Source organism: Miniopterus natalensis, chromosome 5 (assembly GCF_054644295.1).
Source record: "Miniopterus natalensis isolate mMinNat1 chromosome 5, mMinNat1.hap1, whole genome shotgun sequence".
NCBI lineage: Eukaryota > Metazoa > Chordata > Mammalia > Chiroptera > Miniopteridae > Miniopterus > Miniopterus natalensis.
The window spans coordinates 19,915,352-19,987,440 of NC_142085.1; positions in this window are offsets into that span (position 1 = coordinate 19,915,352).

A 72,089-nucleotide genomic window follows, 5' to 3' on the forward strand; every position below is an offset into this window, starting at 1 on the left:
AACCATTTTAATAAGAAATTTTGAACCATACAACAGACACTGATGGCAGAAATACGCAACCTCTATTTCCTGCATAGACTTCATATGTACATCTGACCATGACTTCCCATGCATTCCACCGCCGCCCCGCCCCCCTAAATGGCTTCATGTATCTCTCAGGAAATAGCAAGAGCCATGGCATAACTGGCTGGAATACCTAGTGGCCAGCATGGACAACAGGTTTGAATATGTTTTTAGTATTATGCAAAAACAAAGAGTTTGCTGTGTCCAGTTGCTTATATCCAAGGGCACATAAGTGTACCAGCAGGCATTTTGCATGTTGAGTATGTTCCATCTGGTGTGGAAAAAGATCAGTAAGAAACAGACTCAGATACAGGGAGTAGACTGCTGGTGGCCAGAAGGGAGGGGCACTAGGGGACTGGGTGAAAAAGGTGAAGGGATTGAGAAGTACAGATTGGAAATTACAGAACAGTCATGGGATGCACAGGGAATACCGTTGATAATACTGTAATAACTATGTATGGTGCCAGGTGGATACTGGAAATACTGGGGGGGACACTTTGTGAAGTATATGAGGTCTAACCACCATGCTGTCTGTACACCTGAAACTAATAACACAAAGTAATTAAAAATTTTAAAAAGATTATTGCAACTTTCAGATTTAAACAGGTGTCCAAACTGCAACTCTGTCCACTGTTGTACTACTACTTGAGACCATGGCGGACATTACAAATATAAAGTAGAGGCCTACCAAGCCTACCTGTGTGTACAGAGGGATCTCAGGTATAAACCATGACTTCCCTCGGGAACTGAATATACCGTCACCCTAGTGACAGCCATGGAGAGGAGGACCGGCACCGAGTGGAGGCTGGTGTTGCGGAATCCTGTCCAGTGCATAAAAGCTGGTAGAAGAACTCGACTTACATATGAGTAAAGGATTTAGGGCACATGGAAAACAACATGGGGTGGGGTTCTATTTTAGTCAGTGCAGGGAGCTTTAACAGAATATTATAGACTGGATGGCTTATAAACAGAACTTTCTCATAGTTCTAGAGACCAGAAAGTCCAAGATCAAGGTGCTTACAATTTTGGTGTCTAGTGAGAATCTGTTTCCTGGTTCATGGATGGCTGTCTTCTCTGTGTCCTCACAGGGTAGAAGGGGGTGATGGAGCTCTCTGGGAACCTCTTTTACAAGGGAATTAATCCCATTCATGAGGGCTTCACCCTCATGACCTAATCACCTCCCGAAGGCCTCACCTCCAAATGCCATCACACTGAGGATTAGGTTTCAACATATGAATTTGTGGGGAACATAAACATCGAGTCTTAGCAGGCACCGGTATAGTAGGTGTCAATATCCACAGGAAATACACCTCCATCCAGCCAGTCTTCACTTGCATGCAGATTCACATCAGCCCAGGATGTCATGTCAGATTTGGTTCGGATACTCCTGCTTGCTGAGACAAAACCACCATTCTCCTTCCTATTTCCCTGGGAGTACTTTAGCGGTTAGGGAACATTTCTGATAACATCCGTAGAATACACAGCATGCTCATTTATATTACCCTTTTTTTCCTAGTAGGCTCCTCACCCTACACTTCTAAGTAGAGCTACAGTAGATTCAGATATCCTCTCACTCTTTTTCTCACAGAGACTGCCCTTGCGAATAAGATGTTCAGATACTCCTATATTCTTTGTGCTGAGCAAGATCTAATAAGGTAGTCCAACAAAAAAGCATCAGTGTCACAACTGGGGCCTCAAAGGAAGTTCCATATATAAAACTAGGGAGAATTTCTGCTTTCAACTCTTTTATTATTCACCATCTCTATTAATAATTAAAAATTCACGTCCGTTTAAGCTCATGTTGATCCACTGCTCCTGCCTCTTTGTTTATTGCACAGGTTAAGTAAGAGTTCATGTTTAAAGTATAGAAAATGTAAAAGAAACATGACTAGAGCTGATGCAAGCACCACATCGGGATCTTTTTATTTGCCAAGAGGACCTTCTTCCTTCTGGCACAGATCATTTTACTTTAAACAAATGAGTTCTGGTTTGACAAGGGTGAAAAATTCTCATCATCAATCAATATGGGAAAAAGGCATACTTCCATGAACTCTATTAATTTTGGGGGCCAAATCGAAGGTGCCAGAACCACTAGAGCTTTCCAGCACCCAGAGTGAGTCACTTTAAAAGTGAGAGTCCAGACTATCGAGAAGACAACTCATCATATTTGAGAAGAACCTCACAGAAGGATAAATAGGCAGAAGAGCCAAGGGAAATCCTGTTAGAACACTTTAACAAAGATGTATTAAGAGAATAAAGCAAGCATTGAGACTAGGTCAAGACTATAATTGTTTCTCTCAACCAAATACATACAATCACCCAAAGTAGAATTCCCTGCTGATATGAGAATCTACAGCGAGGTGATCCAGCCTAGAGATGTAAGAGAAGGAACATAAGCCTCCGAACACTACATAAGTAGTCACTAGAAAAAGGGCAAGAAAGGCTGGAGAGTGCTGTTTCATGGAAGCCGAAGGACGGCAGTGTTTCAAAGAGATCGCCGTAGTCAATAATGTTGTTTCTATGACGTAAAGGAAGATGTGAGCAAAAGTCAATGTCCATTAGGTCTAGCAAAATGGCGATCCAAGTCACCGAGGGGAGACCCCAATAAAGCATATATATCCTCACTGTTTGATGTAATCTGAGAAGCTACAGACCATGTAAGTTGTCAAGGACAACAAGGAGTAGTCAGGAAGCTCTGCTTTTGGTGCCTTAAAGCTAACTTTGAATTCTGCCTCCACATTCTATCAGGTCTGTGATTTTGGATAAGTTTATAATCTATTATTTTATTTTTATATTTCTAAAATGATGATAATACAATTCCTACCTGCAACATTTACTGTGAATATTAAATTAGATGACATGTAATAAATAAGTCAGGCACAGCACCTAAATATATTAACTGCAAATAATGGTAGATGAAGTTAAAAATTTCAAAAAAAAAAAGATTTGCTTATTCATTTGACTACTTTGTCTTTAACAAGATGGCTATGTTTTATTTATATTTATTTATATTTATTTATTTTTAATATGCTAACTGACCTAAGAGGAAGGGAGAGGGAGAGAGAGAGAAACAATTGATGATCCACTGCCTCCCTCCTGCACTGAAGCATGCTCTCTACTGGGGTAGAGCCCACAACCCTGGCATGTGCCCTGACCTGGGACTGAACCAGCCAACTCTCAGTGCATGAGAAGATGCTCAGCCAACTGAGCCATACCAGATAGGGCCAAGACGGCTACTTTAAGAAAAGGGATGTAGTTAGATAGGAATAAATATTAAGAGAAATTTCAAAAGAACAATCCTTTTCCTTGCGTCTGAATTTTTAATCTTTCCCTCAACACATGCAAATTTCTACTGTTAGCACCAAGGAGCAAAAAATACTTTTGTGTCAGATGCTACACCTTTTATGGTAGATGAAAGCATGTGTAAACTTACAGATTTTTGATCTTCTATCTGAAAATGAAAACCTAGATTTAAAATATTATAGCCTCTCCTGGATTTAGTATTATACAAATACTGTCATTCTACAAAAGACTTTGAACTGACACTTCACAAAAGATGAAGGCCAAAGAACCAATAATCAAATGAAAATGTTTTCATCAGGGAAATGCAAATTAAAACCATGAGGTACTACCACCACACACAGATCAGAATAGCTAAAATTTTAGCAATGGAAAATACCAAGCATTGGTAATAATTTGGAACACCTTAGAACTCTCATGCACTCCTGGTATGACTGAATTGGTACAGCTACTGTGGAAGTATTTATTCAAGCAACTCATACAACCCAGCAGTATCTTTCCTTAGATAATACCCAATAGGAATTCATAAATATGCTCACCAAGAGACACATACTATAATGTTTATAGTGGCACCCTTCATAGTAGTCCTAATGGAATTAGACCAATGTCCAACACAATGGATGGATCCCACAGACAATGCTGAGCAAAAAGAAGCCAGACACACAAGCATATATACACTATGACTAAAGTATAGAAGCAGTCAAAACTAACCTATGTTTTAGAAGGCAAATTGGAGGTTTAGGCAATAATCCCTTAACCTTACAGCCTATTGCAGGGTTGTGTTCGGTTATGAAAAATGCAGGAAGATACACATTCATGATATCTGCAGTTCTCCTTGTGTATTGTTTCAACTGTAATTTAAAAAATATCGTCAGCATAGTTTTTCAATAATTCTTTCTTTGAAAATGTGTTAAACTTATAAAGTTATTTTAATGAAGATAAAAGAGATTGAGTATTCAATCCAAATTATTCCATCCCCAAACAAATTCTTTCCATATTTTCAGAAATAAGAAAATATTAAGTACTTAAGGAAAATAGCTGCAAAACATTTAACAAATCCATCCTTTGATCATACCTGACTTTTATCTAAGGGTAATTAATGGTCTTTTCTATCCTCAAGATTTTGAATTGGTACCTTCTCATCCATTGTTTTGACAAAAAAGACAAATTCAATAAAGCACTTTTTAAAAACTCTATGCTTACCTTGGGTGCTGGCAGCTTATCTGAGAGGCATCTCTGCTTATGAATAGTTTAGGTTCTTCATGATCTTTTCTATTCAAAGTGATACTCTATACTATGTGCTGAGATCATCTGTGGATGCTGGACAGAGATAATTATCTTTTGCTCTGTAAGCTTAGTTTTATTTGTATTTATAGTATTTCATAACTTGAACATTTATAAATAAAATATAACCTATACAATTATGTTCCTTCCCTATTTAATCAACTGTGTTCTATCTGCTTAGTTATCAAAAGCAAGCAAAAAAAATTCTCCCATTTTATTTCAAAATTACTGATCAAATACTGTATGATCTCTTTTATATGGAATCTAAAAATCAAAAAACAAGCTCATAAATACAGAGAAGAGATTGGTGGTTGCCAGAGTAGGGAGGCGGGGGAGAAATGGGTAAAAGGGGCCAAAAGGTATGAACTTTGTTATAAAAAAGTAATTCATGGGTATACAATGTTTTTAAAAATTAATCAATTAAATAAAATTATTGAAGAGATAGGCTTACCACCAGTGACAGTTCTCCAAGTTATAGTTGTTTATACCACTTTCAAGGGGGTAATATGTTTCTATTGTTTATGCTTTGACTGAAGGAACTCAGTTCTGTCCTTTGGTTTTTTCATCTAGTTCTTACAATTCAGACATGTTTAAGGAGTGACTTGATCAGTGGCTCAAATAATGATCATGAGGTCCCAATTTCTTTGATTCCTGAATCTACTTTTCTCTATGCTGACTTTATCTCAGAACACCTCTGGTAGATGCAAGATAACTACAGTACCTACAAACCCTGTCTTTCTAGCTTCAAGTTCTATTGGAAAGAGCAAGAATTTCTCTCCCATAAATTCCAGCAAAAGCTTAATTTCATCTCATTGGTCTAAGTGCTCAGCCTAAATCAATCACTGTAGCAAATGCAAATACAGTATGTTAATCGGCCTACGCTTGGGTCATATCATTGCCATGTCCCTGGAATGGCAGTAGGAAACCTATTCAAAGCTATTGGATTGAAAATAGGGGGAGACGGGTGTATCTCCACACATTATTATTGGAATCTGAATGCATGGATTCTGGTCAGCCCCAAACCAGAAATGTCTTCTTATACATTCTTTAGAGTTGCACAGGTACTTCTGCCTTTTTTTATATAGACACTTTTATTAAGTATTGTTTCATCAAAGGGGCATATTGGATTCATGTGTAATAATCCGATTCCCTGAATATATTAGTACTATAATAAAAGCACCAACAACAGTCATGATTTATCAAGCAACTACTATTTACCAGTTAATATTCTAAGTCTTCTCCATTTATTGTCTCATTTAATCTCATACATATAATGCATAAATAGTATCATTCTCAATGATGAGACAAAGATTCAGAGACCCTAGAGAGCATGTCTGGGGTTTCATGGCTTAATAGAAGATTTACATGTTGCACCTAGGCCTGTTTGACTCTGAATTCTAGGTGCTAAGCCTATACTACACAGATTGCCTTTAAATATATGTACTTGAGAAAATGACCCTTTGAGGAAATATCAAAAACAAATTTACAGTATCAGGATAGTTCCTAATATAAGAGATAACCTGGACCTCAAAATCACATGCTTCTTCACTTCCTACCTTTCATTATACGGACTTTGTTTTCCTTCTCAGAGGGAAAAAAATCAGATTATACACCGAAAGAGGAAATGTTTATTAAAACATATCAAATAAGATTTTTAAATCTACAGGAATGTCCTTTAAAACAAGGAAGTCTGTACATAAGTTAAATATTTTCCTCTCTGAATATTTGCCAACAAGGGAGTCACATTTCCCTTTACAAAGCATCCTAGATACTTGCTCTTGATTCATGAGGTAGTCACAGTCCACTGGTTTCAGTCTTTACAGAAGGCAAAGGTCCCAGTTTATAAAATTATGTTTGCTAACAGAGCAAATAACATTTGAAACTATTCTGGGTTTTCTATTGCCCTAAAAACTTTGCATGAGGATTTCCTTGACCATAAACCCAGCATCAGTGGCATATTTAATTACAAGTTGTAACTTAAGCTTCAATGCCAGCCTGTACATGAATAAAATCATCTTTAAAGATCCTTTGCTTTTAGTTCCCTTCACATAATTTCTAGAGGAAAAAATCCCTTCCTTCTCCCAACATGATCTAGAGACATTCATAAATTCTCCCCACAATCTTTACATTTTTCTAAGACCTCTGGTACCAACACCCTCTCTACTTGCTGGTGTCCCAAGATGATACCACAGTACTTCTTAGTGACCCATTAGATCCTTATGCAGAGACTTCCCTTAGCTGCACTTACTGACTTCTGTAGATAGTGTTCCTTTAGACAAATATAGATGAGGCCTTGGCTATAGGCAAACCTTATTACATGGAAATAGCTGTTACAGATATCAGGAAAAAAATGGATTCAGAATTGATGGACTTTATGGGAACTATTTCATCCAGTTTGGTTCAGCTATTCATTCCCAAAGTTATATATTCACAATTACCAAACTTTCTGCCCTAAACAGAATGGCCTATTTGTTCATTTTTGGTTTTAGGTCTCACCTTAAATGATTCTCTCCTTTCTCCCTCTTTTTCAATTGCTGATCAAAATACTATGTATGGCAACTAGGTAACCTTTACTCTCAGCTATTAATGTAATCATTTGAACATCAGAGGTCCGTACACAGTTAATTATAATAAAAGCTACACTTGTACCTATGAAAGTAAGTACGTACTAATTAGTCCAGGACTTAGTAATCTAAGAATTCAAGAAAAGGCAAATGAAAATATAGCACCTAATATAGTCCAGTATTTTACTGAGTTCTAAGTGTTGGATACTTGAACTCACATAAAAAGTGAAAGAAACATGGTCATTATCCTCAGGAAACAGAATTCACAGTTGGAAAGTAACATCAGATGATCACATGATTATCAAACTGTACACAGTCAATGCCTATCTATAAGTAAGTGAGCAGGCTTTTTCATCCTTAGCATTGTGTATGGGTATGTGTTGGCTTCCCTGGCGAAGAGACATCTAAGATGATATATGGAGAATGAAAAACATTAAAGAGAAACAAGGTTATCTTAGGCAGACAGAATGGCCTGAGCAAAGCTCTTGAGGCAGGAATAAGCATGAAGCTGTAGGAAGTGTAATAAACCAAGGTTGACTTTTTAATTTGGGGGAGTTATGGAAAATAATTGTGGTATAGTTACAGAAGACAAACTATATGACGCCTCTTTGGTATGTTGAAGAAATTGATTCTTATTCGAAGAGCTGTGGGAAACAATGGATCAAGGGCATGACAAAATAAGATCTATTTTTTTAATGAGTACTTAAGATGCCATGTAGAGAATGAACTAGAATAGCCAAGATAGTGAGTTTCCTGGCATCCTAGCAGGACGTTGCAGTTTTTCAGATCAACAATGAAAGCTCAAATTACAGGAGTGCTGACGACGATATTTAGTGGAAGGGTTTGAGAACTACCTATAAGGTTAAAAAAAAACCAAAAAAACAAAAAAACAGAACTTGATGATGAATTGGTTATAGGGTTAAGGCAGAGGCGATGTTAAAGATAGCATAATTCCTGCCTTTCGGTTGAATTAAAAGTGATGGCATTCATTGAGAAAGAATACTGAAATAGAAACATTTATTTTGTTCTCTTTTATGGTAGTATGGAAGAGGTTGGAGGTCATTTGCTTATTTTCTTAAAAAAGATTGAGTTTGAGGAGCCTTTGAGCAGATTTTGAATGAACAATTAGATACATATGCTTGCAGCAGAGAGGAAAGATCGAATTGGGGAGAGATGGGCCAGATGAAACAATGGGCACGGATGTATTCATCTGAATAGAAAACAGTTTCATATTTCTTACATATTTTTGATTCTTCAGTCTAGTTGTCCTAGAGAGAGCTTTTTACATTAGTTACAGTTGATACAGGGCAATACAGAATGGTTAAGATATGTGGAAGTGACTTCAGGAAAAAATAGAGGGCCTCTCCAAGAGGGATAATTAAGATTGTTATTCAAACATATTTTACAGACTTGCAGTATTTTCAATTTTCTTGTGTTTGCAAAAGTATCTTTAAATAATCATGCCAAATGTTAAAAAGGAGCCAAGTGAGATTAAGTTTCTGGAATCAGTAAAAGCTAGATTGGACATAGCAGTAGAGATTATATTGTAGCATTTAATAACAGCACCGTGACACATGATTAATTTCCCCCCCCTGTTACCCACACCTGCACAAAGACTTCTTTATAGAAACAGAGGGGGTAGGTTTCTACAAGCAATAAACAAAGTTGGAACAACAATTATCACCCAGGTGAGCCCTTAACTCACAGAGAAAACAAGCAACAAAGATGAAGACAACAAAAACCCCAGCTTATCTTGTTAGTAGTTGCAACTGTGGTGCCTTGGATGTACCAGATTGGAGCCAAGGGACCTGAAGGCTGTCCTGTCAACTTGTTCTATTTTCACAGCAAACTCAAAAACTTTAATGGCTGTATTTTGGCCATTTATTATTTTATTGATGTCTAAGGAAATGTTCAGTGAGAAGTTAGTGTATTTTCTTCCGATATGGAAACTAGCTAAAGATTCCAGTCGCAGAAATAAGGTCTCAAGCTCCCTAGTCACTCTTCTTCAGGTTGCACACATTGATTCCTTAACAACCACAGAACACTATTAGGTAGTGCTATAAAAGTGAAATTTTCAACGTGTTAGATTTCTTGTGTTGTTTTTTTTCATCCACCAGAAAAACTCTGGTCCAAAATAATTTGTAGGGAAGAAAAGACTAACTTTTGGGTTTTTTTTTTTTTTTAAAGTGTGGATAGGATATTCACATAGCAGAGACAGTTGGGTGTGCTGTCTGGTGCAAAACTTGAGCTGTCAGTGAGACGTGGCTCTCATATTTCCCTAAGGTACTCATGCTAGCTTATATTTGCCTGAAAACATCACAATAACTTACTATTCTCTATCCTCTCCCCAAGAAACACAAACAAAATGCCACCCAACAAATTCAGCAAACAGACTGTCTCTTACTGAAACTTTCTTTCAATATATCCAAAGGCTTGGCCTTTGAGTGCCTTGCCCTCCTCGTCTTGTGAGGTTTTTCTTTCACCTCAGTTCAGTCATATCTGCTACAGTTGTCCCCCCTCATCTGTAGGGGATACATCCCAACACCCCCAGTGGTTGCCTGAAACCATGGGATATATTATATATGCTATGTTTTTTCCTATACACACACACCTTTTCACTTAAAGGAAGCACTTTACAGCTTCTCTTTGGCGTATCTGAATCATCTGCATCACTTCTCTTGGGCTTTGGGGCCATTATTAAGATAAAGGATACTTGAACACAAGCCCTGTGATACCAGGACAGTTAACCTGATAACCAAGACGGCTACCAACTGACTAATAGGTGGGCAGAACATACAGTGTGTAGAATCTGGACAAAGAGACGATTCGTGTCCCAGGTAGGATGAAGCAGGATGCCTGCTACAAGATTCATCCAGCTACTCGGAAGAATATGCAATTTAACACTTATGACTTATTTCTAGAATTTTCCCTTTAATGTTTTTAGACTGCCATAGACTGCAGGTGGCTGAAATTGTGGAAAGTAAGACCATGGAGATGGGAGAACTCAACCTTCCCCCTTATAGAGGGGAGGTCCCGTATCATCACCACCCTCCCTTCAGAATATCTTGAACCCATTGCTCCCTTCTCTCAATTACTCTCATTTGGGAGGAATCCAGTCTTGCTAAGCATACTAGTTACCTACTTTGTACTGGCAGTCAGGCAACTGAAACTGTTGACGTGGGTACACACACACACACACACACACACACTTTTCTCAAGTTTGCTTTCTAATTTCCAAAGCAGTCATCTCAAATCTTTTTCTGTAAAACTCCTTTAGCCATGTTTCCCCCCAAGTCTTGCCTCTTACTTTCAGAAAAGAGAAATGATCAAATAAATGGTAATTTTCTTATATTCTCATCACCTCCTTGTGCTCTTTAGTTTCTGCCTTCTGTCTTGTTAGAATGAAGTGCTGATCTCCTCAAACAGCCACCCTCCCCCTTTTTCTCAGCAATGCCTCCTCTTGTCTTCCCCAGGTTTTTCCTTCATCAACTCTGCCCTCTCTCTTCCGAGTCACAACGTCCTCCCCTTCTGAACAATTCCCACCTGCGTACAAACATTCTAGTACCTTCCATGAAAAACTCCCTTTGCCTTGACGCTCCCCCTCGGCAACCATCTTATTTCCGTGATGAAATGTCAACAAAAACAATGTTTACCCTTCCAATTTCATGTTCTTCTCTGGGTAGTACCAGCACTGTGGGTTTTTTCTCCGTCTGGATATAGTTTTCCTTCCCATAATCCCCTCCTCGTGGCCGCCTCCCCAATGTCCATGCAATCACCACATCCTTACTGGTTCTAGCTCTTATTCTTGATGTCTAAAATATTAGTTTCTCACAGCTCTGTTTCACGCCCTTATTATTCTTTTTATATCTGAACTCTCTTCCTAAGTTATATCAATCAATTCTGTGACTAAACTCCGTATACAATGACACCAGCACCCCAAGTTATAATCTTTAGTCATGGCATTTCCCTTGGTTTCCTTATTTGAGTATCTATTGCTTACATAACATTTCCTACTGGATGTCTAATAAACACATCTAACTTAACATTGCCCAAACTGCAAACAATTCAACCTTCCATTATGCTTATTTTGACCACTTCGTATCTTGTCCCCAATTCCCACCACACCAGAATTAATTTCTCTGCTTTTGAGATGAGGCATCACCTAACTTTCAACTTCTTGGAAATAGCTGCTAAAATATTTATTTCAGCTATGCCATCCACTAACTTGTCTGTTAATTTTCATACTATCTGTTTAGAAGATAGCTTTGACCATGCTTTCCCATTATCTAAAAGGAGTCTCAGCTCAGGAAAATCATTAGTAAAAATGCTTAACAATAGCAGAAGAAAGAAACCCAGGTTTTATGCACCCGATTGTCTGTTACAATTTAGTTTCTTTTATGAAATTCATTTTACTAAAACTTTAGAAAGTCTCACTACAACTTTTCTAAACAAAAATAGGTAAAATTTAAGCGAATGCATATTTCCATAGAGGCATGGGGTAGAAGGTGAGAAATATAAGGAACTGAGGAATTGTAATCATTTGTTAACCCACATTATGTTTCCTGTTTATCTGTATCAGCCTACATCCAATCAAGAGAAAAACCACACAGCAATCTAAACAGGGAAATTTTAATATAAAAAGTGAAATTATAGGGGGAAATTGGAGGATACCTGTAATAGTGTCAAAGAAATGAAGTTATGATAAAAGAGTAACTGTAAGATGGAAAAAATTCTAACAAATGCCCTACTGCTGACGGAGTAACCAAGGAAGAACAAACTTGAAAGGTAATCCCCCTGTGCGAGGCAGGTTTCAGACCTCACTGGAGAAGGTGTGCTAACAACCCACCGTACGACCAAAAACTTCACTAGGTAGTCTAGACCACAGGTGGTACAGTCACCTAACAAATCCTCCAGGCACAGCAGAACCACGCCTGTGAGCAGGCACCCCAGCATGCTGGGGCTGTCAGAGTCCTACTGTGGGTGGTAGGCCTAGAGCCCCTGGTCTTTAGGAGCTGTAGGACGGCGATCATTTCCTTCAGCCCAATGCTGCCAATCAATTTACTCCTAATAGGGGTGATAATGCCCCAGAATTTATCACCTTAACCTTGACTATACCAGAGTGAGGGCTGAGCCTCCCCTCACCACCATTCCAGTGGTGGGAAGGAGATAAATTGACTACTTTTCATTTAAAATGTTATTTTTTTTTGGGGGGGGGGTGTTTAGTCAAAAGTTTAAATCCACTGGATCCACACGTTAAAGTATGAGACAGAGAGCAAGTTAGAGCAGACACCTCATGCTGGAGGCTCTCAGGGCATGAGGGGATCTGGAGCACGCAGGTGAGAGGCTCTGTGATCAGACAGGCTAGGTCTTTGAGACGACCTAGAGACCACACATTCTGTGTGCACTTCTGGAGCACAGCATCGAAGGATGTCCTCTCATCCACACCACCTACCAAAGGTGCAGCTTCTAAAAACGTCAAGAGAAGCCCTTTCCTCCTGCAATATCCCTCCAGTGCCACATACTGAGATGTAAACAGCTATAAGGAGCCCCTCCCATTCAGTGTGGTAAAGCAGGAATTGAGTGTTTTGAGAGTAGAGAGCACTAAATTTATAACATCTTACTGGAATGATTTATGCATTTTCTATAGAAACTTTATCATGAAATTTGCAGACTCTTAGGATTCATATTATAAGCTTCTCTGTGTCAGATAATACGATTGCTTGATATACTTCTAACTTCAATCCAGGCTGAAAAACTTAAATGTAAAGTAAGTTCTGTTTGTGATCAGCACACCTGGATTTGAATTCCTGCTCTGCCAATTGCTATGTCTGTAATACTTTAAGTATAAATGTCTCTCTTTCACATAGACTAACAATGGTACCTTCATCCTAAGATTTTTGTGATGATCCTTTTCATTTAGTGCAGCATCTGTCACAGAGTAAGAGCAAGAAATGTGATACTAACCCCACAACTGTCAAGGTTCCCTACTTTATGAGGCCTCAATGAATCACTTCAAATGTGAGTCACATACTCTGTATTTCATATATTATCATCAGTCAAATGGGAATCATTAACCTTTCATCATGATGAAACAGGGAAATTTATAGATCTTTATTCCTTTGTGTCTTAGCTAGAAAATCATTACCTGGAAAAACTCTCCCCTTTTTAAATCTCAAAAGTATAAGGTCATAAGATATAGTCTCACTTTGGGTCAGAAATAAAAACTACAGTGTCTTGGATTATTTGCAATAACCATTAATGAGACACTGCTGAAGCCCAGTGGCATCTATAAAAATGAATGGATGACCACTCAGAAGTTCATGCATTTTTAATGCTCTGCATGAATAATACCAGCAGACTATAAATCCCACTCAGAATGGCAAAGCTTTGAGTGTAGAAATCTTATCAATGATATTTCCCACTTTAATAGAAATGGGTAGCTAGATAAGATTTTGGTGGAGATCGATGGGAAATTCTGACATAGGAGCTTGTCCAGAGAAAAGAAAACATTAACAGCACAACTACTACTCATCCTATTTGTTCCCCAATATTGTTATAGGAGGCGACTGGAGAGGAAGGTAAAAAAACAGAATCATACTGACAAAGACTGTTTTTAGTATTTTTTAAAAATACAAAATATTTTTAAAAAATCTAGTAAATCTTAAAAAGGAAACCTCACTTGAATGACAGTTTCATGTTATCTCCTTTCAATTCCCATTGTGATCTGTTCCTGCCATTTACTATGACTTGAAGTAATGCTCCCTCCCTCATGCCATCACCAACAAATTCTTACACCAAAAGCAGGGGATGACTTTGTTGGCCCTTGCTATTTTAATACTTATTGTAGAGTAGTTCAATGTACAGAAAAGTTGCCAAGAGAATACAGAGAGCGCCCTATGCGGGCCCGGATTGCTTGTGTCTGGCATTTCCCTGGAGCATTAAGGTGAGCGTGTCATTTTAGTTTTGAGTAATATGTCCCCTCCTTAGAATGACCTTTGAAAGTAATGACCTACCCAGCTTCCTGATGGTTTCTCTGTGGTATTTGTTCTGTGTGAAAGGAAGCCATAAACAATAGGGAATGGGACCTTTTCAAGACCAAGTCAGCTCAACCGGCCTTACTCATGGGAAAGGTTATAAGCAGGTTGCAGAATAAGACCCAGCTCCTTTTTTCCATGTGCTTCCTAAAGTCTCAGTCCCACTTTCTAGACATGCCCTTTCCTGCCCAGGAGGCTTATCCCTGGAAACTGAAGCCTCAGGATTAACACTATCTGCAATTCCAATTCTTGATTCCAGAAAGACAACTTAAACTCCATCCTGACGGGGGAAGGAGGAGAGCAATAAGGAGTGGAGCAAAAATAAGGAAGTGTTGAAAGGATAACCTGTAGAGTCAAACCATGAATATGCCACCTGACCCAACTGCTCCTAAGTCTCAGCTTGTCACTAAAATGTCCTATCAGTTGTCATGTGACTTCAAGGTGGGTTGGGCTAGAAGAGCAGCTGCTGCAAGATGATCGCAGGTGGCAGCTCTGGCAACCTCAGGGAAGGCAGCCAAAGCTCTTTGTGGGGCTGCACTTTTGGCCTCTCTAGAATCCTCCCAAGACGAAATCACTTGGAGCTCTGCACTGCTCTTCAAAGCCTTTAGAGCCCTATGGGAAACAGATGGTGGTTAAGGATGTTCAGGTGTGTGTTCACAACTCGAGGAAGTTCAAGTAGCTGCCTAATGAAAAGTTTCACATCTCGTTTCATCCCGAGACCAGACTCCTACATCTCTGCACTTGATAAAAACTGGGAAGCCAGCTGTCTATTAGCAGATGGGCGCTAGAGTAGGAGCAAAAGACACTGAGGATTATTCTGATCCACCACTTTATTCTTGGGAGTTTGAGTTCCCGAACAGGTGGGGAGTACAGGTGGCTCACAGTTGTCACAAGGCTCCTGTACCACCCCAGGCTCACACAGACCTGCTGATTCCATCTTATTTAGAAGTTAGCAACTCCCTTTCCTAAAGATGAAAAAAAATCTCTGGCTATGTTGAACCACTGGGCATCAAGCCTTAGTGTAAATAACTAAAGAGATCGTTTTGTTCACAAACACTAGCAATTTTCAACCTTTTTCATCTCATGGCACACAAACTAATTAGTAAAATTCTGCAGGACACCAAAAATATATTTTGCCAATCTGACAAAAAAAAAATAGGCATAATTTTGATTCATTCACACAGGATGGCTATTGTGTTGGCTGTAGTTTTTTATTTGACAATCTAAGGAAAAAGGTCAGTTTCCCTCTTTTGGCATGTTTTTAAAATTCTTGCAGCACACAGGTTGAAAACCACTGACATACACTATTGTAGAATCAGATGCTCATTTAAGTGATGGAATCAATGATCAGTTCACTACATGCCTCTCATGGTGTGATCATCTTGACATATGGATTGCAATTTCACTTAAATGTAGTATTTTGAAATGTTGCAAGGTTTCGAACTTGTGCTAATGCCTAGTCCTTTCTCTGCTGTTCAACTGAAGAAACAGGGATTGTCTCTCATCAGGAAATAAACCACCAATGACTGCATTAGAGAGATGTTAGTTCATCTCCATCAAGGCATCTTCCTGAAGGATTTTCCAGGATTTTTAAAAAAATACATCTTTATTGATTTCAGAGAGGAAGGGAGGGGGAGAGAGAAACATCAATGATGAGAGTCACTGATCAGCTGCCTCCTGCATGCCCCCAGTGGGGATCGAGCCCACAACCCGGGCATGTGTCCTGACCCAGAATCAAACCATGATCTCCTGGAGCCTAGGTCGACGCTCAACCGCTGAGCCACGCCCGGCAGGGCATCCAGGGTCATTTTACCACATGTAGTGCCTTTTGACATAACCCCCCTCAAAGCCAGACACCATTTCATTAGACTATCACTGAGGAGCAGAGAGGTAGGGAGCAAAAAGGTCAAGCTGAATTTTCCAAGGTCACCTGAGGTGCTAACGGGATTAGATTGACTGGCTCTGGTGTTCGGAGGAGCAGGCAATAAAAGGGCACGTGAGAAACCCAGGAAGGAAGGGAGGGCTGTTCATGGAAAATAGTGTGAGGTGTTCTCTGGGATTTGAGGCTGGCCAGAGTGCGAGTTACACCTGTGCGTGCTGCCCACTTAGCTTAGCTCATACTTAGTACAAGTTGTTTGTGAAAAACCTATCCATTGTGTGGAACTGAGAGATGGTAGGATTAAAGTGAAAACAAAAAATAGAAATAACACACACGAAAATGATAAAAGCAAAAGCATATCAAAATTAAAAAGACAGTAGTGTTAGAGGCACCTCACAGACACTAGAGAGGTGTTACCGGATTAGCCCCGAGTCAGAGGGAGAGGGGTGTCCCCAACCTCGACCCTTGTCTTTTCATGTAAATGAATTTGAGAAAACTCTGCAGGATTGCACTATGATAAAGGCAATTTTATTGAAGTGATTAAAGCATGAACCTTCATTAAGCAGCAAGGTAAGGAAATCTATACACCTGGCTTATGAAGGGCAGATGGGCTCTCAGCTAATCTGAAGAGCCAGTTGGGGGGGGGGGCGGGGTCCAAGGCATTATATACCCTCCTGTCCAGAGGTTTCAGAATTCCTCTGAATATTTAGGTACACATTAATTCTCAACGTCCCTTTTTACTCTGTTGTGGCCTTCCCAGAATTCATGAGAAGCCCCCGGCAGTTTTATCTTGTCAAGCCTTGAGACTGCTTCCTTCTCTGCTTAGGGAGTAAAACTGCCCTCCCTCCCCCCTTTTCTGCATTCTCTCCTTAGGGAGGCTTTTAACCATTTGTTCTCAAGTATCCTTGGCTGGAGAAATGGCTTGTTACTTACAAACTGGCTGCAAATTGCCCAGCTGTTTGGCCTTGTAACTTTCCTGTCTATTTACCTATTCCACTTGCCCTGTTATTTTCCTAGCTCCTCAGTGCCCTGTAACAGCATATAATTTTTTTAAAACAGTCAATAGGAAACAACTTAAGACTCAGAGTCCTCATAAGAAAATTTTTTAAAGGACGAAGATTTTTAGCATGAAGGCATGTTATAAAAGTGAACATTATAGTTTTGAAAAATTAACAAGTAAGACGTCCCACGATAAAGCACAGAACCTGGGAGAATAAAAGGCTCAGGAAATGACAACCCTAGCCCACAGCAGCAGGGCAAAGTTCAGTGTATTTTATGGGGAGTCTGACCCTAGACTCAGAAGAGTTGCTATGGTAACAAACTAAGAAAATCAATAGCCTCATTTATTTCCTCCCATTAAAAAAAAAAAATAGTACTATTGAGCCTTCAAGGAGAAAGAAAAAGTGGCAAAATCCAAAAGCAAGAGCTGTGAGAATTTTCCATGTTCCTTACTTGCAACAAAACGCGCACTTGCCCTGCCTCAGAGCATTCATTGCGCCAGGAGACGCAGACCCTGCAGAAGGACGCCGCCTGCGGGTGAGCACTCCGCCGCTCCACGCCAGGCCCAACTGTCCCACGATTCTAAAGGTAGAACTGTGTAGGTGGTGTCGCAGGGGGAGTCATAGGCTCTGTGACAAACTGTCAGAATTATGTCAGAAAGATATCTAAAGTCTTACCTCAGTCATTTTCAGATTTCCTGTGCTGAGATGTTGCTTTGATGTTTATTAAGCCGTTGTCAGATCCAGCCTTCTGTAGTTTCTATGATGCTGGGGCTACAGCTACAATTTCGCTATAACAGCGGAGGCTCTGCCAAGGTGGGGAGTTGGAGGATAGCACAGGGTTGGAGGAGAGACTGACTCCAGCCTGTTGCTGTCAGTGATTCCCCAGCAACACCCACCCAGGAAACTGTAGTTTGGCCAGGAGCAGCCTTTGACTCCAGATTGCTGTTTTCCAACATTTGCAGAACCAGTATCATCGCACCCCTTAGAGAGATGAGCTTCAGGTGAGCAGCAATCAGCCTGAGGCCTGGGAAGAGCCCCACAAGGCCCCTTCCCTGAGCTCAGAGAGCCCAACACGAGTCAGCCAAGGCCCGTCCTCATGGGTGTGAATTCCCACTCCATGAGACTTTTTTCTCGAAGTTTCTAAATTATAATAATCCCAGTCACTTCTCTTTGTTCTGCCAGTGCTAGAGGTGGCAGCTGCTACCTGCAGTTATTAACTCAGCGACAATCAAGAGCCTTTTCAGTTCTTCAGTATCTGGCTTAACAGTTTATACAGAATTATTCCTGTTAGAACAATCCAAACCAAGGTTGCCTTAACATTTTCCTGAATTAAAAACCCATCTAAAACAGAAGTGTTCCTGAAATCAATCTTCAAATAACTTTAAAACCACTTTTTACAGAGAGCAGGGAAATGAACCAGATTTTAAAAAGCCAGCTCAACTAAACTACTCGGTGAGCCAACTACGAATAAAACCTGGAAAAACATTTAACACGCACCAGCAGGACTGCCTGTGCAAGGAACACGGTGTATTCATGCAGAGTAGTTCCCTGCCACTGAAGTTTTCTGGAGTTTCTATCATGGTAACTCTTCGTGAAACTTTCTATTTACAACATACATTTGGTTAATACTAATGAGTTTTATTCGAAGTTTCTTTTCAGTAGAGAAGTTGGTTCGCTATACATGGTGTTAATTTTCTCCATCTAAAACTTCTAAGCACAAAACATTTTCTATAATTAAATTCAAATGTTAGTTTAGCGCCTGCTCATTAAACACTGATTTAGCTGTTGTGTTTGCAAATAATTTAAACTTATATTCATATTATGCTTTAAGGCTTTTGAAGTTATTCCACATACTTCGTTTCATTTAGTTTAAACATAACACCAAAACAAAGATAGGACATGAGGTTTGTGTGTGTGCTGTTTTTACCTTAAGTCAGTGTAATACAACAGGCAAGAAATTTATGTAATATGACAGTGGCAAAATTAGAGCCTAAACCAAATTATTTTTTCATTTGTCCCTTCATTGTGAAAACATCCACTAAGTGCTCCTTTACTGAGCAGAATAACAAAATGGTTTTCACTGGCTCACAGTCTACTAAAGCAGAGTCACTGAGTATGTAACTAAAAGTGTAAAAAACGTGATGAAGAAAAACAAATTAAATGGGTATGGGGAACAGGGCATGTTAATTTCTTATTGCTTCTGCAACAAAGTGCTACAAAGTTTGTGGCTTAAAAAATACAATGTTGTTATCTTACAGTTCTGTAGATCAGAAGTCTCCCAAGGATCTCACTGACCTGAAGTCAAGGTGTCAGCAGGGCTCTGTTCCTTCTGGAGCCTCGAGGAGAATTCTTTTATTTTACTTTTCCATCAAGACCCTCTACTCCTTGGTTGAGATTTCGCTTTCATTTTATAAGTCAGCAGCGGGGGATTGGATCCTTCTTATAAGCCCCTGAGACCCTCTTCCTCCTCCCATTTTTATGGAAATGTGATTACGTGGGGCCCACCTGGCTAGGCCAGGCTCATCTCATCTACTGTCAGCTGAGCAACCTTAATTCTACCTGCAGCCCCAATTCCTTTTCGTCAGAAAACCTAGCATATTCACAGGTTTCAGGAATTAAGACATGGACATCACTGCGTAGCCATTAGTCTCCTTTCCACAAAGGTGGACCACATTACTTGGATAAAAATTGGCAGAATAATCACCTTGTTGACCTGTCCTGAGTATACACGTGTTTCCGTGTCCGGACGTTGCTGACTGGTCACGAGGTCACCACGAGTTAACTCCTGTCTGCACTTACATTAATTTAAGTAATTTCAAACACCTTGCCGCCTAGTCACAAGTATACACGTTTCCCTGTCTGAACGTTGCTAACCGGTCACGAGGTCACAAGTTAACTCGTGTCTGCACTTAGGTTAATTTAAGTAATTTTAAACACCTTGCCGCCTAGTCACAAGTATACACGCGTTTCCCTGTCTGAACGTTGCTGAACGGTCACGAGGTCATGAGTTAACTCCTGTCTGCACTTACATTAATTTAAGTAGTTTTCAATACCTTGCTGACTGGTCATAAGTATACATGTACAGAAAAATAGCTGGCCGCATGAGCGAGATCTGGCTTGAAACAGCCGGTCAGCAAGGTGATACCATTTATATAAAAGCCCTGGGTCAAGAAAGAACAAGGCAGGGTCAGTAACATGATAGGAGGTCGATAATGCTGAAACAGACAGTAAGTGGGAGAGACAAAATGAGGATGAGAAGTTCCAGGGACCAGATTCTTCAGGCTTTGAAATCATTTCTGTTCTTCATTTTAAGATTGATAGGAAAATTAAGAATAAATTTAAGCAAGAGGATGACATGACATTTTTGTTTTTTTGTGTTAAAGATAGTTTTGACTTCAATGGAGAGAATAGATTTAAAAGGCAGAGGAGTGTCTGAGGGGGACTACCACAGCCCCTGAAGCTAGATAAGAAGGGGTCTGCATCAGACTGGTGTCAGTAGAGATGGAGAGAACTGGTTGGGTTTGAGAGAAATTTTAGTTACAATCACTAGGAAACAGTGATGGCTTTTTAATAGAGTATTTGTTCCACTGTTTCTGCCAAGTATCTGGATGGCCCCATTTGGTTTGGCATACAAATGGAAGAGGGACAATATGATGGTGGGGGGATAATTAACTTAATTTACAATCTTTCAAATAATTAGTTTAATATGAGGCCTACCAGTGAAGATACTGAGGTTGTGATAGTTTGAGAAGTCAATATAGCTGCCAAGGATGGATATTAACCAAGAGCTTTCAGATTATGGAATGGTAATGGTAAGTCAGAAATGGCCAGGCAGTTTAGGGTTGGGGAACCTGAGGAAAAAGGAACCACACAAAGGTGAAATGTTCTGGGCAAACAGGATATGAGAAGAACAAGTTTGCCCTACACCCGACCCCCTGAAGTGGGAAACTAAAAATAATGAGGGGTTGGCTGTTACTAAGGTAGAATTCTTAGAATGAGCCAATGAAGAACAAATATAAACCCCTAGACTAGTGAGCTTCAGTGGCAACGCCTTTCGGGACCCCTCTCACACTCCAAGAGCTTTACTTTCTTTACACAATAAACCTTTATATTCTTTCCCTTTCTCTTCCGTTGTCTGTGAATTTCATTCTTTGACTCCACGAGACAAAGAACCCGGTAAGGAGAAAATCTGGTCTCAGTAAGATAAACCATGAACTACAATGTCACCTACAATGGCAGTTCTCCACTGGAGGTGATTTTGCCTTCGCAGGCACATTTGACAAAGTAGATGTTTTTGGCTATCCCATCTGGAAGAGAGTATACTAATGGCATCTAGTGGGTAGAGAGAAGGGGTGCTGCTAAATATCTTCTAATATACAGGACAGCCCTCATGAAAAAGAATTATCTAGTCTAAAATGTCAATAGTGCCAAGGAACTCTGCCCTAGAGAAACAGCAGACTCTGAGAAGACAAGAATAGAGTCCTGAGAATTTTTAGTATTTAATGGTTTTGGTTAATAAAGGATGTGGTAAAGGAGCAGCCAAAAAGATGAAAAATTGAGGAGAAGGTAGTATCATGGAAAAATGTATTTCATCATCAATGAAAATATTTGCAAAGCGATCATCAATGTCAAATATTTGCAAAGTGATCAAATCTAATGCCCAATAGAAGGGAGTCTTTAATTTTTCTATTTAGAGATCATTGTTGACCTTTGGAAAATACCTTCCTTGAAGACATAAGGACAAAAACCATATTGGAAGAATATGGGAAGTAAGTCAAATGTAAGAATATGAAAGGAGGGAGTCAGGAAACACTTGGGGATTTGTATTTTGATGGAGAAGAAAAAGCTGTAAATAGAGGCATAAATGGACAAAGGGTTTGTTTTGTTTTGTTTTTTGTTTCTCCCTCTCTCCCCCTCAGTACCTTCAAGACTCAACAAGGCTAATGAAAGGGAGCCAGGACAAATAGAAGGATGGGCCTATCAGAGAGTTACAGGATAGCTGATAATGTAAGGTTCTTAAGAATGAAGAAGAACATTCATTCATTCATTCATTCATTCACCAAATCATTTATCCAACAAATGTTTATTGACTAGCTCCCAACTGAACTCTTGGAAAGGTTGAACTTAAATGAGAAAGGAACTTCCTCTAGCGTAACAGGATGAGAGAAGTAAGAAATTAGTGTAGAGTTTGGATGGTATACATATTTTATTGGGGCTTAGAAGTCTTTTCATTCCAATCTTGCTGCTTTTCCTCCTCACTATCTACAAGTTAAAATGTTTCATAGTAATATCTTGGCAGTGAAACTGGAAAATATAGAAGAGACCATCATAACAGCTTTTAATACAGTATGAATTACTTTAACATTATATGGAATAAAATATATGTGCAGAGCTTATAAAGTGTTAATATTTGTCCTAGATTACATAACCTATGTAAACACAATTGATAATAATTTTTTAATATAATAATATACAAATCTAAGACTACACATTTTTTATTTTTACTGAATAGTCTTGTAGCAGTATTTCAAATAGACAGTCAATGTAGATTTTTATTAGGTACAACTAAAGAGTTTTTAGATTCAAAGCAAAGCTTGTTTTAGAATATGCTTCTATTTATATTAAAATTCCTGGGAGAAACAATTAAGAGAAAGCGCTTGTTTTGCAAAATAGCTGCTTTATAGTTATCTAGGAAAGGTGTGCAATCAGACCCTAGGGACTCCATCAATGACTCATCAACGTCTGGAACATAAAACTACATATTGCTATGGTTTGTGTTTCTGTGACTAAAGTGGCAAGCATAACTTTTATTTTTTTTATGTGCTATAGAAGATAGCTCTTTGACATTCTCAAAGCACCTTGTGGCTCCTTACATACATGAGATGCAATGCAGGGTTAGAATTGGCCCCAGTCTTTTCTATGGGCATGACAAGGGGACCACGGCTTTTTCCTCCAGGAGGAGAAATCACAGAATTATAAAACAAAATGATAAATTAGGAGACCATCAAAAATAGTTTTCTCGAGGAAACCCTGCCATGTGCGACAACATGTATGGACTTTGCAGGCATTATGCTAAGTAAAATAAGTCAGACAGGAAAAGACAAGTATTGCATGATATCATTTATGTGTGGAATCTAAAAACAAAACAAACCCCAAACCAAAAAACTTCATAGAAAAAGATCAGAGTTATGGTACCAGACAGATGTGGAGTGTGTGTGTGGGGGGGAGTTAGAAGGAGATTTTACAAACTTTCAGTTATAAGATAAATAATACTAGGATGTCAACATGATACCTATAGCTAACACTGATGTATGATACATATAAATGTTAAGAGAGGAAACCCTAAGAGTTACTATCATCAAAAGATTTTTTCCCCCATTTTTCTTTTCTTCTTTCTTTTTTTGAATCAGTATGAGATGTTGGATGTTAGCTGAACCTATTGTAGTAATCATTTCACAATATATGTAAATTAAATCATGCTATATGCCTTAAACTTATACCGTGATGTATATTAATTATTTCTCAATAATACTGTGAAAAATAGTTTCCTGTTGGAAGTGGGCTTTGGCCCCCACTGGGTTTGGCATGAAGAAATTGAATTGTATATATACTCAGGTCTTAGGGACCAACTTAAAACTCAACCCGGACCACTCTAGGATCCTCTTGTGATTTCCCTTGCCCACATGCCTGTATCTCTTATTTACTATATACTGCCTTACCTTAAGATGTCTTCTTTTTATTCAAATTTTTATGTTAAATAATTTCTTTTCTTTTTTCTTTTTAATCCTTACCTAAGGATATTTTTTCCATTGCTTTTCAGAGAGTGGAAGGGAGAGAGAGAGAGGCATCAATTGGTTGCCTCCTGCACGCGCCCTGACAAGGGACAGGGATCCAGTCTGCAACCAAGGTATGTGTCCTTGGCCAGAATTAAACCTGGGACCCTTCAGTCTGAGGAGTGACACTTTAACCACTGAGCCAAACCTAGGGCTACGTAAAATAATTTCTTAAATATTTATGTCATCTGGTCCTTAGCATAGGGACATAGGATAATTTATAGTCAGTACAATTTTGTCAAATGCACTGAGGTTTTTTAAATGTTTCTGCATTCTATATAAAAGTAAAAAAAAAATGTTTTCAGCAAAATACCAAATTTTCTAGAAAATAGCTGCAAAAAGTTAAAGGAAACATCTGGTTTTACAGGATATAGAGCTGAAATTCAAAGTTCATTGCAGAGAAAAAAGTGGAGATTTTTTGCAACTTAATGTCATCAGACTGCAGTGCTTTTCTTTATCTTTATGGCTGATAATAAAGTTCCAACAGAAGCAGAAGAAAGGGGAGGCTAGAAATAGCAACTGTGACCTTTTCTCTTATTAATTCAAAGCAGAAGTATCAGGTCTCCTCTGTTGGAAAGAACAATCAAAGGCCATTTGTAAATTATTTTTAAAAATCATCTGAAACAAGTCATCCCAGATCCCAACAATAAATAGGGTCATGGACCAGCTCTAAGACATACTCTTTCCAAATCAGAAGAATTACAGTAAGTTAGGAGTATTGAAAATCTGTTTCTATGTAGAAAGAATCTGAGAGAGGCAGTGTGGAAAGCTGGGATAAGGGACTTGTTTTGAAGCTATGTTTGCACAGCAGACACTGTTTCTACTAAGCTTCTAGATTAAGTTTTAGTAGCTCAGTGTGGGAAAGCAGGATGAAATTATGTGCAAGAGGAAGCATTCTCCCCCAACCCATTCCTTTTTTTGGGGCACTGTTGGAATATTATGGAAAGTCATAGACACAGTTCAATATAATCAAGATTTCTATTAGTACACAGGAGCTTATAAAACATTGCATTTTTTCTACATTACATAACTTATTTAAATCTCAAGTTACTTAATGACTATACCAAAATTAATTTAGAAAAAATATTTATTTACTTTAAAATGACAAAAGAGAGCTGAACATTTGCCCTCCCCCCAGTCCATGATTATGAAAAATTGGGATAAACTAAAAAAAAACAAAAAACATAGTCAAGGCATAACTTGGTTTCAAATTAAAAGAAGCACTTTGGAAAAACAGGACTATAGAGTGGTGATTTTAGCTCTGGCTTTAAATGAAAATCACTTGGAAAAAATTTTTAAAGATTAGATATCTAGACCCACCCATAAAAAAAGAGTCTGTGATAGGGACCAGCATTATATTTTCAGGAGTTTTCAGGAGACTCTAATCTGCCGTCAGGGCTGAAAATGGCTGCCACAGAATATTAGCCTCAAAATCCTAATTGTGAAAGTGAATATTAGATCATATTTTGGAATATAGGTGGATTACATAGCCATATTCTGACAGTTAAGAAAAAACGTTCAAGAATTCATTCCCTAACAGTTAGGAATTCAGGAAGCATAGAGGCACAGGTCAATTCAAATTGTGGAGAAAATTGGAGACATTTAATCTGCTAATAGTCCATTTTTCCTTCAAACATTTTTGCTATGAAGTCATTATTAAAAGAATACCCTGCTAGCTAAATAAAGAAAAATTGTAATTTTTTTCGAAGCATCAAAATAAGTATCAATAAGTAAACCACATTCTTGACTCTAAAGGAAACATGTTATAGTCAACTGACCTTCACTTACTATAGCAAGTAAGTGCTGGAGCTAGGATTTTACTGAGGTTCACCTGGTTTCAAGGTTATATCATAATGCTCAATAGCTCCCAAAGTTTCCCCATTCCTGTGTCAGCTAATTCTCTATATAGATGCCAGAGTTACCTTTGTTAAAAAAGGGGGTGGAGTGGGGAACAGGGGAAGAGTCTAATATTCTTTTATTTTAAGCCCTATACTTCCTTTAATGCCTAAAAGATGGAGTTTCAGTTTTGCAGAATGAAAATGTTTTGGAGATCTGTTTCACAACTTCATTATACTTAACACTACTGAACTGCACACTTAAAAATGGTTTCTATGGTAAATTTTATGTTATGTGCTTTTCACCACAGTAAAAAAACCACACAACTAAATAAATAAGGTATTTATTTAAAAAGATCAAAGCTGTATGCTCTATCATGACTCACAAAGCTTTCCCGCTTTACTCCAGGCTGGCTCTGTGGTTTGGTCCTGTTCTGTGTGCAGTGTTCCTGCCACACACAAATGCTCGCTCTTTTGTTTAAGAAGCATCACACATTTTCCTGTTTTATTTCTGCACATATACTTTATTTCTGTACATATATTTTTACTTCTGCCTGAAACTCATTCTCCTCTCTGACAACCTGGACAGTTTTTACCCAGCAAGACTCAAATACCAGTTTGTATGTATGTATTTATTTATTATGTTTTTATTGACTTTAGAGAGAGGACGAGAGAGGGAGAGAGAAACATCGATGCAAGAGAGAAAAAACAATTGGTTGCCTCCCATATGGGGATGGAACCTGAAATCTCGGTATGTGTGCTGATTGTGCATTGAACCAGTGACCCTTGGGTGCACAGGGTGACACCCAACAAACTGAGCCACATCAGCAGCCAAGGCTCAGTTTTTTGTTGTTGTTGTTTTTCATTTTTAATGGCGCTTGCAGGGAAACTGTTGAAGAATGAATATTTTCTTGTTCAGGATATAATGATTCTACAAAACTGGGTGATTGATATACATATTGGTTATAAAGAAATTATTATGCAGTGTCTATTAAGTGTGAGCTATACCATGTGAGACATAATAACCACCTCCTAAAAGTATGTAACTTAGATGAGTATAGAATTGAGATAGAGAAACACTAATATCCTTTAAGTAATAAGTCCTTAAACATGTAGTAGAAGATAGAAGTGAAATCAGTCAGGAAGGCTGGTATCAGTGCAGCCTAGGGTAGCTTGAGGAAGAATGAAAGGTGAAGACTATGCTTGCTTTATTCAAAACGCTGTCCCCAGTCCTTGGCATAATGCCTTCCAAATAGATTGCGAATGCAATGAGTATTTCTTGAGTGAATGAATAAAAGCATGAATGAGAAGTATCTCTTGAAAACATGGAAATTAGTTGGATATACAAGAACAGGCAGAATACGGTAACAATCAAGCACAGAATGGCATTAATTTAGAATAACCTGTACCCTTGCTATGCTAGTGACAGAGATCATTCTAGTACCATAATTCAAATAACTATTTTCTTTCTGCACAACCCAAATGGGAAAAAAAGGCAGGGGAAAAAGGAAAAATTTACTACGTATCTAAACTCCCAGAACCATCTGCAAACCATCCCCAAACTATTAGTCTCCTATTTTGAGCTTATTAATTAAGGAAAAGGGCTTTTTCTGCTGTTATTTTTTAAATGTCTTTTGTTTCACGTTTCCTTGCCTGTTCTACTGCTCGTCTACGCATTCCTGAGAAAAATAACTCAAGGCAAAAAATATATGTAAGAGGGCACCCAGGAACAGGTCAATTCTAAATCTAGTTATGTGAAGCATAAAAATTAATTTTGACCGATATTTCTCATGCAATTATTATTTAAATGTCCTACTGTTGCTATAAAAAATTACCACAAACTTAATGGCTTAAAACAACACAAATATATTATCTTATAATTCTGGAAGTCAGAAGTCCCAAATAAGTCTCACTGGGCTAAAGTCAGGTGTCAGCAGGGTCTTGCTCCCTATGGAAACTACAGGGGAAAAGCCATTTCACAGCTTCTAAAAGCCACCCGCATCCCTTGGCTATTGGCCATTTCTTTCACCTTCCAAGTTCATTAATCTCACCTAAACTCTGCCACCATATCTCTTTTCTGCCTCCCTTATAATTACATTAAACCCACCCAAACAATCCAGGATAATCTCCCCATCTCAAGATCCTTCATTTAAGCATATCTACAAAGTTCCTTTTGCCACTTAATATATTTATTGGTGCCTAGGAGTGTGAACAACTTCTGCCCACCATACATCCAATCAGTTTTAAAGATTTTTATTTATATAATCTTTGGTCCAGTTATTGTGCTTCCCCACCAGCTGAGAAATCTGTCTATTGCATGTCCATGCTCTTTATATAACTTCAGCTCCTCTAGTCAGGAAGGATGTATGACTTCCTCTTGCCCCACACCTTGCCTCCTGGTGTTTGCCCTCTGGGTCAGATTTGAGTGTCCTTGGATTGAGTTCTTAGCAACTGTTTTCAGGCCAATGCTGACATATGCTTTTCCTGAAATCTTCTCTGATCCTAGTAACTTCACCTCCAACCCATTCCCTTGTCTCATCTTCTTTATATATTTTTGTGGTATTACTGTGGGTTGACTTGAGTTCAAATATTTGCTTTACTACTAATACTCTGTGTCTTATCTGGATTTCATCTCTAAAATTCGGATAATATTGCCCACTTTATCAGACAGTTTGTGGATTAATAGATCAGAAACACATAATATCTGGTACAGAGTAAATATTTTATAAATATTATTAAACTTGTCTCTATTTATTTTCATCCATTTTTAGATGGGAGTCAGGGTCACCTATAATTCATTTCAATGTTTACCCATTCATTCAGGTGCATATTTAATTTTTCAATAATACACCCGTAGTATTTTCAACAAATAACCCATCTGTAATATGTAGTGTGATGTATATTCAATTATCCATACAGACTGTGTCTTGATAGGAAGAATTTTTCCTCATAGAAGATAATTGATAATTCAGGTTACAATAGTTTCTGTAATAATCCATCATTTAGCTGCATATGTGTATTCTCTTGATTCTTTCATATAATCAACAATAATACTGAGTCCTTTCCCCTACTTTAAATAGTTGATTTGACTAAAAGGTGGAATATAGAAAAACATTTTCTTAACCTTCAGCAAAAGAGAATGAAATGCTACTATTTCCTGAGAGGTGAGCAAAGATACAATATGAAGCATGTAACTCTCATTTTTAATCTATCAACCCTGTTCCATATACCTGAACATGCAGTTACAAGCTAGTGCCAGGAAATAGCCAACCACAATGGTTAAACAATGCTTGTTTCGGCTTCTGTACATTGCTTCGCGAGGTTCTCACCTCTCTCTATGCCAACCAGGATGCAGTTTTGCCTTTATATTCTCCCTGTGAAGACTGTTCGGGGCTGTGAGTCTGTTTAGGGCATGAGCCCACTTGTAGCTGCCGGCGAAATAAATTCCAAACGCTGAATTTGGTCTCTGTGTGAATTAATCTCGTGAAAACTGGGTATAACAAATATATGGTCTCAACTAATACTAATATTTCAAAGTGTGAATTATCTGTCTGATCTCTGTTGTCTTTGGAAACTGATGCTTTGAACTACTATGATCTCTGTATGTTACTGCAGCTGCAAAATTATAACTTTAAATTGTCGACTCTGGAAACATATTTCTTCTACTGTGATTTCTCTTCTTCAGATTCCAATGGCATTACCAACTATCCGTGTAATGATACCATCCACTCCCGGAAAGGATGACATTTTGCTGTGACTTAATTAATGGGTTACTATTAGTTCCTATAGTCTTGCATATGGTATGTTTCTTTCATACTGAAAACACAAGGAATCCTTTTCTGTGTCACCAGAGAACTTGATAGGAAAAAGACTTCCTCTCACCCAGGATAATCCTTCCCATCTCCTACAGAGTCTCAGGATGACTCACCCCAAACTCTTACAGTCATTCAGTTTCTTCCCTGCAGCTATGGATGCTGATATCTTCAAGTTGCCCCTCTGTGACCTTAGATTGGCTATCAGGTGACAAGGTCAGATGTCAGCACATTGGTCTTTGTCGTGGCTTCACTAATACCAGTCATTGGATTTCCTCATGGTCCTTCCTCTGCTGTATGTTCCATCTTTTGCCATCTATATTGGCTTTGCTAAGATATATCACATATATAGTAGTTTACAAAAAAAAGTGAAATTTGACTTTAGGTTTCCTGAGTCAATTTTTTCCCCCACACAGTATGAAATTTTCTCTTTCCAAACTCTTAAAAAATACAACCAATTGTTTTCTTTTTCCAACATGCATAGTTAAGCTGGAATTCTACTTTCATTCATAGGATTAGCTACCCTTTGAAACACTTGCCATGCATATACGATGAGAAAAGATTTATTTTATTTTTCTACATTTTCTTTCAGTAGTAAAATCTGTATTTTCTGTGTGAGGAGCAGAGGTCACTGTATTAGTAAGATTTCTCCACAGAAAAAGAACCCATAGGATGTGAAAGTATGTATGTATATATACACATCTCAATAGAAGGACAGAGAGATTGCCAGAGAGCAGACAGATAGATGACTAAGACTAAGACTCTATCTATCTATCTATCATCTATCTATCTATCATCTATCTATCTATCTATCATCTATCTATCTATCTATCTATCTATCTATCTATCTATCTATCATCTATCATCTATCTATCTATCTATCTATCATCTATCATCTATCTATCATCATCTATCTATGTATCTATCATCTATCTATCATCTATCATCTATCTATCTATCTATCATCTATCTATCTATCTATCTATCTATCTATCTATCATCTATCTATCTATCTATCTATCTATCTATCTATCTATCTATCTATCATCTATCTATCTATCTATCTATCTATCTATCTATCTATCTATCTATCATCTATCTATCTATCTATCATCTATCTATCTATCAATCATCTATCTATCTATCTATCTATCTATCTATCTATCTATCTATCTATCTATCTATCTATCATCTATCTATCTATCATCTATCTATCACCTATCATCCATCTATCATCCATCTATCTATCTATCTATCTATCTATCTATCTATCTATCTATCTATCTATCTATCATCTATCTATCATCATCTATCTATCTATCTATCTATCTATCTATCTATCTATCTATCTATCTATCTATCTATCTATCTATCTATCATCTATCTATCATCACCTATCATCTATCTATCTATCTATCTATCTATCTATCTATCTATCTATCTATCTATCTATCTATCTATCTATCTATCTATCATCTATCTATCTATCTATCATCTATCATCTATCTATCATCTATCTATCTATCTATCTATCATCTATCTATCTATCTATCTATCTATCTATCTATCTATCTATCTATCTATCTATCTATCATCTATCTATCTATCATCTATCATCTATCTATCTATCATCTATCTATCTATCTATCTATCTATCTATCTATCTATCATCTATCTATCTATCTATCTATCTATCTATCTATCTATCTATCTATCATCTATCTATCTATCATCACCTATCATCTATCTATCTATATCTATCTATCATCTATCATCTATCTATCTATCTATCTATCTATCATCATCTATCTATCATCTATCATCTATCTATCTATCTATCTATCTATCTATCTATCTATCTATCTATCTATCATCTATCATCTATCTATCTATCTATCTATCTATCTATCTATCTATCTATCTATCTATCCATCTATCATCTATCTATGTATCTATCTATCATCTATCTATCTATCTATCTATCTATCTATCTATCTATCTATCTATCTATCATCTATCTATCTATCATCTATTGATCTATCTATTGTATATTGTTATTTTATAAAGAATTGGCTTAGAGAATTATGGAAAATGACAAATCCCCAAATCTGCATTCAGAAAGCTGGAAACCCAGGGCAGTTGACATTGTAGTTCCAGTCTGAAGGCCAGCATGCTTAAGACCCAGGCTGAGCCAATGTTTCAGTTTCAGCCAGAAGACAGGAAAAAACTGATGTCTGGACTCAAAGCAATTAAGCAGGAGGAGTTTCCTCCTACTCATGGAAGAGTCAACCTTTTTGTTCTATTCAAGCCCTCAACCGATTGGATGAAGCCCACCCACATTAGAGTGTACAATCTGCTTTACTTTGGCTACTGATTCCAATGTTAATCTTATCTAGAAATATCCTCACAGACAGTCTCACCTGAAATAATGTTTGACAAAATGTATGGGCACCTTGAGGATCAATCAAGTTGATGTATAAAATTAACCATCAGTTTCCTATTACATTGGAGCAGTCTGAAAGCAAAAAATCAGTCATGGAATATGTAAAATCCTGAGCACATCAGGATTAGCTGTGAAATCTTGTGCACATAAATTTCTCTTCTCAGCCTCTAGTTTTTTATGGTGGTCACTAGGTCAAAACAATTATGTCCAAGCTGAGTATGTACAATGAATATCTCCTATTCTCACTGCAGACACATCACATTTCATTGTCATGACACTGAACTATTATTTTTTTTTTACCATAATACAAAGGAAAAGACTTGGAGTCAGAGAAGTAATTTATATAATTTCTAAAATCCATTTAAATTCTAGAATTCTCTGCCCTCCATTTGGCAGTGAAGATGCAGGTTGCCACAAACTCCTCACATGCAGAGGGAGCGGAACAACATACTGTCATTTCCAGTCTCATTCTCGTGAGAACCTCAAAGAAAAGTGAGTGAAGGTTTTTGTAAGACTCTCTTTTTAAATATTTTTTTCCTAAAATACGAAATGGAGAGGAAGGTCCTTTAGAAAAAGAACATGCTTATGCCATTTCTATTATTGTTTTTTAGAAGTTCTAGAGCACTCATGCCTGCAAAGTCTAATTAAATTTGTCTTTTTAATAGCTGTGTTTATAGCTATCCTGAGTAATATAATGTATATAATGTAATCATACATAAGGATTATGAAACTGACATATATTAATGAACAACTTGCAGGTAGGCATAAGAGGTTTCAGCCTCATAATCCATAATCCATTTTATCTACTGATTACATTCATATGCTCCTCTTTCTAGCTTTTATAAACAGTGTCCATATCAATCAGTAAATGGACAAAGCCCAACGGGATGGGCTGCCCAGTGACATTGCTGAGCTCATATGTGCTCCTCTCCCCTCCTCTCTGCTCCAGCCATTTTGTCTTCCTTGCTACATACTGATGACTTTCTGCCATTATTCATGTTGTGCTGGTTATTCCACTGGCTCTACCAAGCCCTCCTTAGCTTTGAATAACTCTAAATGTGTGCCTAACGAGTCTCTCAGAGATGACTCATGATAGCGCCATTTGAAACAGAAATTGATATAAAACATACAACCATCCTTAACTTAAATGTGCTTTAATAAAAAACAGAATGCCAATTTTGACCGCCTTGCTGTGCCTTGCTATACACAACAGGCAAACTTTGACCTCAGGGGCTTGGCACTCAGCCTGAAATGCTCTTCCCCCATATCCAAATGCCTCACTTCCTCCAAGAGTTAACCTTAGTGCAGGCTAATTTAACCCTTTGGAGCTCCATCATTCAATCACATATTTTCAATCCCCATTGCCTTGTTCTACTTTTGCTTCCACAATATATACTAACTTTTTACAGAGTATAGGATTTCATTATTATGTTTGTTATCTGCCTTCTTCCATTAGGATGCATGCTCCATGGAGACAGGAGTTTTTGTCAGTTTTGCTCATTGCTATAATAACCTCGTCATTTACAATAGTGTCTGATACAACTTAAGCTTTTAATAAATATTTGTTGAATGGATAAATAAAAAAACAAAAAAGTTAGAATTATTATCTACTCACTCTGAAATATTTTTGAGCTGTGCAGGTTTTTGAGTTTTACTGATTAGGCTTAAATAGGAACTGAAGCCATGGAAAGACCTTGGCAACCAGACCCGCTCCGCTCTGTTGTTGCTCAGGCTCCAAATGTTCTTTTGGCTCAGCTCCCTCTTTTAGTTATATGAATGCAATCGTTCCACAGTCCTCTCATTATTGCCTGAACCGATTTTACACAATAATTTTTCTGATCTTTATAGGTTGGCCTGGATACACTGAGTTAATATCTTGTATTTTTATTGACTTGGTCTAATAAATTTGATACTATGCTCTTTACTTTCTGTTCTCTACTATCCAAACATGCTTGAATCTTTATCCAACAACATAAAAATTGTAAAACTTTGGACAACATGCTGATGAACCTTTTAAACTTCAATTTCTTCAACTTTTAAACTAGAGTAATAATAGCTATGTTTCAGAATTACCTTGAGGTGTAAATAAGAATATGGACAAAGAAGCATGTTGTAAAGTGTTGTAAAAGGTATCATTATTTTACCCGAATTGGATTTTTTCCTGGGATATGTCAATCGCTATAAAGAGCAGAAAGAAAATCAGTGAGGACCATAGTTAGCTATGTACTGTTAATATTTCAGCTATACACCTTATCACCCAAAAAGAAAATACGGCTCATAATAGCCAAATATGTTAAACTCATATAAAGAATTAAAAATCTGGTGCCTCTTGAACTTCTCAACAGTAGGCAATCTTTCTTATATATTGATGATGACTTTGAAAACAGAAAAGCTAATTTATTTAGTCATGAGTCACCATGGCTTAAAATTCACAAGGTATTTTGCCTCAATGAAAAATGAAATTGGTCATGGTAAAAACCAATGTGTGTGACTTATAGAAGTACCTCCCCAGTTGTTGTTGTTGTTGTTGGTGGTGGTGGTGGTGGTGGTGTGTGTGTGTGTGTGTGTGTGTTTAAAATATTGCCAAAGCAAATGTGATTTATATAAGAACTGAAAACATGTCACTTTGCAGGAGCCAAGTTGTATACATAAGTAAAACTACTAAATTTATTATAGCATCTGAATTACCATGGAAAAAGAAAGATTGACCTACTTTGCAATATTTTTTTCAACAAGTGCATTTTTGTAAACCTTGTCATCAAGGGTATTTCATTTAGTTTTCTAGATTATTAGAATATAGCTGTTATACCTAAATAAATTTTCAGATAAATTATGGGTACTATTTTAAGAATTAAATCTATTGAAAAAGAAACTCATAAAAGCTTATGAAAAAGTGCTTTCTAAACTATATTACATATTTTCATGGATTTTTGTCAGAATAAAGTAAATGTATAGTGGCAAATTAGAATATATAGATACAAAAATATATATTATCATCAAAAAGAAGTAGCTTCTGTTTGTGACACATATTACTTATTCTGTCTGGATTTCAGTTTCTTATTTGTAAAAGAGAGACAACAATTTCTACCTAACAAGATTTACATTGGCTTAAATGTGGTGGTAGTGTGTGTGTGTGTGTGTGTGTGTGTGTGTGTGTGTGTGTGTAGGCTTGTTATCACCGTGCTAAATACTGATTAACTTACAAATTCCTCAGACACAACCTGGTCAATAATTTATTCCTGTTTACCAGTATTTCAAACCTTAAATCCATACCTAATCCATTTTCTACTTTCACATGCAAAATTTTAAAAAATGGAGCTTAATGTTTTATATATTGGCTTACTGTTCATTCTAAGTCAGAAACATCTAGAGTATCTGGTTAAAAACACAGGTTTTGGAGATCACCTTCCTGGAATGACTGACTTAATTATTTCACAACAAAATCTCTACTCTGGACAACTAGAAAATCTGAATAAAATGTAAATAAATAGTGGGAAGAAACCACCTGGTTTTAGGTATTAGAGAGCAACAAAGGCCGTAAGAATTTATAGGGTCAAGATTTCAAAGAAGGTGGCAGCTAAGTGGGTAAGCTGAGCATATGTGATTATGTTTTCCCCTTAAGGCAGTTGTCAGTTTCAAAAGTGAAAGACAAAACAGCAAGGCTTAGAAGTGGAACATAAATTTTGGCAGCCTTAAGGGCAAGGAAGATGAAAATTAATGTTTAGGGCTCACCAAGAGGACAGAATGAGAACTTCCCTCAAAAGTAACTTATCTTTCAATGACCTTACTCAAGACTGGAATAAGGTGATTGTCCCCAAACAGACTCCCTTCTAGAAGCAAATGTAAATCTTCATTGAAGAAAAATTATATAGTTTAAAACCTCCAATTATTTCTAAAAATTTTTATTCACAGTGCTAACAACACAATCATAATTAATCAGGCATATAGAAGAAAAGTACTAGCAAAAGAGAAAACAGTAAACAAAATAAAAATGCAGGGTATAAACACATTGGGATTACCAGACATAGGCTTCGAAATAAGTTGATTAATATGTTCAGAAATTTAAGTGACCAATAAAGAATTTTAGCAGAGAAAACTGTAACAAAGAATAAAATGCAAATTCTAGAAATTAAATTAAAGTAATAGTAATTTTCAAATTTTCCAAATGGATTTCAGAATTGATTAGACACAACTGAAGATACAATTTAAGAACTGGTACATAGGTCAGGACAAAGAATGATCATCACTGGCATCTCTTCCTCTTCTAATAAGAACAACACTCCTATGAGATTAGGGTCATTTAATTAATTACCTCTTTAAGGGCCCTATCTTCAACATGGGAGGGGAAATCATATTGGGGGATAGAATTTCAACATGTGAATTAGGAGGGCTACAATTCAGTCTTGACAGTACTAATAAAACTGATGCACATAGCAAGTCTGACAAAGAAAAATAGAAGGGGCAGAGATCCAATTTCAGGAATGATAAAGAACACAACTACCAATATTACAGAAAAATTTTAAAAAGAGAATATTTTGAACCACTTTAATCCAATACACACAATAATTTTTATAAAATTGGAAAATATCTAGAAAAAGAAATTTTTATCAAAACTGACCCAACGATACAGAATGTCTGCTAAATTTTTAACCATTCAAAAAATTAAAAACAAAACATAACTCAAAACTTTCCCACAGGGAAGGATTGTACAGCTGTAGCTGATTGAATAAATCAGTGAATTGTCACTGCCAAAAACAAGTATTTAACTGAATGACATGCTTAAGGACATCTATTCCAGATCTAGAAATCAACTTCAGGTACACAAAGAAGAACTTTTTTCTTGAAGAAATATATTCTTGAAGAACTGTTTCAGCTTTGGATAAGAGTAGTGAGAATCTATAGCTTTCTTCTCTTTGTTGCTTCTCCTATCCACACACCCAGCTTGGTTGGTGAGACTTGCTGGGCAACCAAAGTGGGTGGTACAGCTGCAATAATCACCTGCTTTGCTGCCAGAGAAGGCACAGTAACTTCAGGGTAAGAAGCAAAACTCATAGATTTGTCAGCTGAAAGTGGTGAACTGGCTAGGAAGTAAAGAGAAAATCTTTATCATTTCTAGCTTTTGGCGGGGGGGGGGGGTGTCTTAGCTGGATCAAGGACTGGACTAACCAGAAATTTAACAAGACTGAGTATCAGAAAGAATGTAGAAGGCTAGACACGTGCTCCATTTATCTGTAACCGACTGAAAAACTCCATGTTTTTCATGTATAAGAGAGACCCAAGAGAGCCCAGCAGAGAGTAAAGCAAAATGAGGACTTGTCAGTGTGCACACCAAACACACAGGCCCATCAAGAGATTGTGGAAGCCTTACAGGTATAAGAGGGACCCAAGAGAGCCCAGCAGAGTGTAAAACAAAATGAGGACTTGTCAGTGTGCACACCAAACACACAGCCCCATCAAGAGAGTGTGGAAGCCTTACAGGCTTCAGATGTGTAAGCACAATCTCTGTCCGAATCACTGGCTGATCACTAAGCTATACAGACAAGGGGGCAACACCTAAGGTTTTGTTTCCCCTATTAATTAATTAGAAACATTTGATTCTCAAATTATTTTGGAGATACCGAAAGCTAGATTTTCTATTTTCTTTGGATTTTCGCTAGGCCATTTCCTTTTCCAGCTGTTGTCTTCTTTGTTTTGTTTTAAACTTACTGCACATCTTTTACCACTACACGATATTTTTAACGTGATATAGAAAATCTGGCTGATCAACCTTAGGTGGGGAAAATGAACAGCCAGTGACCCTTGAGAAAAGATTGAAGGGACTATGAAAAAAGGCCTTTCCTTCCTGTATCAGGGTATCTTTTTATATGACACAGAAAGTTTGGCTCCCCAGGTGAAGATAAATATTCACATTTTAATGCAAAATTTTTGGAGTAATTCAGGTTTATTTGCCTAATCTTGCAGTACCAGTACAGATGGTCTAAATTCAGTGGAGTCTGGCAAGGAGGGTGCGGGAAGGAGGACCCATGCAGAGTGGCTAACAAAGCTGTACATTACACTCGCAGTCCTAATTATCTCCTGGGGAACAATGCTTTCTAGTTAGAAGGAGAAACTCTCAAGGCCAAAGGAAGTAAGATTATATTCTAAAATATCCTGCTCCTGAGAAAGAAAATGTGGTTAAGAATTTATAAACTCGACTCTTTTGGTTGTTGGAGAACACTGTTATACTTTCTAGAAGTCAGAAGTAACGCTTTGTCTTTAAAATGGGGGAAGGGTGGATTTTACAGTGTGTTTCTGATTCCTTCTTTCCTAGAGGAATATTTTATTTGGTGTTGTAGAGGGTTTTGGGGAAAATGCCTCAGCATAATTTAAAATTCAGGAAGATTAGTTGTTTTTTTCCCCCACATACTGATGATATGTCTTATATTTATTTACAGAATATCTACTGAGCACCTATTTAGGGCAGGGAATTATGTTACCTGCTGGGTTACAGCAAGAACAAGGCACATATGACTCCTGCCCTCAGGAGCTTACAGTCAATTTGAGATACAAACAGACAGTTCATTCATTTGTAGAGTAGTAGGTTTTAGATTTTAGCCAATCGAAGCTTAACTTTGGCAAGAGACTTTCAGTGGAATAATGGGTTGGAAGTCAGGTGACAATGCAACTATTGAATGGTGGTGCAACAGTAGAGCCCAAAGGGCACAGACATGTCTTTTTTGAGAGGTTTGACTACAAAGGGGAAAAATGAGGCAACAACTGCAAATTCTTTTAGATAGTATCAGGGAGAATGTAAAGTTCTTGTAATAAAAGAGGAACTAGCAATGAGAGAGGGATGGAAGGTATAGAATGAAGGTAAAAATCCACAAAGTGAGATCTTGAGAAGAATTCTAAGGAGGATGAGAAATCGATGGGCTACATGTCAGGGGAACTGGTCCCAGAGCAAAGGGGAAGCTTCTCTTTCAATATAACTGGATAAAAAGGTACAAAGATGGGTGCATATGCCCATTATTTTATGCTTAATGACAAGAAGTGTATTACTAACTTAATGACTTCCATTTTCCGGGTGATGGGTGGTATGAGTGTGTCTTGTAATGATGAAAGATGAGAAAATGGTGTTGATTTGGTTGAAGGTTTGGAGGAAGCATGAAAAGTTTTAAGGAGCCATATTACAGAGACGGACGACTAGAAGTAAAGGGACTGGACAGTGCTGAAGGAGCAGAGGCTAATCGAGTCTCTAGATTATATTAAAACTAATCTGTGAAACTATGTGATTTTCTTTAGCAGATTTCCACGTTTGATATTTAATAAAGGCAAATAGTTGGATTAGTTCATGTTTGGGACTTTTTCTATTTGAGCAGAAAATAAAGAACATGAAACAAACATGTTGAAGTTACTTATAAGAGAAGAGTTTAAATGATGAATTACAGCATCTTAGCTACAGAGAGAAAGAGAAATGAGGTCAGGATGTTGCAGGAGGTTAAAAAGGAGAGTTCAGGGATGGGTATTTAGTTATCAAGCAGAAGGTACAGCGGTATAAAAACCAGAAGATTGTGGTCCAAAGGTCAGGTGCCTGAATGTAAGATTTGAGATTAAATGTCTTCAGTGTAGCTATGTGGTCAGAAGAAATGAAGACAAGTCACTTTCAATGATAGGTCAAAGAATTCTAAAGCCTGGGAGGTGGGTGGGACACTGGCTAAACTGAACCAGGGTGATGGATGGTAGTCTCTGTGTGTGCGGTAGAGGAGAGGGCTGTAAGTGCCATTGTCTTTAGATCATTGGAGTGAGTGAGCAAGAAGTCAACAGAGCACGATGACAGGGACAGCAGATAGCACTAACCTGGAGCTAGCAGGGGTTTTAACAGAAAGGTAGGGGAATGATGTTCTGATTATTGGGGGGAATGAACCGGTCTCCAGCCTCACATCCTTAACAAGGGGTTCCAGCTCTTGGAGAGTGAGCTATTTCCATTTCACCTGCTGCCTTATCTAGAACAAAGATATAGAAGCTCTGATCTCAAAGGAGATAACGTAAGTGAAGAACATAAGGTAACATGATAAATCAGACAGCTGATGAAACTTCTGCTACACAGTTCTGAGACAGAATGTAACAAACATCTTTTTAAAAACTCTGAATTCACCGGAAAGTAAGAGAAATCCCCAAGAGCCATAGTAAAAGGGAGTTAGGATAGCAGGGTTGCAAATGGGTATTAAAGCCAGGGCAATGGTTGCTAAGACATTTCCAATCCTAGTGAAAACTCAGCCTTAGGTTTTGAATGCCTCACAGAAGACAACATCTTGGACTTATAAAAAATGTAGAGATTTGGAGCTAAAGTGCTGAAATAAAGTTGGGACTGGTGAAATTCTATAACCTCAATTCAATAATAGAGTAGAAAAATTCACTTACTGCCAGACAAAGATGAAGAGGAAAACTGTTTCAGCAAGAACTGTTGGAGGAACAAAATGGGGGGAGCTCCCCTGAGAAATTATAACCATCGGCCTGGGCTTATGTGGGTTTGTACTTGACAGTTATTCAAGATGGATATTGCTACAGGGCCTTGGGGAAAAACAAATGCAATTCTCTCAGGAAGATGTATGCCCAACCCCAAATAATAGGATTCCCACAGAAAACCAGTCAAAAGCATAAGAGAAATTCAGAACTTTCATTTGACTCAATTTTTGCCAAAATTTCTCTCTTTCCTGTTGGATTTTCTCTTTCCTATTGGAAATAACTCACAAAAATGCAGCTTCCCCCCTCATCTGTCTTTCTCCTGTGCTGATTTATTTAAAAGAAAGCTCAGGGAAAAGTAGCTGCTTTCCATCTCCGGTGGACAGCAAGCTCAGGGGCTCTCTCGGGTCCCTCTCTAATTAAAATCTCCTCACCACCCATCTACCTTCCTGCTGAGGTGTGGAGAGCACTCAAGTATTGTGCTAGTTTCTCAGACCCCATCCTGACTCAAGGCACAGGGCTCCTCTGCTCTCAGATCCCTAAGCTACTTGGGAGGCTGGTGGGTCGTTACTTCCTGCTGGCAACTTGGACAGGAGGAGGCCATGGCAGTTTCTTTTACACTTCTCTTCTGTTTGCTCACTCTATAATTTTTTGTATATCCTTTCTACGCAGAAAGCAAAACCTTGAACTTTGATACACAGTAGAGACAAGCTTTTAACATTCAAATGGTTTTCTCTAAAAACTGTTGTGTCTGCCACGGGTTTCAAATGTCTATTTGGAAAAAAAAAATCCAAATGCCACTTCTTTTTCTTGAATTTATGCAATAAAGCCACTATCCTAAGGGCCACAGAAACGAGAAAGCATTGCTATTTGGATTGGGGGCAGGTCACATGCAAGGTGGTCAAAGATTTAAAACATAATAAACCATGCCTGCGAATGTTTCCCTACATTCTCTTGTGACATGAAAATAAACTAAGTATTTGTGAAGATGTTTAATCCTATGTTCCTTTGATAGCTATGGCAAGGCTTCTGACTTGCCGAGATAAACAAGATGTGGATGCATATAAATTTGTGGTGGAGAAGAGTAGGTGGGAGAATAAGGCTGGATGGGAGAAGGGTCACCTGTTAAGCTGGCTGTCTATGATTTAGCCATACACCTATCAGAATAGCTTTACAAGTTTTTGAACAACTAGTATATACCAGTAGTGATATGAATAATACTAAAGAGAAATGAGAAACCCTACAATGTTGTAAATCCAGGAAAAATCGCTTCATTTTGAAAAACGTCCAGAAAATATTACTCAGTAATTTCTTGCTTTTTCAGTAAACATGAATACTGTTCTCAAAAGCTGTTTTAACCAAATACCATGAACTAATATTTGAATGGATATCAATACCTAATTATCTGCTTGGAAAATTTTCAAGAGAAATAACTCCTAAAATTCAAAAATAAGACAACTCCCCATTGGTTCATCACTCTAAACCTTGTTGCTTACTTCCTTGGGAGCTCATCATTGGCTGCCTGGAGCTGCTGCTTTCAGGACCCTAACTCAGTGGCTAACTGCTGTCACTAAAGGCAGGCAGCACACTACATGGTGAATGAGCTATGGACAACCACGCTGGCCAGCCAACCAGCAGAACTGGCCTGGGAGTGTGATAGGCTGAAGGTCACAGTCCTGGTCTAGATTTCATAAGAAATGTCAGTAGAGTTGAGGAGGGTGGGGGAAGAAGAAAGAATGCCTGAGAAAAAGACCTTTATGGGCAAAGACCAGATCAGATTCAGGACATAAGCCTTCTTAGGACATGTACAAGACTCAATGTCTGAGTAAAGTCTACGTCTGATTTTTCAAGCTGAGCAGAAAAGAAATGGAGTCTGATGGTATAAATACAAGGCTGTATTGAGAGGTTTAGCAGACATGAGAAATCGTATAAGTAGAAGGGGTTCAGACAGTGGACAAACAGCCTTTTCATGCCACTGACCTCCTTCTATACTTCCTTCGCATTGGCCTGTTTTTGTTGGAATGCACCAGTCTTCATCCCATTTTATGATTTTGTTGTGCTTAATCTGCACTTCCTCTAACTAGAACTTATGCTGTTTTGTTTTGTTTTTTTGTTTTATGTAGGTGGACTCTTTCTCAGCCTTCAGGTTTCAGCTTCTTTTTTTTTTTTTTTTGATATATCTGTATTGATTTCAGAGAGAGGAAAGGAGAGGGAGAGAGAGAGCTAGAAACATCAATGATGAGAGAGTCATTGATTGGCTGCCTCCTGTGTGCCCTCGATTGGGGTTCGATCCCGCAACCCAGGCATGTGCCCTGACCAGGAATTGAACCCCGATTGCCTGGATCCTAGGTTGACGCTCAACCGCTGAGCCACGCCCGGCCAGGCAGATCTCAGCTTCTTTATTATTTTTTAGAATGAAGTATTTGCATTTACCATAGTAGTTTTGTTTATTTGTTTGTTGCTGTGTGTTGTGTGTGTGTGTGTGTGTGTGAATGTATGCTTTTAACTTTGTGTGTGCTTGTGTCTACTTCTTTATCATCTGTTTCCCCACCAGAAGTAAGCTCTAGGAGAACAGGAACCTTTTCTACCTCATTCACTAGTGTTTCTCCAAGTGCCAGGAACAAGTCATTGGCATAGACTAAGTTCTCAATAAAAATGCTTGGGATCTCGTTAGAGTTTGCAGTCATTTATTATGACAAGTGGGGTATGGCTACTAGTTTTGTCTGGTTCCTTCATCTGACCCTGATAAGAGCACATGAGTTCAAGTTTGATGTCTGGGCCTCAGTCCTTGAGAGATACTGACCTAACTGGGTACTCCCAAAGCAGGTGCAGGCCCTCAGAGAGGGGGGCTAAATGCTCAGGAGCTGATGAAAAGGTAGAGTGTTGGAAGAAACTTCTTGGTGGGTAACTATAATCCTAACGACTCTCTTTTTTGACAAAAATAAATTGTTAGGTAGATATTTAAACGTAGTTACAACTGAGAATTTTTCTATGTCATCTCTATATTAAAAGAACAATGCAAAATGGAAAGTAAAAATGGGAAAAGTTCAGATACCCACAGGTCTTTATTCAGAGGCAATGTAATGCTACATTGATAGGTATGTGGTTTGAATCCTCCATTCAGATAACTCGGCAGCATTCCTACAACACTCTTGATGTGTGATTCAGTCTGAGCTCCATGATATTTTGTAATTACAAACATAAGGCTACTCTTTATTGCTGTGTTATTTCTTAAAAGCCCCTGTTTTAAGAAACCATGTGGTGTATACCATTATTTCAGTGAAAATTTAGATTTGGTTCACATGTGTGTGAGGAGCTGTAGGGGAGATATTTCTGGAACTTAAGGATCTAGGGGCAGGAGAGAGACTGAGCAGGGTCAAGCGGGGGGAAGGGGATACATGTAACACTTCCAATGATAAAGATAAGTTTAAAAAAAGAAGGATCTATGTCATGATGTATAGGAAATATGCTGCATGTATTAGCTGCTATTATTATTATCACCATCACCTTATTTTCTAAATAATTCTTTCATTTTTATCAGGAGAAAGTTTGTGGATGATAGTTGAAAAATACACGATAACGTAATAAATATGAAACAAATACATATATGCATGTACTCTCAGGCAGGAGAGGGAGGTGGTTACCACAAACTTTTTGACATACATTGCAGGGCTCATCTTGCTCTGGTCTCTCTTTACCTCATTGGTCGACCACCACACAGCCTTGCCTTTTCTATAACCATCCCTCAAAATCGTATCCTTCCTATTCCAGAACATTGGTCAATGCCTACTTCTTGGGCATGTGATCTGATTTGTACAGGACCCTGAGACCAAGTAAAGAAGAAGTCTAACATAAAAAGTCTAACAGAAAGTAGAAAAGTGGTTACCAGGGGATGGGGGATGGAAGAAATAGGGAGAAGTTGCTCAAAGGGTACAAACTTTCAGCTTTAAGATGACTAAGGTCTGAGAATCTAAAGTGTAACATGTACCATGGTATCGACAGTTGATAGCACTGCACTGTATAATGGAAATTTGCTAAGAGAGTAGAACTTAAATGTTCTTACCAAGAAAAATAAAAGAGGTAAATATGTGAGATAATGGATGTGTTAACTAACTCAATGGAAATAATCTTTTCACAACCTATATATACATTTATCGAATCATCACATTGTACACTTTATATATCTTACAATTTTATTTGTCAATTACACCTCAATAAAGCTAAAAAGAACCTGTAACCATCTTGCAATTCTTCGTAATTTAAGAGACCCTACGTTTTCTTTTTGCTGTGCACCCAGGTATTAGGTAACCAATCCTGTCTCTCTATTTCTGGACTACTTCTGAATTTTACTAACTAGACCTCATTGTTTTTCTTTTTTCTGTCCTTGTGTTTTCTTTCCATGGGTTACAACCCTTTCATTCTCATAATTACTCCCTATTTGAAGACTCAGAGCATATATTACCTCCTATAAAAGGTCTTCCTATACTCTACAGATATGATTTGGAGGCCACTGTCCTTCTCTTATCACATCTGAGTTTAGTCTTCTTACATCTTATCCTAAAAGACTAAAAATCCTCATTACTAACTTGTCCTTTTCATTTTAGACTATATTTTCCTGGTGGGCATAGATCTAGAATGTATTCATATTAATACTCTTATTAAATAGAATTACCTGGTATAAAAGAGAAAATCAATAAATGCTGATTGAATGCTATTGAATTGAATTAAATCCCCTTGGTAAGCCATGAACTTAGCAAATTTTAGAGGTCAAAAAGTATGATTGCTTAACCTATTATATTCCTGACTCTTGCCAACTTAGTTTACCGTATGATGGCAAATGATAATTCTTGGAGAATCGAAGACTCATTGCAAAATCCATTAAGAGCAAGCAATAAGAGAAATCATTTTGCTAGAACATGTAACAGTCCACAGAAAGAAGTTAGAGCATTCCACAGAGAAGTATAAGTGTTTTATTAACTAGAAATTTAAACAATGCTAAGAAAAATGCAAGTCCTCTCTCTTTAGGTGTATGCAGAACAGGGGAATATAAGCTCCAGGCAAAGGTTTCCCAGAGCAGGAAGAAAAATGAGAGGAAATTGTGAACAGTAGAGAACAAGCCATCAAAATACTAGAACACTTACAATTTGGCAAGAATTCAGGGCATGACATGCTTCATTAATTCTGAGGATTTTTGCCCCTTGACAACTATATTTGGAAACTATGAAATCACCTAGGCCTGAGAATTTAGAGTGAGATGCATGTAAAGGAAACTAAACAAATAGTTGGGATTTGTCTTCCCATTTATAATTTTTCCTAGTACTGGGGACAGAATACAAGGATATTCTTACAAAATAAAATTAATCATATCTACCATTTACCATGACCATGTTTATTTTTCAAGAAGTACATAAATTTATATTATAGAGCTTAATGCAATGGAAAAAGCAATAGGACCTAAGTCAGGAGCTATAGGTTCTAGATCTGGCTTTTCCAGCCACTGTCCATGTGATATTTGACAAATAAGTTTAATGGTCTGTGTTTTGGTTTCTTTATTTTAAAACATTATGACCCATATCAACTATCACATTCTGTACAAAGATTTCCACCAAGCTGATAAGGAAATGCAGTTTTGAAAAAGATTCATATTTTCTTTAATTGGTACAGAAGCAATGGCACCTAAAATCTATGCCGTAAACATACCTTAATTTCTCCTTTTTTATCTAGCCTTCTAGTATACTGATAAAATCTATCTTTAAATGCATGCCTATGATCAATGAATGACAGCTAGTTATAATCCCTCAGCTAAGTAATCATGGTTCCTTCAGTCCTTTCCATAGGTTAAATGATAGAACTCTAACATTAACTTTAATTTTTAAAAATTATTCATCTACATTAATTGCAGTGTTTTCCTGGTATGTCCCCAGGCCCGCTTGCATCAGAAACTGAAATTCTTGTTAAAATGCAGACCTCTGGGCCCCAATCCACACTTAGTGAGTAAATCTCTAAGTGCAGGTCCAAAAATCACTGTATTTTAGCGATCTTCCGTGGATTTCTTTCTACACTAAAATTTTGTTTCCCTATGTACATGTAATATTTTTCTCACAAGAAATTATTGTTCCTGAACTGCACCCAGCTGGAGAAAAATTCAAGAGACAGGATGTTTAGGAAGAGGGTAGCAATTTACTCTCCAACTGACTGGGAGGTCACTGTCTCAAGTCTCAAAGGTCATACCAAGGACACTCATTCCCTTTTATGTCTGTGGGCTAGTGCTCCCAGTCAGGTATACCTCCAAGAAAGAATCAAAAGAAACAGTGGCTGGATAAAATATAACCTTAATAATTATTTTTAAAATAAAATACTATAAATGTAATTTATTATAAATTCAGATTCTTAAATCTTTCTAATTTTTTTCAGTGGCTATTAAATTGCACTTAAAACTCACTCAGGAAAGTGATGGTCCATAACAAAAACTGATGTGAAGTTTTGTCCAGGCCCTGGCTGTGAATGAGGATCCATGGATTCTGGCTCCAGTGTTTCACTCAACTTTCCTGAGCCTCAGGTTTGCTCTCTTGTAAAATGAATATCTTTAAATCAATTATCTCAGTTTAATGAATATATTTTTGCTTGTATTTTCTTTATTTCATCCAGCTTCTTCCTGAACAATCATCCAAGAAACATTAGATGAGTCAGAAGGAGGTGGTCATCCATTAGGACACAAATAAACACATCAAAAACTACAAACTAGAGGCAGAATCGAGTATTTACATGGTTTCAAAGAGGCTTTTCACAAAATACCTATTAATTACATAAGACAAATGAGTCACTTTACACAAATGAGTGGCCGTCACCTTCTTAATGAAGAAATCAAAGTGAACATCATCAGTAATGAGACAAATTGAAATGTGTGTGCCTGAGAGGAGGCAAGAGGGGGAACACAGCATCAATCCTGTAATAGGCCTGCCAAGGACGTGTAATTTAAATCTAATCATGAGGAAACATTCGACAAACAAATTGAAGGGCATTGTACAAAATTGTTGGCCTGTAATGTTCAAAAGTGTCAAGATCAATAAAGGCACAAAGACTAAAGCACAGCTTCAGTCTAGAGAGTACTAAATGCAATGTGCAATCTTGAGCTGTATCTTTTGCTATAAAATATATGATTGGCACAATTGGTAGAACTTGAATGATTCTAAAGATTAGATGGTAGCAATTTCTTATATATTAGGGAAAAAACAGCTTTCACCAAGTGAAACAAAACCAAACCCCTTTCCAAATAAATATTATTAGATTCTAATTCACTCTACCTTGCTAAATTGATGTTCCTTTAAAAATATATTAGTTAATATAATTTATTTTATCCTTAATTAATTCTGAATTATATCAATGTTACCATGTCTTGGCCCAGTGTCTGAAATGTTAGCTGTGTATAAAAATGTCAGTACTAGTAAATGTAAAAAGAGGTTAATAGGAACTCTGCGGGGGTTAGAATGATAACTGAGAACAATAGGTGTTTGGTAATCACATATTCCGATGACCTTCTATTCAGGACTTGCTAACAAATATCCCCAAACCATTTTGTAGAACTGTAGTCAATGCATCCAATGTAGGAAATGTAGGAAATGGGAAGGGTTTGGAGAAGAGTTCAGGGAGAAAGGAAATTCCCAGGAAAGATCTTTCTGAGGCTGAGGATCTGCTTCTTCAATGCAGGTCAGGTTGGGAGCTTCAGTGAGAAGGATGAGCTTTAAACTGAAGACGATAAAGTTAGATTTCTTTGGGGTTGGACTGTTAATCACTTAAAATGGTACTATTTTTAAATAATCATGGTGGGAAGAGCTGTGATTCCTACTTAAGATATCCAGGTGTAGTCAGTAGTTAGACAGGCATGAGCAGAGTAGGAACCAGGAACCTGGCAATGGGCAAAAGTACAAGCCCTTGCACAAGTACTCCCTTAAGCATTAACCCTTGGAGATGACATCTAGGCCTCAGCTGTGTTTCAGCTCCAGGCTCAGAGAAGCAGCAAAATCAGATGGAGCTATGCCATGGCTGACATCAGGACCAGCTGCATTGACTAAGGACACCTGCCCTGGCGCCAAGCAATCAGTAGAGACCACGGCTCTGAAGGGGCACACTTGGAAAACTGAGGAGTATTTTTTGAGATCCTCCCTTGAGACCTTCAGATAAGAGCCCTTAAGACAGGGACCCCTCAAGTGCTCTCTGTCTCTGTTTCCAGAGCATGCCCGTGACTTTCTTCTCTCTTTCATCTCTCAAGGTGTGGATGTCTCTCTCTCTCTCTCTCTCTCTCTCTCTCTCTCTCTCTCTCTTTCCCGTAAGCTCTAAGGGCCCTTCTTTTGCCTCTATAACTTATTTCCTGAGCCCATTCCTTTTACAGTTCACTTCTACCTCTCTGATTTTCCAAATACACTTTCTCTTATAGTTTAAGTCTTGGTTCTGAATTCTTTCTTAGTCAGAACTCAAGTACTGAGGGTGTTGAACTGAGGTCTAACACCTGATGTTTTGCCACTAACACAGGAACATGGAAAAAAGAGCTTTTTTGTATTTGAAAAATAATGATATAAAAGAAAATAAAAGCGATTTCTTACTTTCTCCTCATTCAACTAACCTAGTACAATAAGCTAGTTACATTAGTTAAATATAGTTAATTAAAACACCTACTATATGGATGGTATTGTTTCATACTTTGTATTGGACCTGATGTTCAACACTGAAGAATAATGTTAACAACATCAGTTTCTGAGAAGAACTATGACTCCTAGATATGTTTGGCTAATTTATACAAATTAAAATGGAAATGATCTATTGAATATATCTCTGTATATTTATTGCTTTTATTCACAAAATATTATTTATAAGGACAGAGATACAAGGCAGGACTGTGGCAGCTTTGAACCTCAAAGTTGTTGTAGTCTCATCAAATGAAAGTCTCATCTTAATGATATAGAATTCAGGGACAGTGCTTTTTTACTCACAGGCAATGGTCAATTCCTAAGAGCCACCTTGTTGAGCACCTGTGCACTTGAAGAATTTTAACCTCTATAATAAAAAGAAACCAGAGGACCATGAAAATAAAAATAAAGACAATATTATCATTCACAAATCTTACATTAGTACTAATAATTACAAATAACTTCCAGTAAGTACTATTACTGTTTTTGGTTGATAGAAAATGTTTATACCGTCTTTTAGACAGTTTTAATGAGATGCTTACACATCTGTTTTGCCTTTTGCAAACAGTATGTATATCCAGAGGTAAATTTTCCTCCACTGCTTTTACAATACCTGTTTGACAAATTTTAACACCATTTCAAGGTTTCATTGTGATTTTAGATATATGAGTAATGAATGCACTTAACTAGATGTAACATTGATCAAATCAACTAGATGTAACATGTAATCAAATCAACAATTTGATTTTTCCTGTAGTGTTTCCTCAAAACCCTTTTTTGATATCAAAAATTACAGAGCCTGCACTTCAACTGTAGTAACTTCAGCACAGCTCTTCTGAGGATGAAGAAGACCATTTTTATCAGATCTCAACAGCTTTTCTCTACCTACTGGCAACAAATGCTGCTTTGCAATTATAAATTCTAGCTTTACTGTTGCAATTTCCTTTTATCTCGAAAAGACACACTATGAAAACCTATATTTCCAATCTCTCCTTTTCTTTACTTCTACTTTTATATTCCTAACACTCAATTTCAAGTATTTTATAATTATCCCCAACATGAGGGATTCATATTTAAATAAGCCTCAAACAAAATTTCAGTCTTAAGGAAGAGGCATATGAAAAACTGAATTTCTGTCTTCCAGACTGGAGGAGGGGTGATCTCATTTCCAAAGAATCCTCACCACACAGAGCACCTATCCTGATTACCTCTTCTGTGAAGCTTCAAGCATGAATGTTCTGACTGCGCTGAAGGAAAAAATGTTGCATTCCATTTCCTCCACAGGGGAAGGGAAGGAATTTAAATTCTTCAACAAACCCATGGTGCATATTTTTACATGGAATTATATTAATTCAAGCTCTCTGGCTTGAATTAATGTGGGAGAAAGAGATTCAATATAATTTTAACAACATTTATAACTGAAAATACCTACTTTCAAAATATTGGAGATAAGACCTTTTTTTTGCTTATCAAATCTTAAAATGTTGAAAAGGAGATGAATAAATATAAACAGATAATATATTTAATAGCAGCAGCCATTTGTTAAAGATTTTGGATTTTTCCAAGAGGGTGATCAAATCTGTGTCACAATCATTTCTAAATGTTAAATAAACCCAAAGTATCACAACACCATTAAAATCTGGTTCATGTGTTGTGGGTCTCATTTAACTTAAACGTATAAGTTAAACTTACACATTTTTAAAAGTCAATTCCTTCTATGCTCACTTAGAGGCAGAGTTAAAATGAACACTTTAACTCAAGTCTTATAAAAAAAAAAACCCACACCTTAATTCCCCCTCCCCTCTTATAAATACAAGCATCCTGAAAATCATGGAATTTTATCTGAACCTGGTGCTAATATTTTTTATTCTTTAAAAAATGTATTCCTACTGAGAATAGAGCAGTTTTCTATGGATTAATATTGATCTTGTGCTTACAAAATTATGCTGGAGAAGAAATTGTAACATCTAACAAAGACTAATAAAATAATTCAAAATATTTTCTTAAATAAAGGAGATCTCAAGTCAAGTGTAGTCAGGGAACAAGGACTGTGGATTTAAGCTAGAACTGGAAATGAATGTTAATCTGGGGCATACATAGATTCCAAATTACCCTGAGCTTCGAGTAAGGAGTTGAACAAATCACATAAACAATGGCTACAAGAGATAAAGACACCTCATAGAGAGAAAATAAGTGGCCCTTATACTGGTTTTAGAAAATCTATTTTTAAGAATGAAATAAAGTAAAAACTTTAAAGATAAACAAAAACTTACTCTTATTAAGTGAACTAATTGATCTAATTTTAAAAAAGGAGAAAATGTTTCTAGAAAGAATATCAGAAATGGAAGTGATACTGGTGAGCAAAGAGAATAATCATGTATGAACATCTAAAGATAAATTAATGGGGTAAAAGTAATAATAATTAGTTTGGGCTTGTAAGAAGTCTGAGTTTAAATAGTGGACACAATCCTATAATGTCCCAAGTATCCAAGCTGCTGAATATCATTCCCATTACTTAAGTCCCCTCCCTTTGCTTTCAGTGACACTAGCTTTAGCTTCTGCCTGCCAATTTGTTGTTGTTGCTCAGTTATTTCCATCAGAGAGGAAAGGGAATACTTAGAGTTAAAGCCATTCTAGATCCTTATATTACTCTAGTTATATGCAATGAGGTTGACTTCATTAAATATTCATTTGAATGTTGATGGTAACTACTAAAAGAATGGAAATCCCCAAATGGAGTCAAGAGGAACTGCAATAATAACCTCAAAACAATTCAGAAAAAAGGCATATAAGAAAAAAAAAAATGACTCTAAGGGGAAAGAGGAATAAAAGATGACAAATAGGACAGTGCAAAATGAAAATATTAAAATTAAATTAATTTATGTCAGTAATTTCAATAATGCATAAATAATACAAAATAACTGTGCCTTTAACAAGACTTCGTCTTCCTCCCTCAGTAATCCCTCTTCTCTCCCCTTCTCTCTTTCTTGCTCTTTGACACACACACACACTACACAAATTATGGCTAATGAGAAGTAAAGAGAGCTCATGTTCTACTTCCAGTAAGTGCCTTTCATGCCTTTTTCCTTCTTTCTGTCTGAAATGTGAAGTAGCTCTCTTGGGCTATCAGGTGGGAGCACTCTGGTGAGGATGACAGGGCCACAAGATAGAAGGCATCTGCTTTCCACACAGCACAGTAGCCCTGGGTTGCCTCCCTTCAGATTTTGTTTTCACAGGTTGTGATCTTGGTAATGAGGCCTGCATGGGCCTGAGAAGTGGGCAGAAGGCCATTTAGACTGGGACAACCATCGTCTCAAAGACCCAGAACATCATCTAGAAATGGGTCAGGCTCCAGGTGGACATGTCCCCTTGAATAGAAGGAAAACACTGCTAGAGGAAATCCAGAGCAGACCCTCTAAAAAGGGCTCCCAGATCAAAATTTTGGTACTTGGGCCTAAGGGGAGGGGGTGCCAGAAATCCTCACAGAGTTGAGATAGTATATGGCAAGTACACAGCTCAATACCCAATACAGAATAAACATTCAATGCCCATAACGGTTGATAACATTTGGATGCGAGGCATTGCTCTGAGTACGGAGCTAAGACTGACCTGAGATTGACCCCTGAAAGTCATTCCCATTACTAAGTTCTTTCTCCTCCTGTTCTATTTTGTCACTAATTTCAATAAATGTGCCCAATAATACAAAATATCTGTGCCTTAACAAGACTTCTCCCTCCCTCAATTTTTCTCTCTCTCTTCTTGTTCTAGCTTTGAGCCTAGAAGAGAAACATTTTGGCCTCTGTTAAGAATGTCATCTCTTATAGAGAAACATGGTAATGGAACTGCAGAAAATGTTCACCTGTGAGAAACATTTATCCTACTCCAAACTGGTGCGACCCCATGCTAGGGCTCACATGGCAGAGTCCCACAGCTCTTCGAAAAAACAGATGAGCATAAATTCTCAATTCAGCTCTAGGCTTCCAGGAAGGATTAACTACAGTAAACTATGAGGACCAACAATGGAAAAAACCCATGAGCTTTGATCCTACAAATTCAATCAGGGACAAATCCTCAGGCTAAACCCTTAGATCAAACTAAAGTCCTTTGAAATTGCAGTTTGTGAAGGATAGTTCTTGCCAGTCAGTTTTCAATTCAGTTGGCCATCAAATTAAATTTCCAGTTCACAAAATGTTTCCAATAAACAGAATCCAAAATAATAATATTTCCTCAGCAATTTACAGCAAAACACATTTATAACCATCTCTTGTGGCCAACAATGGTTTTATAAGTTCTGACTAATACCTTCATGAGACAATAGCCCACTAAAATTATTTTATCAGTAGTAGTGTTTTTGCAGGAATTTATAGATGCAACAAAAAAGCTGTCTTTAGAGAGTTCTCCACTAAAAAGTATTTCTCAATCTTCTCACAGGGAGAAAATTGTAGATAGGAGCTAATTTCTTCCATCTTTTGGGAAATAATTCTTATCAGATAGGAGAAAAATTGATCCAGTTTTTGAAAAATAATCAATTCTTATTCGTACAGTCTTTACAATAAGTGTGATATTGACTAAAATTGGAAGAAATACTCAAGGGCCCACATTCATGGTGAAATTTGAAGTCAACAAAGAGCATGATTTCTTCTTTTAACAGGATATTTGGACTTACTGGAAATGACCTAATTTCCCCATAGCTAGAGCTCCAGACAGTGAATTCTTGCGTTGAATGGCATGTGGGAATCTCTCACTAAAATAACAGTGGATGATTAAAGCTACAGTTAATAGCTTGGGAATTTACCAGACCTATTGTCTTCCAGAGTCTCAGAAGGTTAGAACCAGAGAACATCATAAACTCTGACAACTTGTTAGGACCATCTGGAGAGCATTACAACTTACAGATGTCCAGGAGCACCTCAGACTAGTTAAATTAAAATACCCGGGAATGACGACTAAACATTAGTATATGTTTAAAGTCCCCCCATGTGACTCTAATGTGCATCCAGGTTAATATTCAATCGTCTTTTAGCCAAATGCCTCAATTTATAGAACAGGAAATCTAGTAATTCCAGGGAAAGTGGATGGTAGCAGGTTAATTCTCTTTTTTCTTGTATCTTTTAGCTAATGTCTCTGTGTCCAGAAATTAAAAGCTCTCAATCAGCTCAATATATCTGTACCCTGAAGGAACAACATTTAGGAGCTTCTTGGATCCCACTACATAAACCATTTTATATAATTTTTTACTTTAAATAATTTATTTTTCAATTATAGTTGACATACAATATTACATTTTAATCGTCTATGAGGGCAGTTTTAGGAGAATCCATTACAAGTAAGCATGCATTGATTTAGAACATTAGGACATTCATGCATTAAATGGGTTATTCTGGGTAGCCTCTAAGATCCCTTTTCAGTCTAATGGTCTTTGTTTAATTTTTATTTTAAGATTCAGCTCCTTTGAGAGTGGGCTGATGGAGAACACAGTTCAGCAGTGAGAGAAATCCCAGTCTCCCTCTCATTCTTGCAGGGACAGACTCAGCCCTTGCTCATCCTATAAGTTAACATATATGTATTGTGTGCTTTTGTTGGGCAAATCATAACACTCTTGGATGTAATCTCGACACTAAAAGAGCATATAGTATAAAAATATAAAACAAATGAAGGTAAGTTAACTGGACTGTTTTGAACTTATTACAGTTCTCAAAGTAGTTTATGGCAATTGAGTTGTTGATTGGTTATAACTATTGCTTTTCCAATAGTGCAATATTTAGTAATTCAGATAATTTACAAAATGTGAATTATGTTGTAACATTAGACTTTTTAACTTAAACCCACAGGTTTAATTTCTAGCTCCTCTTGATCAGAGCCTGCTTTTTTGGGGGTTCTAGCTGGACATAATGGAATGCGATGTCAAAGCAATCTCCTGAATTCTGCTTCATATCTCTTCTATCGTTAGTTCACCACAGTCTCAAATTGTGCAAATGAAGAGAAACTTGGACTACATGGATTGAATGTGCTTTTCCCTCTGAGAGGAGAATAGATTTCCCAAAGAAGGAGAGCCTCTTTATTCTCTCTGGAGTTCTATCAAAGAGACCAGTCACTGTTTCAGGGCCATTAGTCCACAAGACACCTTCCTATATTTTTCAGTAGGAAGCCCACACTGTCTGTCAAGTAGGGATCCTCTAAGAACATGTATGCTGTTCCAGAAAGTGTCTGTGTCATCATGACCATTCTACAGAGGAATAGAGGTTTCATATGGAAGTCTGGACATGATGATTCTGTAATAGTTCTACAGGAAAATGATCATAGTTACTATTAGAGAATGCTTCAGACAGTCTTGAAGCCAGGGTTTTCTGGGGTAGTGAAGGCAAGAGGGAAGATACTCTGAGAAACTGACCTTTGATTTGCCCTTGTGGTTATCACTCAAACATGTGCTTATTTGTAAACAAAAACCTGAACCTTATGAGCAGGTAGATGTCTTACCAATTTCCATAATAGGAGGAGCCACCAGGGTAGAATATTCAGAACATATAATGACAGAGGGAGTTGTTCCAATTACCGAGAGATCCATATTCCCCCACCCTCAAAGACTGAAAGACATCTTTGAAAGCATTTGAAATCCAGAGATATATCTAGAAGAAAAAATTCTAGAGTCTTACTTAACAATATATTCAGACAAATGTGTATATCCTACACTTCTGTTTGTTGCCTCTGCCTGATGAGGACTTTCCCCAATGGCTCCCACCATTTTGAAAATTGTGAAACACATAAATAAATTGTAGAGCAGTAAATTGACTTCAGAAACTAATTTCCTTTCTTAGAAAATCACATGAATTACTGCATATTCACTCATTTGCTATTCAACAATCATTTATTTATTAAGACCTAGCATTACAACACTGACATTAGTACTAGAGTTGCGTACTTTCTTCCTAAAACACTTTTTTTCTCTCATTTTGTTAGTTACTCAAGACATCTCTATTTACTCAGGAAATATTCATATTCAACTTGGAATTCAACTCCAATCTGCATTGGTCAACATGTCTAATTGCGAGTCCCATCATCCCCTTCTACGGACATGTTTCCTCATTAATTCAACTTGTTTTGTTCATTCTCTTTTTACATGTCATTGCTCTCACCGAAGTTTTATGCCCTTTTCTGTCCACCATCCAATCTCTTTTCATACCTCATTACCAGGTTTGATACCCATCTTCTCCATGTAGTTTATTAGATTACCTGAGCAACCTAGTTTTTTCTTTCACATTCTTTAGCACATATTATCTGTTACTATTTTAACCTCATTACAATTTATTTGTGAAACCACATCTTAAGTGTAAAGCATTCTACCATGTGATGAAGTTAATTCTGTGACCCAGACTCTAAGTGCTGCAGAAGTGGTGAAAAGAGGGTCAATGAAAGATGTTTATGTTCCCATTAATTTCAAGCACAGATTAAAGCAAATGTTTCTAGATGTAAAATCCAGGGCTTCTTTGAACTTGGAAGTTGTGCCAACTTCTGGAAAGGAAAGGACATTTTTTTGGCAAAAAACAAAGAAATGATAAGTTTCTGTGATTCTAACTCCCCCTTAATGGAGGCAGAAATAAAAGGCAACAGCTGTTTATCATGCTTTATTAAGACTGCAAATTTCATCATTTAAATGCTGAATTAATTCAAAACCATGCCTTGAGTATGTTTTCTGAACACTGATGAATATACAGATTGGATTTTGGAGGAGGTTATACTTCTCAGAGTAACTGAAGAGGAAATTTATTGTCCAGCAATATATAGCTAAGTAGAAGGTCTTATAGAAAAGTAGGTATTTTAAGACATTACTGCACCTGAGGGTAGCATTGTAGTTGACCTACCTCCCCTAATCCTTTGCTTTTTAAATTCTAATATGCATACAAATCACCTGAGGATCTTGATAAAAATGTAGATACTAATTGAGAAGTCTTGGGATAAGGCTTAGATTCTGCATTTCCAATAAGCTCCCAGGAGATACAAACTGCACCTTGTATAACAAGGCTCTAAAACATCTTTCTCTCATTGACATGAGGTACATTTTTTGACCATCTCTCACTCACCTGAGAGCACCCACTACTGTAGCTAGAAAGGTGCTGTCACATTTCAAGGTCAAGGAGGTGTGTTTTTATTGTAAAAAATCACTTTCGGTGCTTTACTTGGGAGCCAGGGTTATAGACGGTGGTTAGGTATAGCTGAATAATTTAGTCCACTTTATTTATTCTTGCAGTATTTATTGAATGTTGTCTATATGTAAGGCATAAAAACAAATATAAATAGACCTGTTCATGGTTATGCTTATTTCATCTGCTAGGTTATAACTCAAGAATCCACAGTATTGTAGAAGTGTATGAACACTGAGATATCAAAAATTGCTTAGAGTGATCTAATGAGTAGCATACTTCAATACATCATTTGTGGAATAATAAGAATTGAGTTGCTATTGACAGGAACAATACTAGCCCCTCCTACTCAAAGGAAAAAAAAAAGCCTGGTAAAGAAAATTAAGGGATGTTGGTAGTAATTGCAATTGTAATGAGAAAATTTTTATAATAAGCCTTAATTAGAAAAATCCTGGGAACACTAGCCCCCCCCCCAAAATTTTTTTTCATTTTCTTGCCCAATGTCACTGTTGCTCCTTCATTCACTCATTTATTCCCTCAGTTATTACATGCCAGATATTTTTCGGCATCCTGGAAAGATCACAGTGAATGAGAAAATATCACTGACTATATGGAGCTTATGTAACACTGAGAATGAAAACATAAACTAAATGAATGAAGAAATACATGAGAAAATATCTAAGAGTGATGAATACTTTGAATAAGAACACAGGGTTAAGTGACATTGGTTAAGAAGGAGGTTGGGTCAGAGGACATCTGCATGTCATTGCCCACTGTCTCCAGTACAGACCTTCAGCAGGATACCTCAGTTTCTGAGAATTCCCTTCCCACTGAGGGCACTTCCTTAGAGTGTGGGGGATGATTTCCACTTCCTCCATGTCATCATCAACTACAGAGAATTACAGCAACATGTAATGATAGCCTAAGAAATAGTTACAAAGTTAGTATTTTCTCCTTCCCCCAATATCTCACTATACCTATAATTTAAGATGATTGGTTCTGTGTGATAAAGGAAATACAAAGTTTTATGGAAGCATAAATAAGGTCAATACCAGGGATTCAAAAGGAATCAAAGTGGGATTGTGAAGACAGGGCATTGACCTTGGAGAGAGACAGACAAGCAGGCTTTCCACAGGCAGGATGATACAAGTGGACAAAGAAAGTAGTGAACAAAGGCTTCAAGGGAAGGGAAATTAGCATTTGGTGGATATCCTACCGTGTTGCACCTGGTATCATATATGCCAAATTCAGTGACCCATCTTCTGTATGTGACAATGCTGTTTACAGAGAAAATGAGATCCAAGATTCAAACTTGGAACACATCATGTTCGTAAATGTGCAGATCATAGGAATACCTTCTTTTACATTATGGAAGAGAAGGCATTAGTGCAAGCCCTTGAGTCCTCAGAGATTTATGATCAGTACAAAATGCTCTCTAGGCACATGTGCTCAGCTATATTGCACAGTTCCTACTACCTTCTTCTTGGAAACCCATTTCAGACTTCCCATCAGATTTCCTTCAGAAATCTGTCTCCACTTTGTTCCCTACTCTACTTTGATATGTTATACAGGTGGTTTGATGCCTGATCTTGGTAATTTAACTCACTCTATGTACCACATACTATTTTTAGGTATCTGACTATTTCTCTCTCTGCCTTCTCCATTGCCATTCTTACCTATGTCTGTCCTTTGACCACTAAAAGTCACTTGCATTGTAACAAAATTGGAGATAAAATGTTAAGTTGTAGACTGGCTACATGTGAATTAACATAGGTCTGAAGCAAATGTTTAGAGTGTTATGTCTCTCTATATTTTCTTACTTCTTTGAGCATGATTCAGAAAATCAAAACGCATTTGTATTTGAACTTTCCACTCAAAAAGGACATTTGAGAATATTTCTAAAATCTGATTTAAATTCATGGATTTGTAATAAAATGATGGATGAAATGCAGATATCCACTCCATTAAGGTAGCTACTCATTATTTCAAATTCATGCATAAACATTCAGAAACTGAATCTCTGTAATTAAATAAAAATTTTCCATAGGTAACATTTACTAGCTTGCTTTAGATTTTTTTCAACAGTAATGGTCCATGTCACAAGCCAAAAGCAGTTCTTTTTTTCCATTTAAAGCTTCGATTTGCTTGAATAATATTTTTCACAACTGGAAAAGTACCCAGAACATATAATTTATGTAAATAATTCAAAGATTGAGCTTTTCTGTTTAGAATGTCATTAGTTTTTCAGTTTTAAATGAACTGATATGTAAATGTGTTTTCTATTATCTAAAATAAATATGACTCTAGCATGACCAATAACAGTGCCTGAGATCATAATACCTGCCTTCCTTATCTCAAAGACAGACACAAATGTATTCCTCTATTTGCCATTTCACAATTATGTACGGAGTGCTGATTTCATGCCAGGTGCTGTGATAGAATAATTTTCTCACAGGACTATAAACTTGAGCAACTCTATTATAAAATGATTGAAATTCTAAACTAATTGATCAGCCAACATGCTAATTCTCAATGCAACTTTCAAGGTAGGTATTATTCCAGTTTTATCAACTAGGAAACAGAAACTCAGAAAAGTTAGGATGTTTGCCCACATTCACACAGCTTGTAAATATGAGAACTTCCCTTGGATTGGTTTGAACCCAAGTTTTTCTCTTTCCAAGCCCCTGTTCTTCCTCCTTCACCACAGGACCCCAGCACTTGATATCTGTGACTGTTTTTGCATCACTAGCAGCAACTTTGTGATTATAACCTTGAGCGCCTCTGCACTGAACGTTGCAGTTTCAAACTTAGTCTTCATAACCCTGAAAAAGTTGGGAGAGAGTAATTACTGCGCTTGATATTAAGCCTCATCATGCTTCCTTTGTTGAGTATTAATAACTGCTGCTATCTCCTGCCAGCCTATTGCTTCTTGAAGCCAAGGACCATGTTTTACTTACTTTTGTTCCTTTTTACCCAGCATAATGCTCAGCACACAACAGGCGCTCTGTGAGTTGAAATGAAAAGAATGTTTCTGAAACTATTTCCTTATCTACATTCACAATAGCACAAAGTTACTGTAAAAGTTTCCATTATGTTCAATATTTTCATATTTAAGAAATTTGTATTTACTGTGAAATAGATTTCCATCAGAATGATTAAATTAAAACTAAGAGCTTTGTGTTTGATGGAATGGGCTTTGGATCTGATACTATATTAACAGAACTTTGGAAACTGTGGACTATTCGTAAATATAAAGCACTGTTATGATCCTTGAAAGATATAGTACAGCCCTTTCAAAGATCATTTCACTTTGTTTTTAGACATTGCAACATTATTACCTGTCATATGTTTTCTGCATTAGGCTATCTTTTGTTGTATGTTGAAGATAGCTTTCAAACTATCAACCTCAGCAAAAGCTGGTACAATGGCAAGTCTTTTATGAAACAATTAAATCCAAGGAAATCAAAAGGTAGAAATGTCAGTAACCAAATGAAGAAAAGGCAAGATTAAATTATACCATCAATTATAGGCAGGTGGGTATACTGGTTTTCTCTTCTGGAAGAAATGCCCTCCCTCTTTTTTTTTTTTTTTAAAGATATCTTTATTGATTTCAGAGAGAGGAAAGGAGAGGGAGAAAGAGAGAGAGAAACATCAATGATGAGAGAGTCATTGATCGAGCCCGCAACCGGGCATGTGCCCTGACCAGGAATCGAACCCCGATCACCTGGATCCCAGGTCAATGCTCAACCGCTGAGCCACGCCCGGCCGGGCTGCCCTCCCTCTTTAACTAAACTCCAGCAACCACCTCGCATGCTGCCCCTGCTTGCAACTTGCCCCTTTCATGCTTCTGAAAGTTGCTTGTCTCCTCCATACAATTCCATAATATATTTCCCCATATATTATGGACATAGAAGAATTGCAGCTCCTTCACACCATTCACACTTCATTTCTTTGTCATCAGTAAAATTAAGCCCGCAGCATCAGTCTGTGTTCTTAGTTGCAAGCAGGAGAAACCAATTACAACTGAGTTAAGCAGAAGAGAAATTTGAAGGATTATGCAGTAGGGTGGGCCATAGTTGGGGATATTTAGACAGCAGTAATGCTGAAAGTTATGCTGCAGAATTTGCCTCGAGAAGAGACTGCTGTAGCTAAATGCCTCCACTTGCCCAACTAATGCTGTGGGGTACAGGATGCTGTTGCAAGCGCTGTTGCTACCATTGTCCCACAATGCCGCTTTCCTCTCTGCCAGAATCTTCTTCTCGGGCGCTGTCTCCCTGAGAGTGTACTGCGGAGCCCGGTCTGGGAGGTTTATGTGATTGGCAGAGTCTTACATCATGCATCCATATCCTGGTTGTAAAGAAAGCCAGGAAAGCAAGCACCTAGATTTTATACTGGATAGTATGTCTAACTCTCCCCAAGATCCATTAGGGTTCAAACACTGGGCTGCCACAAAGAAAGGCAAGAAACAAACAACTTTATGAGCAGCTTCCTTTGTTTCACAGCAATTAGAAGGGATTTAAATTCACCAGCAGATAATCCCTATCAAGGAGACGGTGACCTACAATCCTAAACATGTATCACAATAGACAAATCAATGTGAAAAATCTTTTGTAGAATGCAATATTGGCGCTATACCACTGTGTCAGAATGTTAATTATTATTGCGTGTTAAAAAGATTTTTGGATCAAATGTTAATCAGTTTGGGAAATGCTAGCTTAAAGAGGTTTTTTTTTCTGGAAATCATTATAGATCCTTAATATGCTCATGCACAGTAGTGTTTGAGTATGACAGAAAGCTGTAATTTGTGGAATTTTAAAAATGATTGACCCCCAATTCCCTTCCTTCTCCCTTCTTCTCTCTCACTTTTTCTTTCTTTTCATGTTTCTTTCTTTCTTTCTCCATTGTTTTCTTTCTCTCCTTTCTTTTTAAATATCCCCCTGGGCTACTGATTTGCAGATAACCTTTGATAAATATTATTATTCTATTGAATAATTGCAATTTAGCTTTTGCTGTCTGCAAGAATAAATGGCCCTATATAAACAAACTAGTCTCAGTGCTGTCTGTCTTATAATCAACGTCTAAGTTTAACTTTATGTCAAGAAAACTATGGAGAGCTGTGAGGTCAGTCTTCGTTGCAGTGTCCTCTTCAAAGTTATATGAGTTTGATCCACATGAAGCTGCCATTTTTGTAGATCAAAAATTGTCAGAGATCAGTAAAAAGATATTCATGCTAATATTATATCTTTGATGAACAAGAATAATAATTCGTATTTATGTAACAATGTATAGTTTTCAAGGCACAACATGACACTTGAAGTCTATGCATTTAAACCTAAAGTATTTTATTGATTTTGATTAGAGCAGCCTGGAAGGACAATAAATGTGATAAGGTTAAATATATGTTTGGGAATCAGACAGAGCAGCTTCATTGCTTAACCCTCTCAAATGTTTTGGCAGAGGAAATGTTTTAACTCTGCAAAAAACAACCACCTGTCAGAACGTCTGTCCGTTCGGGCACATCTATCTACCCATTAATTTATTCACCAATAAATATTGCATACCTATTTTGTAAGAGCTTGACCACAAATTTGTTCAAAATTTACTAGAAGAGACATAGTGTTGTAATCCTTGGCATCTAGTAGTGTATCTGCCCTGAGACAGGAACGTTTATTCCCCAATTCCTGTGATAGATGAGAACGGCAATTCCTAGGGTGGTTAGTTCTTTCTTTCATAGGTAGAAACATTTGGGGATTTTTCTGGTTATTTTTATTTTTTTAAATTTCAATAAATAGTCCTTCTTCTGGGGATTCTCATTCAGTTGGTCAGAGGTAGCTCTCTGTTTAGGTTTTTCTTAAAATTTTGCCAGGCAACTTTAATGTCCCACCAGCACGGAAAAGCACCGTCTTAGGCAAACCTGGGGCCCACTTCCTCCTTGTGGCAAATCCCTCTCCAGGGTCCACTTTCCTTATCTGGCGTTTTCCAGACAACTATGGTACAAGGTAGACCATGCAAAACATACACATCTCAGTACATCACAGATTTATCTTCACTGAATTTTACATTAATATCCGTTTATTTGAATTCAAAGGGTATTAAAGGAAGTAATCAAGTGAACTACATCGTCACTTATTGGTTTGTCTACTCTTATTATCAGTAGAGTACTTTCTTAATTTCTGCGAAATTTTAGTATGTTTTACTATCTTAGGATAATTTTCTTAACAATGTTATTAATTACAAACGGTACTGCCTAAAAAGAAAAAAAAAAGGAAAAGAAGAAACCTTTTTGGACACAGACAGCAGTGTGGTGATTGGAAGGGGGAGGGGGAGAGGTAGAGGCGAGTGTAAGGGGATAAATGGTGAGGGACAGAGACTTGACTTGGGGTGATGAACACACCATACAGTGTACAGATGGTGTGCTGTAGAATCGTGCACCTGAAACCTGTATAACTTTTAACCAGTGTCACCCTAATAAATTCAATAAAAAGAAAAAAATAAAGTTAAAATAAGAGAAAAAAATTATACTGCCTACTCTTGGTCTCTCATTTTTCCTTATGGTCTTTTTGATAATTGAGAAATTTCTGTTTACATTTCAATATAATAATAATACATTCATTGAAAATTAAGAAATCATTTATTTATATAAAATATTGAATATATTGCGCCTCTGCTATAAATCATGTATTTTTATGCCCTTCAACAATGTTTTGTTTTGTATTTTTCTCTTCACAGAGATTTTTTCCCCTCATAGAAATTTTCTATGTTTACTCTTAAACATATCTTTAACTATTGCTACTGTGAATATTGTTTTTAACTGTATTTTCCAAAGGTTTATTTCTCGTAAAGAAAGCCATTGGCATTTTGATCCAATATCTGGGTGCATTTTAAAATTATATTTAGTTTTAATGGTAAATCCATTATTTTCTTTGCTTTGGGATAGAAAATTTTTGCTTCCAGCAAATAATGATTATGTTGTCTGTTCCTTTCAAGTACTTATAGCTTGTAATTTTTTGCAATTGTCCGAATGGTAGGGAGTTCAGAGAAATATCGTAAAATAATATAGTATAAGCATTGTTATCTTGTAATTAACAATTTTGGTAATTTCTCTACTGTTTTATTTATTCAATATAAAGGTTGCAGTGCTCTTTAATAGGTAAGAAAGTATCATACTATGAGTTCTACCAACAATATTTGTCTATATCTCACTACAGAAATTGCTTGTATTTTCATCTTATGCAAAGATTTGGCACTTTGCCTAACACTCAGTTATTACCTCCTGTAGTCTACACATCTTTCCTGCATCTCTCTCAGTATTTTTCAGTATTCCTTTTTTTTTTGCCTATAACAATATATTTTTATAATGTACTTATAATAGTTCATTGTTAGTGTTGCTCAATTAAAATTTTATTCCACAATCTACTGCTTCTACTTTTCAGCCATATTTATTTGTCCTATTTAGTTACATTTTTCTCCACAAGAAATTGGGGGCTTCAGAGCTGAGAGTCAGGATTCTGGATTTAGCGTCTGGACTACCAAGATCTCAGATTCTGTCTTTGTATGTTATCTAGTGCATGAACAATAGAACCCAATGAATGTTTTCAGCATATGTTGATAATTGTTAAAGCTGGGCAATGAATTCATAAGAATTCACTATATTACACTCATTGCTTTTACATAAATTTAATTTTTATAATAGACATTTTTAACAATTAAAAAGTAAGGAATTCTGCTATCCATTTTGGGGAGGATATTGAGGAAAGTTAACACTGTAAAGAAATTCTGAGATTCTTTTGGCAAATATCTTCTATTTTTCTAATGTCTTGGGAAACACATAATACTTGTCCCTTCTTGTTAATCCTGAAAAATCAATAATTCACTGACACCCTCTTTCGATTCCCTAAGCATGTGCTCATTCAACCTATTTCTTAAAGAATATGTTTAGTTATTTCTTTGAAACATAACAAAATGTTTTAAGCCCATTCATTCCCTAGCCTCAGTTTTTTTCCTCCCAGGTAGATAAGTCCACTGGAATGTCATAACATGTAAATATAACTGTCATTAAAATTATGATACTTCAACTTTATTTTTGAATATAGATTTTGAAAATATTTCCAAAATATTTATGTTTTTAGTATGTTATTATGTTTCTGTCTAGGGTTTTAACACAGAACTCGGACTATCAGACACTCAAATCAGCTTGAGTGTGTTCAGCGGGTTGACTGCCTTTCCAAAGCCTATAAAATGCTGACAGTTCCATGGTCTATATAAAAGTGCTCATAGATACATAAGTTCCTATTGACCGTTTAATACCAAGTTACTAAATAAGTAGCACTAAAAATTTAAATGTGCCACTTAAGAGTCCTTAGCAATCAGATGATTGCTAAGGACTCTTGTTGACAATGCGTAATCTTCCATTATCCGATCTAAAACTACAGCCCATACAACACCAAATATCTAGATACTTGGCGACATTGGGAATGTTCAAAATATGTAGAAAAATCAAATATTTTGAAAGAAAAAAATAATGAAAAATATTAATTGGACATTAATATGGAATATGGTTTTAATACTGTTATTTAAAAAAAGCATAATAATAGATTTCATCAAGGTAAATTTTAAGTTGTGTGTACATAAAGTCATTCTAAGTTAATACATGGTCGTCACAAAAGAAGAGTCCTCTACAAAAAGAATTGAATAATATAGGAGTTTTTAAAAATTAAAAATGTAGACATGTTAGGATGAAACAGAAAAATAACTTTCCATAGGAATAAACTATGAAGGATGATTCATGAATACTTGAGTTAACAATTGTAAAGGTATTTCTAAAGTGTGAACGAGTTCAGTAATTTTGTTTTCATGCTTTCCTGATATTTTCTTCATTAACATCTTAATTTCTGATATTGATAGAGAATATAACACTATATTATAAAACCTCTGAGAACATTTGTGAAAGCTGCTAAACTAGCCTTCAGCATTGCTTAGATAAAGATTAGCTGGTAAGATTTAATTACTGTATTCTTTATCTGGTAATAAGTATTAATAAATTTCTTCCATTTAAGAATAAAGTACAGAGAAATACATGGAGAGATTGGGTTCTTGTAAGACACTCTGTGTAGACGATTCTTTTTTCATAGGTTTTTCTCTCTCATGAGAAGCTGTAGGTGATCTTTTATCAGAGGAATATAGGTTAATTTAAATAATCTAGATTATAAGGATACAAGTTTCTCTAGTTTCCCAAATCTTCAAATTATCAAAATAATCTGATGCAATATTTTAAAAAAAAGTAAAACCCCATAATCCCTTCCCAAGACCTACTGATTCAGGTTTTGGATGGGACCCAGGAATCCTTATAATCAGCCCAGATAAACAGAATCATTAAATTTGGTTGTCTGTAGGAGAGAAGTGATTTCAAAAGGTTAGAATGTGTTTATAAAAGGGAGCGCCAACCCATGTTCAAAGCAGCATTATTCACAATGACAAAAAAATGAAAGCTACCCAAGTGACTACTGATTGATAAACGGGTAAACAAAATGTGGTATATACATACAATGGAGTATTATTCAGCTTTAAAAAGCAAGAAAATTCTGACATGTTCTACAACATGGGTGAACCTAGAGCATGTTATGTGAAAAGAAGTAGGCCAGTCACAAAAATACAAATTCTGTGTGATTCCACTTATACCAGATGTCTAGGATAGTCAAATTCATAGAAATAAAAAGTAAAATGGTGGTTACCAGAGGCTTGGGGTGGGGAAAATGAGGAGGTGTTTCATGGGCATAGAGTTTAAGTTTTGCAAAGGAAGGTGGGGGTGGGGGAGTGGGTGGGAGAGATTAATCAAAGAATTTATATGCATAAATGCATAACCTATGGACACAGACAATGGTGTGGGGAAGGCCTGGGGATGGGGCAGATGCTGGTGGAGGGGATCAGTGGGCGGGGGGGGGAAGGGGACATCTGTAATATGGTCAACAATAAAGATAAATTAAACTAACTAACTAACTAAATAAATAAATAAAAGTTCTGGAGACTGGTTTCACAACATTGTGAATATACTTAACACTACTAAACTGTACACCAAAAATGGTGGATGGTAAATTTTATGTTATGTATATTTTACCACAATTAAACATTGTTTATCTTATTTATTTATTTTTAAATTTATCTTTATTGTTGAAAGCATTACGGATATCCCCCTTTTTTTCCCCATTGACCCCCTCCACCCCACATCTGCATTTATAAAAGGAACTCCAGTGGTGAAAATATAACTTTCTGATCCACACTTTTTGTGGACCAGCCCTATGAAAATATGATACAGTTTATATAATAACGGATATGTATCAAAGCCAAATAGACATAAATTTTTATTTTTTGTAATTGTGGATTCGGCCTATCTCTCTCTCAGCAGCAGACCCGGAGAGAGTTGTTCCAGCTGTAGGGCTTATCCATCAAAGGGAAGAAAATGTGAGAGCAGGTCAGTTTAATAGGATTCTGAATCAAACATGGCATAATTAGGGGAAAATTCTCTGATCTGAATAATCAAAAAGATCCTGAGAGGGTACACAGCACTGGAGCATAAAAGTGCATGAAAAATAATGCTTATTATTAATTTTATTCCACATTACATTTTACAGACTGCTTCTCTCAGATCAAAAAGAAAATAGGTAAAGCTCTGAACCTAGGTGTTGACTCACTCTCAACATTCAGCAGCATCTTACAGAAAGAGCTCCATCCTGTAATTTATCAGCTCCTCTCTGGAAGTTCCCTGTACATTTATAGCTTGATGATTCATAGCTCCCAGGCTTAGAGTCTATGCTGGATAGCTTTTTTTTAAATTATTAGTATGTGCCACATTATCCCAGATGAACTAAACCAAGTTATTAGCATAGGAAGCAAAATAGGAGAGAAAGTAATCCCTGGAAACTCATCAAACCCAGTTCTGGGCATTACATGATCAAGGAAATGGCTACCCTGACGATTGGAAAATTCACATCCCAAATGAAGATATTAAATTATTTCAACTATAAGAACAAATAGATAAGTCACATGGGTATGAATGTTGGCTGTGTATGCATGGGTGCACTTGTTCAATTAAAAACCATAAAAATGCATATTTTTCGTAATATCATGTGGGTTGTAGATTTTTGTTTAGGTTATTTACTTAAACAGAAAATTGAGATGAATATACGTTCAGAAAGTTTTAGTTTTTTTAATTCTCAGAAGTGTGAGAAAATGAACAATTACCCTTAATTTCTACACTCTGAACTTTTCGGAGTGCTATAAATTAAATTTAATAAACCTTTATTTGCCGATGTATAAAGCACTGACTCCATAATTGTAATGTTAAGTCCCTGCCCCCAAGGATTCTGCAATTTATTAGAAAAAGAGGTCTAATAGAATCTGTCAAACTTGGCTGCATATTAAAGTCACTGCGGGGCTTTACAAAAGAAATTGTGGATGCCCAACCCCCTACCCTAGAAGTCTTGATTTAATTTATCTGAGTTTGGGCCTAAGACTGCTATTTTGTAAAACCTAGATAATACTAATATGCAGAATCAAATAAGCAGTTCTCAACAAAGCTTGGTTTAAAATTGGATGCTTCAGATAGATTGTGGTCGATTAAATACAATCAGCGTTTGCCCTTTCTTCCTAATGTTGTTATGAAATGACAGCAAAGACATATTTTAAAAATAGCAGTGCTGAAAAGAAAAAAGAGATGCCATGGGAAGATCAGACTTCCAGTGGATCTTCTAGAAAGCAGATCATTTCATTGGAGGTAAGAGAATGGAGGGAATCACAGCCCAAAACAGCAGAGAGAGAGTCGGTTGAGCAGCTTCCCCCGCTTGTCTCAGAGAAGGTCCCAGGTTGGAATCAAGAGATAGAAAGGATATGGTGTAAAGTAAAGATAACAGTCTTTTTTTTCAAATATATTCAGAACAACATGACGGTTATACCCATGTTTCCCTATATATACAGGGAGGGTGAAGCCTTCTAGATAAAGCATGAGGAAGAATTTGGAAGTGCTCCTGCTGGAAGCATTAGCTCCTGAGACAGAGTAAGATCTCAGTTTACTCTGCTCCTCCTCATTACACGTAAAGGAGGGGATGTAAACAAAAAACAACAAATTTCTCTACATGTGTGAAATAAACTAAAATATTCCACATACAAAGGAAACTCCCTCCTTATTTTGGCCGCTGTAGGGATCTCCAGATTGTCCGTTCACGCACCGTCTGTAGAAGGAAGGCTGCTGACATGAACAGTCATGCTGCAACGACCACAGAAGGAAGAGCTACTGCACTGCAGGAGAGAAAACGACCTACAGAATCACAAAGAAAAGCCAGGACTCCTACAAGAATTCATCAGCCTCATCATTCATTTATAACTATGAATAGACAGCTAAAGCTCACCAGACACAGAGGGAAAACCAGTAGCATAAAAAAGGAGCAAAAGTAAATAAACCAAACAAATGACCTTGAAAGAAACAGTTTACTTAGGTAATAAGATAATTTAAAAAATATATAGGGTGTTCCAAAAAAATGTATACTCTGAATATAGCTATAAAGGCAGTGTTTATTAAAATACGTTTCATTTTCATTTAACAGCTATCAGCTGTTAAAGTGTGTATACATTTTTGGAGGACACCCTGTATGTTTGGTGTCCTTAGGATCACTTGAAAATAACAGGAATAGGCCCAGCCAGCGTGGCTCTGCAGTTGAGCGTCGACCTAGGATCCAGGAGATCGCGGTTCGATTCCCGGTCAGGGCACATGCCCAGGTTTCAGGCTCCATTCCCAGTGGGAGACGTGCAGGAGGCAGCTGATCAGTGATCTTCTCTCTCATCATTGATGTTTCTCCCTCTCTCCCCCTCTCCCTTCCTCTCTTAGAAATCAATAAAGACATTTAAGAAAAAAAAAGGAAATAACAGGAATAGGTTAATATGAACCAAAATGTCCTATGAGAAAAAGAGCATGGGCCACATTGAGAGGGCACCAACCCCAGGCCACAGTGGGACCAGAACTGCTGCCCTGATGCTGGAAATGCCACAGAATGAGAAGGAAAGGAAATGGAGAGAAAAATGAAAGAATTTTTTTGGCTATTTTAAATATGATAAGCAGGATATTGGTTTTGAGACCATAATAAACTTTAATCAAAACCATTCGCTAATACTTAGAAATATCACTTAAAATGTCTATTTCTCTATATCTGGAGATTTCCACTCAGCATCATCTCTGTACCATAGCAAAATCTGAGGACTACCTTAGACACACCCTTTGGAGCCCTGAATTCCTAATGAGGTGATATCGCTATTTCTTCTTTTAAAAAATTTATTTTGCAATTATAGTTGATATAGAATATTATTTCATATTAGTTTCAGGTATACAGCATAGTGGTTAGATGATTATATAATTTACAAAGTGATCCCTCTGATATTTCTAGTACCCACCTGGCACCATAAATAGTTATTAAGATATTATTGACTATTCCCTATGCTGTACTTTACAACCTCATACTATTTTGTAACTACCAAATTGTACTTTCTTAATCTCTTTACCTTTTAACCCTATCTCCCACCCCTCTGGCAACCATCAGTTTGTTTTCTGTATCTATTAGTCTGTTTCTGTTTTATTTGCTCTTTTATTTTGTTCTTTAGATTCTGCATTTAAGTGACATCATATGGTATTTGTTTTTCTCTGTCTGGCTTATTTCACTTGGCATAATGCAAATTGGTGCAGCCACTATGGAAAATAGGATGGTGATTCCTCAAAAAATTAAAAATGGAACTGCCTTATTACCCAGCAATTCCACTTCTGGGTATATATCTGAAGAAACCCAAAACACTAGTTTGAAAAGATATATGCACCTCTATGTTAACTGCAGCATTATTTACAATAGCCAGCATACAGAAGCAACCCAAGTGTCCATCAAAAGATGAATGGAAAGGTTGTGGTATGAATATACAATGAAATATGATTCAGCCATAAAAAAGGAAAAAATGTTACCATTCATGACAGCATGGATGGACATAAGAGGGCATTCCTTTCTTATTGAGAAATCTTCTATTCTTGCTATCCTTTTTACCACCTCCCTGCTTTTCCTATTTTGTCGGCTACTCCTTCTCATTTTTTTTTCTTACCACATTTTCTTTGTCATCAAAATGTTAGAGTGCCATAGATCCTTAGGATGTGTTTTCTTTATAGACCTACCATTCTTCAGTGACGTGGTCCTGTCCCATGGCTTTCCATATTATTTAAATGTTGGTAATTACTAGGTTAATATTTCCTGACCTGACCAAGTTCCAGAATTCCAGACACTAATAGCCAACTTGTATATTTTATTATTCCATATGGATCCTTATAAATATCTCAAACTTAAAATGGCCAAAAAAGAACTCAGATTCTCTCTTATTCAAATCCTTCTTCTCTCCAGTTGGCCCCATCTCTACAAAAGGTACCACAGTCCCCTACTTGATTGAGCTAAAATCTAGAAATTATCCCTGAAACTCCCCTTCAGTTGCCATCAATAGCTAATTAATTAGCAAGTTAAGGCTACTCTACATTCACAGTATAACCTTTATCTACCTTACTTTCTTACCTTCACACTACCGTCCTAAACCAGAGCACCACCTACTGCCTGATCCTCCTGGAAGTTTTTTATCTGGCATCCTTGCCTCCATTCTCTTGCTTCTAAAATCCTTCTCCTCAGAGCAGCCAGAGTAATTTTGTGAAGTGTACATTAGATCATGTAGCACCTATGCCTACATTATGCCCAAGCATTATTTTCTAT